At 36.4% G+C, this 71826-nt stretch overlaps 4 protein-coding genes across 8 annotated transcripts; 3 read left to right on the top strand and 1 right to left on the bottom strand.

Annotated features, from left to right (window-relative positions):
* Positions 1-12350: 12350 nt before the first annotated feature.
* On the top strand, positions 12351-22579 carry LOC112040723 (ubiquitin-activating enzyme E1 1). 3 transcript variants are annotated; one of them, XM_024073616.2, is made up of 7 exons: positions 12351-12766; positions 13078-13490; positions 14235-14452; positions 18927-19721; positions 20016-20884; positions 21007-21439; positions 21817-22579. In XM_024073616.2, exons 2-7 carry the CDS (start codon positions 13091-13093, stop codon positions 22411-22413), a joined length of 3312 nt encoding a protein of 1103 aa, XP_023929384.2. In that variant the 5' UTR covers positions 12351-12766; positions 13078-13090; the 3' UTR covers positions 22414-22579. The 3 variants fall into 3 exon arrangements, with proteins under 3 accessions (XP_023929384.2, XP_023929385.2, XP_023929383.2); XM_024073617.2 differs by having other exon boundaries at positions 13075-13490; XM_024073615.2 differs by lacking the exon at positions 12351-12766 and having other exon boundaries at positions 12843-13490.
* Positions 22580-41293: 18714 nt separating this feature from the next.
* On the top strand, positions 41294-42307 carry LOC136071562 (uncharacterized). Its single transcript, XM_065783018.1, has one exon. The coding sequence runs from the start codon at positions 41336-41338 to the stop codon at positions 42305-42307; it is 972 nt and encodes a 323-aa protein (XP_065639090.1). The 5' UTR covers positions 41294-41335.
* A 2337-nt stretch (positions 42308-44644) lies between these two features.
* On the top strand, positions 44645-51878 carry LOC112040719 (uncharacterized). Of its 3 annotated transcripts, XM_065783037.1 has the most exons (9): positions 44645-46340; positions 46486-46645; positions 46739-46886; positions 46975-47220; positions 47528-47596; positions 47675-47815; positions 48394-48511; positions 51256-51297; positions 51473-51878. In XM_065783037.1, exons 1-6 carry the CDS (start codon positions 44684-44686, stop codon positions 47804-47806), a joined length of 2412 nt encoding a protein of 803 aa, XP_065639109.1. In that variant the 5' UTR covers positions 44645-44683; the 3' UTR covers positions 47807-47815; positions 48394-48511; positions 51256-51297; positions 51473-51878. The 3 variants fall into 3 exon arrangements, with proteins under 3 accessions (XP_065639109.1, XP_065639107.1, XP_065639108.1); XM_065783035.1 differs by having other exon boundaries at positions 47528-47815; XM_065783036.1 differs by having other exon boundaries at positions 47528-47815; positions 48340-48511.
* Positions 51879-55155: 3277 nt separating this feature from the next.
* LOC112040724 (LRR repeats and ubiquitin-like domain-containing protein At2g30105) lies at positions 55156-64500 on the bottom strand. Its single transcript, XM_065783034.1, has 11 exons — positions 64186-64500; positions 64019-64113; positions 63754-63906; positions 61583-61693; positions 61393-61493; positions 60037-60131; positions 59920-59962; positions 57075-57123; positions 56813-56878; positions 55561-55680; positions 55156-55477 (listed from the first exon to the last, which is right to left on the bottom strand). The coding sequence occupies exons 1-11, from the start codon at positions 64376-64378 to the stop codon at positions 55367-55369; spliced, it is 1137 nt and encodes a 378-aa protein (XP_065639106.1). The 5' UTR covers positions 64379-64500; the 3' UTR covers positions 55156-55366.
* Between the last annotated feature and the right edge of the window lie 7326 nt (positions 64501-71826).

Genomic DNA, 71826 nt, shown 5'->3' with positions numbered 1-71826 from the left:
GTCCACTTCTAGCATTCCTCTTATAAAGCGCGTCACATAGGACCTTAAAGTTTCTTTTTCCCCCTGCTTGATTGTGAGCAAGTGATCGGCTGTCCTTTTTGGTCGTTGTCCACCCACGAAGTGACGAATAAAGGAATTGCTTAGTTGCTCGAAGTTGTCAATGGTCGACGTAGGCAGCTTGGCAAACCACTCCCGGGCTGCCCCTTTAAGGGTAGTGGGGAGTGATCGACATAGGATTTCATCAGGGGGTTGTTGAAGACCCAAAGTTGTCTTGAAGGTATTGAGATGATCCAACGGATCCTTCAGCTCGTCAAAGGGTTCGAGCTGGGGTAGGCGGAACTTGGAGGGCACTGGGCACTCTTGGACAGCGGCAGTGAAGGGCGAGTCAGACTGCCTGACGATTTTGTCTAGTCCTAGATCCATCTTTCCCCTAATTGCGTTTCGTAACTCGTCCATCTCTTTCCTCATCTCCTCGAGGAAACTTGAATTTGGTTCGTCAGGAGTGCTGGCGTGTCTCCTATGACTGTCTTCGTCTTCATCCTTGTTGACCTCTGTGTGGCTATCCCTCTGTTGCAATCGCTGTCTCAATTCTTGATTTTGCTTGGTGAATTCTTCCACCGTGGCTGCAAGTGCCTGGATCTGCAAGGCCAATGCAGCAGGATCTGGATTAGAGCTGGACTCCATCTTGTTGTAATAGAACAACGTCCCTGAACTGATCGTTCAAAAATGTTCCCCACAGACGGCGCCAAACTGATGATGCTGAAATCGTCAGTCAAGATGTTCGTTCAGACAAAGATCGTCCACTGCTGGTATCAACCCTGGGATACAACAAAAGAGAAAAAATCACCGGTGGGGTGCTGCCCACAACGCCTCCGATGATTAAGTTAGAGAAGCTCAGCAAGCGGAGTAAAGTAGAGAAAACTAAAATGAGAATAGAGTTGTGTGTTTTTTCTTACCCCCTCTGGATCTTATTTATGGGTATATATAGGTTATTTCAGTGTCCTTCTAGCCGTTGGCTCCGTCATTATGGGAGCATTATTGCTTGAATCCGTAACGCTTGTGCCAGGTGTTAAGTTGACCAGCGCAACTTCAACGGTATTGGTGTTTATTACAGCTAGTCATAACGGCCGTCCTTGGTTGGGTTGATCAGGCGGCCCCCTTCCTGCTGTGATGGTAATGAGATCGTCCTTATACATCGTTCTTCTTGGATGGACGATCTTACTCATTTCTTGGACCTATCAGTTTATATCAAGTTTATGATTACAGTTTTCAAGTCCACTTTCATTTAGGCAACATTGCTATAATCCTGTATACATTCCATATGCGAGGATAAAAGTAAGACTGCATATTTTGTTCTTCACTATGCAAACATCAATGAAGTGATGAACAAATTAACCAATCTCTCTTTCCCTCTGAGTGTGTGTGGGTAAAAAAACTCTAATTCAACATGGGGCTGGATCGTCACAACTAATTAGTAAAGTATGGGAGAAAATTTTATACAAAATGAAGCGCTTGAAGAAAATATTTTATGCAAAGGACAAATAGATTTGAGAAAAAGACATCCGTAAGTATTAATTTAGCTTTCTCGGTTTTAATCGAAGATGGTGCTTCCAAGTTTTGTCTTTCTCACTTTTACACTTTACTGTTCTGATGGATCATTAGGTAATAAGTGCAGCATGACCAGTAGGTAATAGGTATAGCCCATTTAGTGTGAGTTTGGATACGGTTGGAATCCTAACTCACTTGCGTTTGTGTTTTAAATAGTGGGTCTCGTGTACTGTTTACGAGACCCATAAGTACAAAATTTGGTAAAATTAACTTTAAAACTGGGTCTCACGATATTATTCACACATTTAAAAATTATCTTACTACAATGTTTTTAATTTTTAGTTTTCAGCAATAAGTATTATCCAAACAGACCTTTAATGTGAAGGTGGAGGTTGTCAAATCTAGGCACTATCTCCTATGGCTCGTTGGATACACTTCCCTTTCTATCCATGTATTTTCTTGGTCTTCCTTGAACTATGAGGCAACCTTAGCACACTACCAAGGATGAAATGATCCTCGGCTAAATTCTCAGCCATAGGCTGTTTGTTCCTTGGTGGGTCGAGCCTTTAACCTCAATGTTTTCCCTTCAGTGGTGGCTTCAGGAATTTTGTTTAGGGGGGTCATTAAGAAATTTAAATTAATAAAAAATTAATAAAAAGAGAACTTGAATATATCAAGTCATAGACAAAATATATATATATATATACATGAATTTTTACAATTTCCTTCTACAAGTTTTCAAATTTTGAATTGTTACACAATAGTTCATTATGAGAATTTATTGCCAATATAGGTAGCTATGACCAATTTATTTTGTTAAGTTTATCTAAATTTTTATTTTTATGCAGTTAATATTATATATTTGTCATTCTTTTTATAAAAATATTTTAAACTGAATAACTAAACTCAACTCATTGGCTTTATTTTAATTATTAACACATATAACCACACTCATTCATACATAAAATAATTCACTACATGTGTTACTTAACCAATCAAATGCTTGAATAATCACTAACTTTGCAATTTTTTTCTTCAATTTTTCTAACTTTATGACAAAAAAATTATTATACCATGATAACTATACACACACATATATATAATAAATCCTCTCTATTTTGTAATTATTAAATTATATAAAGTTATATTATATTTATATTGTACACACAAACATCCATGTACACGTCATTATTCACACAAATGACATTATAAAAAAAAAGGTAATGCACACAATCAATATTAAACACACTCATACACATATAATAAAAAATTTATAATAAATAGTGATACTTACAATTCACAAACACTTACTGATGATGTCGAAAAAAAATCACCAGTGAGCCACACGTACTCGCACGTTCAGAATGCAACCTGCACAACACAAGAAAGGAGACAGACCTAAATAAAGAACACCGGTGTGGTGCCAACCAAATACCCTCCGAAGGTCAAGTTAGAATCTTTTACAACTCTAGAGTGCTAGAGATGGTCAATTACGCGTATCTTGATTTATGAAGGTATTGGGGTTTTTATAGTAATCGAAAGTTGACCTCTTTTACTCGAAGTAGAGGGCTTTCCCAGACTCCCAGTAGAAATCCTCTTACTCTTGAGGCCTCCAAAACGTGATGGGCAAGTCTTTTCTTTATAGAGAAGATTCTCATTAATGCACGCAGCTAATAGAGTCCTATTTGCGCCGGAATTCCATTTTGTGGTATGTGCTGCAAGTATTCCCATCTAGGGTTTTTTTGGAAATCATGACATAACAAAGTCAGGTCCCTCCTGGATCCAGTACCCGTCTTTATGGAGTCCGCTGAGGTATGGATCCGTCCAGTACATATAGAAGCCCATCCACATGAGGGTCTGTCCATATGAAATTCTTCCTCTTCACTTATTATTACTTTAGAGTTAAAAATACTTGTATTAAAGGTGCATAAAATTTAAGTCAGGGTGTGTAAAAATATTTTTAAGAAAAAATTAATGTATTAAATTAAAAAAAATTAAATATATATATATATATATTGAAGTTAGGGGGTTCATTTGAACCCCCTAACCAAAGAGTACCGTCGCCCTGTTTCCCTTTCTCACTCTCAGTTCATCTCTTTAGGGTTTCTAGGCAGCTTGTCTTCTTGCTAATTTGACTCTTACGTAAGTATTAACTTATAAAACACCATTCGATGGGCAGGTGAAACTGGAGCAATATACCATTCACTATCCGTATACCTATAGCAACAAAAAGACAATTTCATATGCTAGAAGGAAATAATATATTGAAACCATATGTGACTTCTTTTATATTTACTATTTTTTTTTAGGGATAATTACAGTAAACCCACCTGAGGTTAGGCCTGTTTTCACTTTGCCTACCCGTGGTTCAAAACTTATCACTTTGCCCACCTAAGGTACCTTCCATTAGAGATCTGTTACCCACCTCTTCCTTTGCCGTTAGAAAAACACATTTTTAGAAAAAAAAAAAAAAAAAACAAACAAACAACATAACAAAGATCAAAAAGTTAGGACTTTTTATTACTTAAGAACTTCTTTAAGAACATCGGCGTAAGCTTTTGCTGCACAAAATGTTCACATGATAATTTAAACTACCATACTATCCAATCCTAATCATTTAATTATCATCGAATACCAATCTTAAGAAATGAAACGAATAACAAAGTATGATTTTAACAAGGGTTAAATAGCAAAATAACAAGACCCATCTGAGATCTAAACCCAAACTAAACAAATTATCCATATCCACATCCAATAACCAATAAACAAATAAACACACATTAATCAAACATAACATAATATAAATTAAAAAAAAAAAAAAAAAAAAAAGCTCAAATTTTACAGGTGGTGTCATCGCCTTCTCAACCTTAGTCTTGAGATCCACCTTCAAATCCTCAACAATGCTCTTACTCTCCAAATCCCAGATCTTAATGCTCTACTCCGTGGCCCAGATCTTAATGCTCTGCTCCGTGGCGGCACAAAGCCAGTACCTATTAGGATTGAAGCAGAGGGCATGAATAATCGCACTCGCATCAAGCGAGTACATCAAGGGAGAGCCCGCTGAGGCGGAAGAGGCTCGCGCAGATCTCGACGAGCAACGAGGCCAAAGAGGCACCGCGAAGGCCATCGGGGGAGAGCCCACCGAGGCGGAAAAGGCACATACCAACGAGGTTCGCGCAAATCCCGACGAGCGACGAGGCAGAAGAGGCGCTGCGGAGGCCATCAGGGGAGAGCCTGCCGAGGCGGAAGAGGCTCAAGCGTATCAAGCTTCCCGAAGATGAAGTCGAGCCCAAAGAGGAACCACCACAACAAACTAAGAATAAGAACAATAAGAGTAACAAGAAGGAGAAGGAGAAGGAACCTTCGCAGAGCAGTAGCGAAGAAGAGCCATCGCAAGAGGATGCGAAGGCGATCGGCGATTCCATTAGGCTTTTTATTGCTTAAGAAATACTGTTGATTTGTGTTTTATTCTCAAAAGAAGTTTTTAAGCAATAAAAAGTCCTAACTTTTTTTATCTTTATTATGTTTGTTTTTCTCTAAAAATGTGTTTTTTTAACAGCAAAGAGAGAGGTGGGTAACAGATCTCTAACGGAAGGCACCTCAAGTGGGCAAAGTGATAAGTTTTGAACCACAGGTAGGCAAAGTAAAAATAGGCCTAACCTTAGGGGGCTTTACTGTAATTATCTTATTTTTTTTATTTTTAATTTCTTTTGGGTCATATATGGTGCCTAGAAGCTTCCTCTACTGAACCTACAGTGGGTGAAGCACTACAATTTGGGCCCAAAACATTGCTAAGAAAGTTACGAAAGTACCAAGAGGCTATGAGGGCAATTGTGTCAGCTTATTACAGTTAAGCCCGCCAGCCCCAGTGGGCATTCTTTTTTATTTATTTATGAGTCCATTCTTATATATTCCTTGTCTTCTTCTTTTGCGCCAGCAGACGAATGTGATTCCCGAGTATAGGTTTTTCATAATAAATAAAAATATAAAGAAAGTTCCGCTTTTGTTGTGGGTGAGTTGTGTGATATTAAAGGTTCATCCCCACTCCCTGTGTGTGTGTTGTTAAATTTACTGTTCCTCTCTCAAAAAAAATATAAAGAAAGTTCCATGATTTCATTCCATCAATCCATCTAATAATTAAGAGCATTTCCAGCAGGCATCCACATATATTAGCTAAATTTTAGAGAATATGTGCTGTGTTAGTGCTCCAGCAGACTTAACAAACTTAGTTTTTTTTGGCTCATGAACAGTAGCTCACCAAGTCTGAAGGGCTACTGTTTATACTTCAAATTCTTATTTTCTATTATAATAATTAGGTGTTGAGTAAAAAAATATTGAAAGATGTGTAGTTGTTAAAAAAATAAATAAATAATAAACGAAGAAATAATATTTAAATAAAATAAAGAATATGATAGAAAGTTTATTAAAAAGTGTATTTGAAAAGTGGGTAAAAAAACTATATGTCATTATTTATTAGCCAAACAGCACAAAAATTTGACTATTTAACTGAAGATGCTATCATGGTTTGTTTATTGGATGTGCTACTCAAAAAGGCAATTCTTTTATTTTCCGTGAATGCTAGACTTGATTTGACGTCTTTTGGGCCCCTGCTATTCTAAAGCAAATTCTTAAGTAGTAAATGAAAATCACATTATTACTCCGTCTGAATTGAAAGACCCTGTATTGTATTTAAATTATTTGGGTGTTGATTATTTTCAATATTTTTTTATTTGAACATATTATTTTTAAAATATACAATAATATACACTTATATTTAACTAGAATAAAAATTTTATCTTATATAAAAAATATGTATATATAATAATAAGTGGTAGTAAATTTTAATTTTTACATTTTATTTAATTAGTGAGTGATATGACAGTCTTTCATCAAAACAAAAAGATATTCTTTTTTTAAAAGTACTTAAATCAAACTAAACCCTAATTATTTATACCCTCGCCCCACCTACTACATATCCACCATAATGATAATATATCTCATGGGTTTGAAATCCAAATCTTTCACATTTGGTAGACATGGCAAAACAGGTCAAAATTTTCTGACTCGACCCGTTTGACCCACAACCCGTTTGACTCGTTTAAAAATGACCCGTTTTGACTAACGATCCGTTTGATCCGACCCGACCCGCCCGTTTTGCCACGTCTATCAACATTGAGTAAATTAAGATTGAGGTGTAATTCTTATAAGATATTTACTTATTCTTCTTCACTTAATACGTTATGTACTCCATTATAGTTTGCCATTCTTTACTTGTCACATTCATTTTCTCTTCCTACTTTAAACAGATCGAAAATTATACCAAGATTAGCTTCTAGAAAGCTGGAACAAGAGTTGCACCAAATTTAGGTATCAAGTGTTTAGTGGTAATTGGTAAATAGTAATAGTATCACCAATGAGAATCTAATCATGAGTAAAAATTTTATCTTATATAAAAAATATGTATATATATATAATAATAAGTGGTAGTAAATTTTAATCTTTACATTTTATTTAATTAGTGGGTGATATGATAGTCTTTCATCAAAACAAAAAAATATTCTTTTTTTAAAAGTACTTAAATCAAACTAAACCCTAATTATTTATACCCTCGCCCCACCTACCACATATCCACCATAATGATAATATATCTCATGGGTTTGAAACCCAAATCTTTCACATTTGGTAGACATGGCAAAAGAGGTCAAAATTTTCTGACCCGACCCGTTTGAACCACAACCTGTTTGACCTGTAACCTGTTTGACCCATTTAAAAATGACCCGTTTTGACTAACGATCCGTTTGACCCGACCCGACCCGCCCGTTTTGCCACGTCTATCAACATTGAGTAAATTAAGATTGAGGTGTAATTCTTATAAAATATTTACTTATTCTTCTTCACTTAATACGTTATGTACTCCATTATAATTTGTCATTCTTTACTTGTCACCTTCATTTTCTCTTCCTACTTTAAACAGATCGAAAATTATACCAAGATTAGCTTCTAGAAAGCTGGAACAAGAGTTGCACCAAATTTAGGTATCAAGTGTTTAGTGGTAATTGGTAAATAGTAATAGTATCACCAATGAGAATCTAATCACAGTTAAAGAACTCAGAAACAATTGACAAATTGCATCTATTTCAAAAACAAAAAAAAACTTGTTTGAAAAATACGGGTCAACTCGACCCGTCCTGCGACCTGACTTGACCTGCGACCCGTTTAAAATGACCTGTTTTGACACGTGACCCGATTAACCCGACCCGAACCCGACCCAATCCGCCTATTTTGCCACGTCTAACATTTGGTGGTGGTCCCTGGTTTCTGTAAAATTTGTTCAAACCTAAACTCGAGAGCAATTAGCATAATAATGTCATCTCCATATTTTTATTATTATATATGCTAATTTTGAGTTAATTAGGCAAAATAAATTATGGGTGTAATCATTATGCTATGACATGAAGCAGTGATAATCCAGTACATAAAGCGTTGGACTACTGTGCCCATATACATGTACCCGACACTCACACGTTATGGCCCTAACCGCCAAAGAAATTAGACACATTTATGTGTGATTGTACAATTTTTTTACACTTAAAAAAAAATCTTGTGGGTCCGCAACTCACAAAATTCATGGCATGAAAAAGTTATAGTCACACCGCTTTGCAATGATCCATATTGAGGGAAAAAAAAATATGTATATATATATATATATGAGAAATGATATATCTATAACATTTTTATAATATTTTTATAACAAATCTTAATTGGCAGGTTGTTACTGGTTGTTATTGTTGGGGCAAAAAAATAATCTTAGTGTTAGTTTCAAAAAATATGTGCGCTTTGCAATGATCCATATTGAGGGAAAAAAAATGTATATATATATATATATGAGAAATGATATGTCTATAACATTTTTATAATATTTTTATAACAAATCTTAATTGGCAGGTTGTTACTAGTTGTTATTGTTGGGGTAAAAAAATAATCTTAGTGTTAGTTTTAAATTTGAACCAATAACAACTAACCACCTGTAATTTGTTGTAAAAATGTTGTAGCCGTAGCATCTCTCTCTCTCTCTATATATATATATATATAAATGATTCAATTATTATAAAAAATTATCCATGAAATTTAAAAATATTTTATTTTGTATTATGTATCCTTTTAATTTTTTTAATTTATTAATTTACTGTATTGAAAAAGAATTTATCACTTTTGTGGATAATTTTAAATACATCATTATTATATGTGCTTATTTTATTTTATTTTTATAAAAAGTCGGATTTTATAATTTGGATCGGTTTCTCTTCAAAAGAGCCTCCTTCTATGTAAAATCTCAATTTTAACATGTATCATTTTGTGTGATTGTAGTATTGTACACATTTTCCTCTAAAAAAATAAAAATAAAAGGCATGTGATGCTTAGGGGCTGTTTTGATTTATTATTTTTATAACTCATAACTCTGTTTTCATCACTCAAAACTCAAAATATGTGAGTCCCATGGTTGACAAGTGTGTTTGGCATCATAATTCAGTTTTTGTTTTCATTACTCAATTCTCTAATTTTTTAGTGATGAATTATGGAAATTGAAAACACATTTTAGGTGTTTTTAGTCTCATGACTCTGTTTTCAATTGCATTTTCGTAATTAAACATATACCAAGGGACCCACTAGCCGCACTTTTGACCACTCTTTTTTTCTCTTATTCTTTCTTCTCCACTCTCTTCTTTCTATCTTTCTCTTCCTTTCTGCTTCAGTCTGTTTTTTTTTTCCTTCCTTTCCGCCTTTCTCATCTCAGTTCATTCTTTCTTTTTCTTTTTCTTTTCTTTTCTTTCCCCCTTCTTTTTGCCTTTCTCATCTCAATTCGTTCTTTTCTCTTTTTTTTTTTTTTTCCCTTCCTTTTCGTCTTTCTCATATCAGACCCATAAAAAAAAAAAAAAAAAAAATCAAGAAACAGGGCTGAAGGGGTGGGTTGCTTGAATTGGTTTGAGTTTGGTGGGTTGCTTGAATCGGTTTGAGTTCAGTGTTGAAGGACGGTTTGAATTTCAGTCTTGAATTGGTGGGTTGCTTGCCGATTTGGGTGTGGGTTTTTTCTGGGTTTGGTGAGTGGTGGTGGTGAGTGGTGGAGGGCTTTCATACCACCACAAATCCGAATCGGTTCTATCTAGCATCTGTAAATAATTTGGGACATTTGACTATAATTATTGAATATAATTTTTGAAGTTGGCATACCGAAATTTATAGGTTTTTATTATAGATTATTTGGGCGCAAATTTGCTTCTCACCTAGGCAAAGTCTTTGGCAGAAAATTCACAAGCTAAGTAAGGGAGAGATCTGAAGAGTGTCTCGGTTTCGGCTAGGCTTCTTGGTGTCTGACGGGTTTCGACTGGGCTGGGGTTCTTTGAACAGGACACCTTTTCTTAAGCTGTGAAGAAATTAAACTCCAATTGTACCACTTGAGAGATGATGAGGAGGAGAAAAAGTAAAACAAATGGAGCAAATTTATTTTAGGTTAAGAGAGGTGGATGAGAGGAGTAAAGGAGGTTGTTGGAGTAATGGTTGAGAAGAGAGAAGAGGCTTGATTAGAGAAGAGAGAAGAAACACCGTTGTGAAGAGTCAGAAAGAAAGAAAGAATAAAAAATTAGAAAAAATAGAGGGGTCTGACACTCAGCTCAGATATGAGACCGACAAAAAGGTTGAAATATTTTGAGTGATATGAAGTGAAAATAGTTGCCAAATGGGTGTGTTTAGGAAATTGAGGTATTTTGAGTGATGAGTGATGAGTGACGAAAATTGAGTGAAGAGTGATGAGTGAGGAAAAAAAAAAATTCAAACAGGGCCATAGCATCCAAACAAGTAACGTTAGGGGAACAAAAATTTCAAAATATTTTTCACAATTCTTACAATTACTTGATAATATGGGATGGAGAACTACACATGAGGGAATAGTCATGTGTTCATAGAGTAAAAAAAAAAGGATAAATTGTTCTTGGAACAACAAGACTTTAACATGTTTCCATTACTAACACTGCTTTTATTAGCATCAACCACAACATATATGTAAATAAAAATTTCAAGTTTTGAAATTAACTCACAAATATAAATTTGTATTGATGAATAAGTAAGTATAATTCTATGTGGCAATTGAACTATGAGCTTTTTGGGATGGTTTGGCTCTTGCCCTCAATCTCAATATTTGGAAACTTTACATAGAACTTGATGCAAAATCAACTATTTGCCTTATTACATCTCATTATCCCATGATTGATGATTCTCACCCATGCAGTGCATTAATTTATGATTGTAAGTCCTTCCTCCAAAATTTTGTAGAAGTTCATATCAATCATATTTACAGCGAAGGGAATCATTGGGTGGATCTTTTGGCCAAAAAATGGAACCTTAGAGCGTTTGCAATGGTGAAGCTAAATTTTTTAGCTTTTTAGCATCTCAAAAACTCACTTTATCTATATTAACACACCACTTTATAACATACTCAACACCATTGGTTCTATTTTTTTTTAACACTTTGTTTAAATATTCTTTATTGATTTATTTTTATTCTTTCTTTATTCTTCATCCCTTTCTCTCTCTTCCTCTTTGTCTCTCTCTTTTTTTTTTTGAAGAAATAACAATTGGCAATAACAACCATCACGCACAACCCACGTCCAACAAAACCAGCTGTCATAACCCATGACCATAAACTCATTGTCCCAAAAAAAAATTCCATATCAAACCCACCAAAAACTACCACAACTATATATATATATATATAAACAACCACCACAAACCCACCAACCACACCACCATTGACAACCATCACATCATAACCCAACAACCCAAGTAAGCCAAAAACCACCACACAAACCCAATGACCCAATGACCCAACCACCATAGGCTGATCAATGGCCCACCACATCCACAACAACCCACGGCGTGACCCATCACCACAACTGCAACCTATAACTATATCAACACCACAACAACCCATAGCTTGATTGAAACCCATCCCAATCGCCACAAGCCGATCAGAGAGAGGAGAGAGGGTTGATAGAGAAAGTGAGAATTTTGAGATGAGAGAGAGTGTGGAGGTTTGAGACTTAGAGGAGGGAGAGAGAGAGAGAGAGAGAGAGGTTGTCATTGTCAGCAAGTTGTCAAATTTTATTAAATATGGCACCATCAATGTAGCACATTTTGTGGTTTGTGGTGCTAAAAATAGCATTTTAGCAATTTAACACATCATTGTGAGTGCTCTTAGTAGTGATTTGTTTGTTTTGTATTCAAATTTCCCTCCCTATATTTTATACAATTATTAGTTGATGCTTGGGGGTAGTATATACGCTATACATTGGCTTAATTTCTTTAATCTAGTTCCTCTTAACCAAAAAAAAAAAGTGTGTTTGGATTCACAAAGCACTAGAGTGCATTTGACATTAGCATATTTAGTTTTATTTATTTATTTATTGTTTATTTATGAGAGTATACTAAAATATACATGTATTTAAAGTGAGTAAAAATAGAAGTTTTAAAAAATTATACATAAAAACTAAAAATTAAAAATTTTATTTTAAATAAAAATAAACTAACTTTTAGCATTTTGTCTCATCTCAAAATAAACTAGGAAAATAATGAAGACAATAGAATAGCTGAAAAAAAATTGTCTTGAGTAATCAATGGCAGGAAACGACGACGTCTCATACAACATGATACTTCATTTGTATCTCATGAATAATCACGAACTGTCCCAGTCATTCCTTCATTTCCCGCACAGGCACAGGCACAGTAAAGTAATATTCTCAGCTGACTTTTCTATCTCTCTCGCACCAAAGCAAAACATACTCCTCTCTCTCTCTCTCTCTCTCTCTCTCTGATGCAGAAAAGAGAAAAAGAGAGGGAAATGTAGCACCGTCCTCCACAAACACCACCTGTCCTCTTTCCCCCCCCCCACACACACACACACAGTCCCCAAAAACCCTAAATTGACCCAAAAAAATGGAAATCCATAAATACCCTTCTCCCTCTCCTCTGTATGTACCCACCACCTCACAGTAACAGCTCACATACACATAAATTCTAAAAATTCCTCTCCAAGAAAGAAACATATAAACCAACCAACCAACCAACAAAATCATACAAAAAAAGAAAAGAAAAACCCACAAATTTCTCTCACTTTCGCTCTCAGATTCCATTATTCATTTCTTCTCTAAACCAACAGACCTAATTGGTACGTTTCTTTACTTCTCTTTGACTCTTTTTTTTTTTTTTTTTTTTTAACATTTTTGAAAGTATACAGAAAAAAGCAGCTCTTAATAAATCAACAATCAATCAATACCTTTGCTTCACATCTTAACCTTTGGGAGATTCAATCATGTTGAAATTAGGGTTAGGGTTAGGGTTTGTACTAGTTTCGTTTCTGGCTCTGGTGCAGACCGTTCTTGGAAAATATGTTAGTGGTAATGATAAGCGGTACTTGATTGCTTTTTTGGTTGTGATAATTTCGGTAATGTTGGGGTTTTATCGCGTATTCTTCAGCAGCTTACTGCACTATATGCTTCCCAGAAAGAGAGCCAGTGAAGGAGTGGTTGTAGAAGAAGAAGACAACACCAACAACAGCAGCAACTTTAACACCATCAAGAAGTGTGAGGGCGCTTCGGCTTTCAGCAAGAACAAGAAGCTTCGAATCGCCGAGGAAGACGCCGATTCGACCAGTAACAACAACAACAACAATCACAATCACAGTAGCGGCGGCATAGTTGTAGAACAAGAACAAGAGCAAGGAGAAGAAGGAGAAGAGATTCCAATCATGGGTTTGGGCAACGCGAATTCGCAGGATATCGATGAAGATCTCCATAGCCGGCAGCTCGCTGTGTATGGCCGCGAGACGATGAGGCGGCTTTTTGCTTCGAATGTTCTCGTCTCCGGGTTGCAGGGTCTTGGTGCTGAGATAGGTATATATCTACTTTCTATGTCTTTAATTAGATTTGAGCTCTGGTTGATTTTGATTTTTTTTATTTATTGCCTTTTCATTTCTTTGTATGGTGGTGGTGAAATCTTGTGGATTTAAGTGTGAGCTAAGTTAGGAAATTTGTTAAGCTCTAATGGATATTGGTTTTGAAGATTTGGTTTTCTTGTTCTGATTTTGTGTTGTGTTAATTAGATAATGGGGAAGTGAAACCTTGTGGTTTTTTGGTGTGTGCTAGATTATGACATATGTTTTGCAGTTTTTTAATATACATTTATGTATCAGTTTTATTGGTATCGTTTGGTCATTCTTTTCTGCGTTTGTTTCTTTGCTGTTGGACATTGTTATGTTGATTAAATATTTACTCCCTGAAAAGGTTACAGTTGAGAGAATTTTATGAGCTGAAAATGATGCAAAATGAGCCTATTAATGATCTGATACAAACTCCTGCGTGCACTGGATAGTTTAGTTTAGTTTTTGATAAGTAACTGAAGTTTTAGAATAAAGATGCAACCTCATGGTCGTATATTCACTGGATTTATAATCTTTTAATTGGGTAGTCTAGTGTCTTGCTCTATCTTTAATCTTTTTAAAAGGTTGATCAATAATTTCATACCTCTTTCTTTCCATGTCTATATATATGTGATTTGATTCTCATTCTTGCTGGTGTTGGGTTTATAATCTGTAATCTTGCTGCTGATCAAATCAATGTTATCTTTGCTTCCTGTAGCAAAGAACCTCATTCTTGCTGGTGTCAAGTCTGTGACCTTGCATGATGAAGGGACAGTGGAGTTGTGGGATTTGTCCAGTAATTTCATTTTCTCAGAGAATGATGTTGGTAAGAATAGGGCAGTTGCTTCTGTCCAAAAGCTGCAAGAGCTCAACAATGCTGTGGTCGTTCAGTCTTTAACAACAAAATTGACTAAGGAACGGCTTTCTGATTTCCAGGTACTTCCATCTCCATTTCTTTGCGTTCTCTCTTGATTTAATCAACTGTTTGCTTTTCAGATTTATGCAAGTTGTCAATTTTTCATATAAGATTGAATTTTGCATAATGTTTTCTTGCTTTTTGAAACATTTCTGTCATTTTTAAAATATAATTTAAATGTACATGATTTAGGGCAGGAAATAGATGAATATGTACATACCAACCTATATCTATCCACACACATATATGTACTATCTGGCTACTAAGACAAGGAATCATATAGATTGTATCCCAAGTCAAAATGCAGTATTAGATATCATCATGATGGTAGAGAAGCTGAATTTAATTTCAGATCTCAGTTTCATTGAAGGTACCTGTGTTCCTTTTTCTGAAACTATTTGGATTTTTATGCTTAAGTCATGTTCCGTTCAGGCTTAGCTGTGTAGGCTTAAAATTGTGATTTCACCTGTAATCCAAATGTATGATTATCAAAATTGCTTTCTATGAAGTTTGATGAACATTCATTGTTATATCTTGTTAGTTTATATATGTTTGAATATATGCATGTAGACGTGCATGCATGCAGGAATGTATAGCTGGAGGAGGGGATGGGAGTTTGGATGCAATAGATTGAACATTGTTAAAATACCTATGGATGTTATTTTTCTTGCTTCATCTTCAATAGTTACTCTCCTTGTCTCTTTTGGTGTCATGTTGGTTAAATTTGTGTCATGTTGCTGGATTTTGATCAGATTTTGTCTCTATGGTTAGGGTTTGAGGCTAAGTTGTTATTAAACAGAATCTATTTTCATAGTCATTCTGGTTCTACTTGTGTTTTTAAACCTATGGGATCATACATTGCTTAAATCTTGGATATTAATGGAGTCTGAATTTCCAGATCTTTACATAGGCCTTCTGTTATAAGCTCTACTTTGGTTTTCTTTTATTGCATACAAACTAGAAACTAACTAGCCAAATTAATATATGCTTGTTATAGAAGTTTCAATTGCTAATTCAGCAATTTTCTTGGTACAATAGTGTGTAAATTTCAAGAATCTATGTCAAGTTATTTTTTATAAGTAATAAGAAAATTTTATTGATAAAAGTAGAGGCATAAGCATCCATGACGTATACGAAAGAATTCCCGAATACAACCAAAGGAAGTCAATGAAGTCCATACAAGAAGAATAAAAACAGTCTCGAATCCACCCGACCTTAAGCTTTTTTTCTTTAGAACTTTATTGGATTGGCTGCCTGTTTTCCAAAACCCATCATCTTTTCATTTTTCTTGATTCTTGTAATTTTTATTCTTGATTGTTGACCCCCGTACACTCCGTGTACTAGGGTGTCCTTTTATATATATATATCAATAAAGGTTATTACTAAAAAAAAAAAAAAAAAAAAATCCACTCTTGAATCCAGTGGACCAATCTTAAGAGATCATAGAAAGACCTCAGCTCACCTACTCAAGTAGGCATCTCAACAATCCTAAAATTCCAATGATTTCTTTAGTAAAACTGCTTTTTGCTTTCCAAAGACTCCAAACAATTGTTTCTAACAAAAATACACATCAGCCACTTTTCAAGTTTTCACCTATTTAACTCCAGTTGTTTAATTAATTTAGAATGAAAACTTGTTCAGTGTCAATAAAAAGTTTGGTCTAATGCCTCTCTTTTGGTAAGCAGTTTGATTTGGTGTCATTTTGATGTAGTATCCTTAGGAACTCAGCACTAAATTAGATTTCTTTTTTTTGATAAGTAATAAGACTTTTATTCAACAAGAAGAACGCAAACAGCCATTACAGGTGTTCATGATGGTGAACACAAAAAACAGCAAACAAAAACAACTAAAAACAGAATAAGAGAAGCAACTTAAGAGGCACTACTAAGGGTAGAAAAGAACTCCAAAGTAGAAGAACAGTTTGAAAAACCCCAACACTTAGCCCATTCAAAAAGAGTATTTCGGCTGATCGCTTGTAACTGATCAAGCGTTCTCTCCAAACTCTCAAAAGAGCGCCGGTTTCTTTCCAACCAAACAACCCACATCAAACAACCAGGAACCATATTCCATACATCGGAAGCATATTTTCCAACCAATTACTCCAACAAGACACCAAACTCACCACAGAACCTGGCATAACCCATTGAATCCCAAAGCTTGTAACATTTGCACCCACAAAGCATAAGCTACCGGACAATGAATGAGAAGATGGTCCACAGATTCCGCTGAACAGCAGCACATACAGCACCTATTCACCAAAGGGAGGCCCCGGATATTATCCAAGGTAAGGATCCGGCCATGTGCTGCGGTCCACAAGAAGAAAGCCACCCTCTTAGGCACCTTGACTTTCCAAATCCCCTTCCAAGGGAAGTAGGCAGTATCTGTACCCCTGATCTTATGATAAAAGGACCGAGTATCAAACTTACCATTCCTATTAAGACACCAATGAGGTCTATCCCACCCAAAACCTCGTGGGATCCGAGACTGAATGAGTTCTAGGAAGGAGAAGGCAGCCTCAAATTCCCTCTCATGAAAATTCCTATAAAATCTCACATTCCAACATCTACTACTTCCATCCTCTTGATGCTCCAACAAATCAGAAATATAGGCTTCCTTGTCACTAGAACACGCAAATAACTGAGGATAGAGCATTTTAAGAGTGAAATCCCCAACCCACCTATCGTGCCAAAAACGAATACGGGAACCATCACCCACCACAAAAACTAAGTGTTTGGAGAACCTCGCCCAACCGACATTAATACCACGCCAAAGGCCGCACCCGTGTGCCCTTCTACAATCTTTAGTATTCCACCCCCCTTGATCCTCGCCATATTTGTACTAAATTAGATTTCTTGATGAGATCTTGAAGAATTTTTGAATAGGGTTTGATATTTAAGGATTTAGGTGAATAAAAGATTGGATCTTGAATATGTTTTGTGACTTGGTATAAAAACAGTAAGTAGAATGCAAAATAAAGAAAGATAAGCAATAGGCAATCACACCTAGGTTTTCCTCCTAAGCAATCACACTTGTGTAGCAATCACACCCTCAAAGCTTAAAAAAAGCTGTTGGAATTTTATTAAAATCAATCTCACTATCCTTTATTAAATACATAAAGAGGGTAGGTTACCTTTTAAAACCCTATAGTTTAGGGGGTGTAACAAATTAAATGTTATAGTTTCAAAATTAACAAATTAAACCTTGAAATTCCTGAGTAACAAATTAAACCTTATAGTTTCTAAAGCTACAAATTAAAACCTAAAGTTTCTAAAAGTAACAAATTAAAACCCTGCATTGGGTTTGGAATTAATATGGGCTGAAGGTTTAATTTGTTACTTTTGAAATTATGGGTTTTAATTTGTTAACTTTTTTAAAACATAGGTTTTAATTTGGTATTTATGAAATTTCAGGGTTTAATATGTTACACCCTTAAACTATAGGGTTTAAAATGTAATTTTCCTTAAACTCTTTTATAGGCTATTGCCAATACTCCTAGAAAGACCAGGACTCCTAAATTAGCTTTTCTTAGAAAGCCTTGGATTCCTAATTTTAAATTAGGACAAAACTTATATACAGTTCCTTAGAACTTTTATACAGTTCCTTAGGTGCAATATATTATGTTCAACAATTAAATTCAAACACATGACTAGACTAAATTTAATTCAACAAGATAATATTGTTTGTGTGTGCTGTGTTAGTCAATGCTAGCAAGTGTTTGAAATTTGTTCGGGAACTTAATGTACTTCACCTTAGGAACTCTACCTAAGTTTTACCCTTTAAATAACATGTACTTAACAACTTTAGATTATTTCTTATATAAGAAATAAGAACTTTAGGTTATTGAGTCTTGGGAACTTTTCTAGTAAAACTTAATCAAAAACGAAAAGCAGCTTTCTAGACTAAAAAACTTAATACTAAGACTCAATAATAATTAAAGTAACCTATGAAAGGTGCCAAGAAAGCCCTGCATCAACTCTACACACAATTCTCTTGTTACAATATTAGGGATGTTGCTAACTAATGTAGAGTTAGCAACATCCCTAATATTGTAAGAAGAGAATGGTGTTTCATCATAACTATCTGGACACCAGAATATAGTTTTACTTGTCTTCTACTATGAACAAGTTATTTGCCACACCCCCATCCCTTCCTGAAAAAGAAATGAAAATGGGATTTGTTTGTTTAAAGCATGAAGAAGGGTATGAGATGATAGCAGCAGTGTAGGAAGCAGCACTTGGTTGTAGTTGCATTTAAGTTATGAAAGTGATGTACTTATATAAAAATAAAAGTAATGCTAGTGATGTTTTAGGGTGACCTCAATTCACTTTCAGCAGTTTCAAATATTGGTTCTTTTGTTTGTTTATTTTTAAAGTTACATAAGCTAATCTTGTTTTGTATGAAATGTTGTGTTTGCTTGCTCTCTCTCTCAAACAGGCGTGTTTGTATCCTTCTTTTTGAAATGTATATGCATGTGTTGATTCCCTGTTGGTGCAGGCTGTTGTCTTTACTGATGTCAATTTTGAGAAAGCCATTGAGTTCAATGATTACTGTCGTATTCATCAGCCTCCTATTGCATTTATCAAAACTGAAGTCAGAGGCCTTTTTGGTTCTGTGTTTTGTGACTTTGGACCTGAGTTCACTGTTGTTGACATTGATGGAGAGGAACCACACACGGGTATAATTGCATCAATCAGCAATGACAACCCTGCGTTAGTATCCTGTGTTGATGATGAAAGGCTTGAGTTCCAGGATGGGGATCTTGTTGTATTCTCTGAAGTTCACGGAATGACAGAATTGAATGACGGGAAACCAAGGAAGATTAAAAGTTCCAGGGCTTATTCATTTACTCTTGAGGAGGATACCACAAATTATGGAGCCTATGTGAAGGGTGGTATTGTCACACAGGTGAAACAGCCCAAAGTGTTGAAATTTAAGCCATTGAGAGAAGCACTAGCTGATCCTGGTGATTTTCTTCTTAGTGATTTCTCTAAGTTTGATCGCCCACCTCTTCTGCACTTGGCATTCCAAGCGCTGGATAAGTTTGTCTCTGAGTTGGGACGCTTCCCTGTTGCTGGTTCTGAAGAGGATGCTCAGAAGCTTATATCTGTTGCCAGTGGCATCAATGAGAGTTTGGGGGATGGGAGAGTGGAAGATATCAATCCAAAACTTTTGAGGCACTTTGCCTTTGGTGCAAAGGCGGTACTGAATCCCATGGCTGCAATGTTTGGTGGTATTGTGGGACAAGAGGTTGTGAAAGCATGTTCGGGGAAGTTCCATCCACTTTATCAGGTTAGTGCACATTCTTCTTTATCATGTTATGGGAGAGTTGGAATATTGATTTCTTTTTACTTTGAATGGTTGAGCTCTCTATAGTCTATATTGCCTGAAGGCGCCTCTCTATAAGGCCTCTAACCTAGGCTCCTATAAGTTTCCTTGCTTATGTTATTTGCAACAAGATCTTGACTGCTTTTGAGATGTACTTATCAAAACAAGATCTTGACTGCTTTTGTGTGATGAGAGAGTTTACATCTTACCTTGAATGCTGGTTCTCACAACTTAATTTTGTTTTACTTATTCCTGCAGTTCTTCTACTTCGACTCAGTGGAGTCACTTCCTACAGAGCCACTGGATTCAAGTGATTTCAGACCAAGAAATAGCCGTTATGATGCTCAGATTTCTGTCTTTGGGTCTAAGCTTCAGAAGAAACTGGAGGATGCTCAAGTTTTCATTGTTGGATCTGGTGCACTAGGCTGTGAATTCTTAAAAAATGTAGCCTTGATGGGAGTTTCATGTGGTGATCAGGGAAAGCTAACAATTACTGATGATGATGTAATTGAGAAGAGTAACCTCAGTAGGCAGTTCCTCTTCCGTGATTGGAACATTGGTCAGGCCAAATCCACTGTTGCTGCTTCTGCTACTGCATTAATAAACCCTCGACTAAACATTGAAGCTTTGCAGAATCGAGTTGGCCCTGAAACTGAAAATGTATTTGACGATACCTTTTGGGAGAATTTGAATGTTGTTATTAATGCTTTAGACAATGTGAATGCCAGATTGTACGTTGACCAGAGATGCTTATACTTCCAGAAGCCACTTCTTGAATCAGGAACTCTTGGTGCCAAATGCAACACTCAGATGGTCATTCCTCATCTCACAGAAAACTATGGTGCCTCGAGAGACCCACCTGAGAAACAAGCGCCTATGTGCACTGTACACTCATTTCCACACAACATTGATCACTGCTTGACTTGGGCTCGATCTGAGTTTGAGGGTTTACTTGAGAAAACACCAGCTGAAGTGAATGCATATTTGTCCAACCCGAGTGAATATAGTACTGCAATGATGAATGCAGGCGATGCTCAGGCTAGGGATAACTTGGAGCGAGTACTGGAGTGCCTTGATAAAGAAAGATGCGAGATATTCCAAGATTGCATTACCTGGGCTCGTTTGAAGTACTTTCCTTGACACTTATTCTTTACCAACCCCTTCCCCACTGTTTCCCTATCAAAAACAATTATAATGGCTTTTATTTTCTTCCTCAAGAGTTCCTGATATCATCTTTTTATTTACTCAGGTTTGAAGATTATTTTGTTAACCGTGTGAAGCAGTTGATTTATACGTTCCCTGAGGATGCTGCCACCAGTACTGGGGCTCCTTTCTGGTCAGCCCCCAAGAGATTCCCTCATCCACTGCAATTCTCATCTGCTGATCCTGGTCACCTCCATTTTGTTATGGCAGCAGCCATTCTACGTGCAGAGACATTTGGAATCCCAATTCCTGACTGGGTCAAGAATCCTAAGAAGTTGGCTGAAGCTGTTGATAAAGTGATGGTCCCAGATTTTGAGCCCAAGAAAGATGCGAAAATTGTAACCGATGAGAAGGCTACCAGTATCTCTACTGCCTCAGTAGATGATTCAGCTGTCATTGCTGATTTAATTAATAAGTTAGAGCAGTGTCGGAAGAACCTGCCATCAGGGTTCAGGATGAAACCAATTCAATTCGAGAAGGTATATCTTTCTGTGCCTATTGCCTTTATTCATTCGTTTTCTGGAACTGTTTCCATGCTTGTCTATAGTTTTAACTTTTAACTTTTAACCTTTAATTATGCTAATGTGCTTGTATGGCTTATGATTTAGTAGATAATATTTGGAAAGTTATCTTCATATGAACCTGTGGTAAGACCATAGTTGGAAAGTTACTCTTCATATGCCAATGATAAGAGTGGGCTTAAAAAACAGTAGGATGTGCCATTTTTATACATTAATAATTTCTCTACCCTTTCAAGTTCCTTTTGTAAAATTCCAGATTCTAAATATTATTTCTGCTAGAAAAAGTTTTGAATCAACTTTCTGATTTTCATAAAATATGTCCCATAAATGTGCAGGATGATGATACTAACTTCCATATGGACATGATAGCTGGCCTTGCCAATATGAGGGCACGAAATTACAGCATTCCTGAAGTTGACAAGCTGAAAGCCAAGTTTATTGCTGGAAGGATCATTCCTGCAATTGCAACAACCACTGCTATGGCCACAGGTCTTGTCTGCCTGGAGCTCTACAAGGTTTTGGATGGAGGGCACAAATTGGAGGACTATCGTAACACATTTGCTAACCTTGCACTGCCTCTGTTCTCCATGGCTGAGCCAGTTCCACCCAAGGTCATCAAGCATCAGAACTTGAGTTGGACTGTTTGGGACAGGTGGATCCTGAAAGGCAATCCTACTCTGAGGGAACTTTTGCAGTGGCTCAAGGAGAAAGGGCTGAATGCTTATAGCATTTCATGCGGAAGTTGCCTGCTCTATAACAGTATGTTCCCTCGTCACAAAGACCGAATGGACAAGAAAATGGTGGATTTGGCCAGGGAAGTGGCCAAAGTGGAATTGCCTCAATACCGTCGCCATTTGGATGTTGTTGTGGCATGCGAAGATGAAGAGGACAATGATATTGACATCCCTCAAGTATCCATTTACTACCGTTAGGTTGTCTCCAATCCTCATAGGATTGTGATTTTAGGATGAGAAAACTCTATTTTCACAGCTGTCTTTGACTTTACTGTCAAATTTAACAATTAGTACACCTCAAATGGATGGATATTTTCAAAACAGTTCACATTTTCATATATAAATTTGGAAGTAACTTTGATTCCATGTATCTTATTATTCTCTATTTGCTTGATTTAATCCTGTGATGTGTTCTAATATTACCTCGTATGTAATGTAAGCCTGCTTCCGTTTCACCAAATTACTTTTACCATAATTGATTATTTTTACTCCCACGTGTGTTTTGTGATTCTTTGTGGTAGTGTGCCTGATTTTGTTCTTGGCAGATGACGATTCTGTAAGTACTATTACCATGACAACTTCCTGGTTTGTTCTTTGCAAGGGCAATTTATAACGGGAAATAAGTGGGGTTTCCGGTTACCTAGGGTGCAAGAAATCACCAATCAATCGCTGTGACCGATTGAATCTGATGGTTTTGGTTGGTTCAATCCGGATTAAGATCCCATGAGGTATTGCACAGTGAATCTAATGGTTTTTTACTTTTTGACTTATTATTATTAATGAAGCGTAAGTTCGTCAGTTAAGTAAGTTCGTCGGTAGAGTTATACTGATGAAGCGTAAGCTCGTTAGTTGAGTTGGTCAGATGGAAGCAATCCTCAGCTTGTATGAATGTACTCTCAAAGGTGGTCACGGGTGTGGTGCCTGCCACAATGCCTTTGATGCCAAAGTCAGTATAAGAAGCTCTCTTGAAAATAAACAATGTAATTGAACAGAATGAAAGAGATCTCTTAGTGTCTATGTGTGTATGTACCTTGTACTTGGCAATGTGTGGGCTTTATTTATGCTTTCATAGCTTCTAGCTGTGGGGTAGTTATGGAGGTCTTAATACTCTTCTTGGTAACGTTTGGTGCTGTGTAATGTGGCTTTAATGTGCTTCAACGGTTCATACAGTTGGCCTTGTAACCGTTCTGGGTGTAATTGTGCTGCATTGAATGGCCTTCCTGCCTTCGTCAATGATGTGGGTATTAATTTGCTCGTCCAGGGATATCCTCGTCGGTATCATGGTCGTCGTCTTCAGTAAATGAGTTCATCAGTCCCGTCAGATGTCCCCCGATTCTGTGATCGTCGTGACTTGTAATGGCGACCGTAGAATGTGAAAAGTTTTGGGCTGTAAATAACTCCAATTCGTGTGACCATTGAGTTTCCTGCTAGTTTTCAGTTTTCTGAGCCTTTGTTTCTAAACTTCTCCCCTTCTATTCGTCAGTACCTTTTGTCTATAACTTCGTCAGTACCTTTTGTGACTTACACCCTTTTAAGTCATTTTTGACTTAGCCATTTTTGGCTTTTGTGACTTACACCCTTTTAAGGATTTTGTCATCGTCAGTCACTTACATTCGTCGAGGCGAAATCTTGTTACTTAGCCATTTTTGGCTTTTGTGACTTACACCATTTTAAGGATCTTGTCATTGTTAGTAACTTACATCCGTCGAGACGGAATCTTGTTGCTTAGCCATTTTTGGCTTTTGTGACTTACACCTTTTTAGGGATCTTGTCATCGTCGGTAACTTACATTTGTCGAGGCGGAATTTTGTTACTTAGCCATTTTTGAGACTTGTAGCTGCTCAGACCTGTTTGTTATGGAGGCATTAGCTGAATAATTCATTTATTAATTTCAATGACGAATACATTTTCTGTTACATCTATTGGTGGTATTTCTTCAAGTGCTCGATGTTCCATGGCCTCGGGAGCCTCTGTCCGTCTAGGGTTTCTAGATGATAGCTACCTTGTCTGGAGTAGTGGGTGACTCGATAAGGTCCTTCCCATGTGGGCTTACAGAACCACAGCGAGAACCTCGACAAGAGAAACCCCCTTTAGACTCACCTTCGTCACTGAATCGACGATCTGGGCGGTCCCTTTTTTGTCCTCTATGTTTGTCCTCCTTCCTTTCCTTGTTCCCTGGTTTTTCCACGTCCCTTATGGTAGCCAGTGCTTCTTCTGCGTTCATGTATTTCTGTGCTTTCAGGAGCATCTTCGCCATCGTTTTTGGAGGATTTTTTGCGAGTGAAGAAATGAACTCCCTGGATCGCATTCCCGCTTTGAAGGTCGTCAACTGCACCTTATCATCAGCTTCGTCCACCTCTAGGGTTCTCTAAGTGAAGCGTTTCACATAGGACCTCAAGGTTTCTTTCTCTCCTTGTTTGATGGTGAGTAAATGATCCGTCGGCCTCTTAGGATGTTGTCCTCCAATGAAATGATGTAAAAAGGCGCTGCTCAGCTGTTCGAAGTTATCGATGGACGATGTTGGCAACTTGGTGAACCATTCCCTCGCTGCTCCTTTGAAAGTGGTGGGGAAAGAATGGCATATTATCTTGTCAGGGGACTGTTGAAGGCCCAGTGTCGTCTTGAAGGTGTTGAGGTGGTCCTGGGGATCCTTGAGCCCGTCAAACAACTCAAGTTGTGGCAGCCGAAACTTCGAAAGTATTGGGCATCCCAGGACTGCTGCTGTGAAAGGCGAGTCTGTTGCCCTCACCATTCTGCCCACGCTCTGGTCTATCTTCTCTGTGATGGCATTTTTCAACTCGTCCATCTCCTTCCTCATCTCTTGAAGAAGTTCTGAATTCTGTTCTGCCGGAGTAATGGGTTTTCGATGGTCATTCCTTCTATGGCTATTTCCCTCGTCCTCTACGTTGTTTTTGGATCGATTCTCCTCCTGTTGAAGCCGTAGCTTCATTTCCTAATTTTGCCTAGTAAGTTCTTCAACGGCAGCCACAAGAGCTTGGACTGGCTGCGGAATCTTGATTGGAATCCATTTGAATACTGAAGTTGATGGAAGCAGCGTTTTCGAATATGAAAATGAAAACATCACGTTCCCACAAACGACGCCAAACTGATGAAGTGTAAGTTCGTCAGTCAAGTAAGTTCGTCAGTAGAGTAAGTTTGTCGATAGAGTTATACTGATGAAGCGTAAGCTCGTCAGTCGAGTTGGTCAGATGGAAGCAATCCTCAGCCTGTATGAACGAACTCTCAAAAGTGGTCACCGGTGTGGTGCCTGCCACAATGCCTCCGATGCCAAAGTCAGTATAAGAAGCTCTCTTGGGAATAAACAATGTAATTGAACAGAATAAAAGAGATCTCTTAGTGTCTATGTGTGTATGTACCTTGTACTTGGCAATGTGTGAGCTTTATATATGCTTTCATAGCTTCTAGCCGTTAGGGTAGTTATGGAGGTCTTAATGCTCCTCTTGGTAACATTTGGTGCTGTGTAATGTGGCTTTAATGTGCTCCAACAGTTCATACAGTTGGCCTTGTAATTGTTCTGGGTGTGATTGTGTTGCATTGAATGACCTTCCTGCCTTCGTCAATGACGTGGATATTAATTTGCTCATCCAGGGATATCCTCGTCAGTATCATGGTCGTTGTCTTCGGTAAATGAGTTCGTCAGTCCCGTCAATTATTATTACTTTTTAAAATTTTATTCAAGGGTGTAGGTATAAAGCTACAAAAACAACTTTCAAATCTAAACCCTTCAAAACTATTGCACCATGCAATACCAATGTGGTATTACATGGGATCTCAATATGTTCAAATCCTGTTTGGGATTAATTGGTGGTTTTTTTTTTCCCCAGCGTTTCGTTCACTATAGATGTGGTGATTTTGAAAATCAAAATCGATTTATTTATTTTTAAGTTATACCTCTCTTTCTCATATCTCATATTTAGTAACGGTGCCATTGAGATCCTCTTTCTTTCAATTATTAGTTGCACCCCTTTCTAATTGTTAGATTGACAGTTGTCCTTCCTTGATTAAATTGAACTGAATTGTTGTAGGGGTTTTCGGTATTGTGCTGTGCTTGCCATTGCTCTATTGGCATTGATAGGATTGTAAATAAGTTGAGTCGAGTATTAAAAGTTTAGGATTAATTATTAATTTTATTTCAAACACGAGTTGAGTTCAAACACATTGAATAAGATTATATGTTTAAGCTTAGTTTACTTTTTTATCGAATAATTTTGAACTTGTTTTTTTTTTTTTTTTTTTTTTTTTTTTTTTTTTCTGTATATAAAAAAACTAAGATTAAAATCTTTTAGCCCTTCACAAATCTATGCTAATAATTATAACTAAATTGTAGTTGAAACTATATTATTTGAGTTAATTAAATGGGACAATTTAAGCCCACTTGTGGTTTGGTCCAAAATTACTTTATCTACCTGTATTTTGAAAAGCATCACTTAACTCACCTGAGGTAAGGTTCATCTGTATTTTGTAACCCACCTCACCCTCTGTTGTTAGAAAAACACCTTTTAACCCCAAAACATAACATAACACGAATCAAAATATGCTCTTTGAAAATCTTTTCGCGAGAGTGACCATTCGTGTTCTTCTCTCTTGAATCTTTGTTGATTGAAGTTGTTGGGCTTGAAATTTTCAAATTTAGTGAATATCGAAGCTAGGGCTTGCAGTTTTAGCAAAGAAAAACAAGATTCTTGAAGAACATTTCTCTGGACCCACGCATAGGTTCTTAGGGTTTTTTTTTTTTTTCCTCTGCAAATTTTGTGAATTTTACATGGTTAAATTTGTGCATTTCTTTATTTATATGTAGAACTAATTAGGAAGTTTAGAAAATACTATTTTGACTGTCTCTAAATGTGTATACCTGACAATATTAAAAGTACTTTTTGATGATTATGGTCATTTGTGTACTATGGTTTGTGTGGTCCCTAGGAATTTGTTGGGAAAATGTGTTTGCATGTGCTATATGTGGTCCCTTATCTTTGTGTCGTCTCCCAAAAACAAAATAAATACTATTAAAATGCACTTTATGTATATGTCTGTTGGTCTTGTTGTCTTTATCTATTTGTTTGTATGTAAACAATCTCATTATTTTGTTTGTAGATGGATGATTTCACATTTGATTTTGTAGTTAATGTTGAGGGATGTTTTGTGCGGAACCCAGACCTATAATATGTGAGTGGGATTGTACATAGATTGTTAGAAGTTGACCCTGATAGATTAAATTACTTTGAAATACAAGATATATGTTTTGAGGTTGGGGCTCTTAGAAGCAGTAGGTATCAGTATTCAATTCCTAGAGGCGATTTAGAGCATGGATTAAGGCTCATAACTTTAGATGATGATGTGTTGTACATGTGTGCAATTCATAGGGAATGGCCAACCAACACAATTACACTCTATGTGGACATTGATTTGATGCCACTTGCTGTTGAACTTCCTGATCATCATATTCAAGGAGGCAGGTGTAGCTGCAGATGGGAGGTTAGGGATAGCTGCTATTGAAGGTGGGGGGGTAGCTGTTGTTGATGGAGGGGGAGGGGCAGTTGATGTTAAAGGAGAAGGTGTAGTTGTTGATGGAAGGGTTCCTGTAGCTGTTGATGGAGAGGTAAGGGTGGCTTATAACACTTTGGAAAGTGCTGATGGTGAAGGCATAGTGGATGAAGAAGAAGATGAAGAACATGATGAAGTGGTGCTTCAGAAGTTGAAGATTAGAGTGGTTTAGAAGTTGAAGATCAAAATGGATTAGGTGGTGTGGATTATGATTGGATATATGAAGGCTTAGAGGGGGAGGACTTTGGTGATGACATTTTTGTAGATACAACCACTATTCCACTAGAGTCAAGTAATGCACCTTATGTAGTCCCACAGTCAAGTGATACACCCTGTACAACCCTACATAATAATGAATGGATTAAGCCAGTTGGTGTGGATGATACTGAGTGGATTGATGACTTGGTAAGCATGGATGGGTTTGATGATGAGCAGGTATCTAAGCGGCTACAGTTTAATGCTAAGAGTGACATGAGAAATGTTGTATTGAAGAAGGAGATGAAGTTTGTTAATGCAAAGGTGTTTAGAGCTACTTTGAGGGAGTATGCCAAAAAAAAAAAAAAAAAAAATCCTTGTTGATATCAAATTAAAGTTGAATGAAAGGACAAAAATTTCTGTTCATTACAAGAATGAGTGTGGGTGGAGATGTTATGCATCGATGATAAGTGGAGAGTTGACATTTCAGATAAAGACATTAACTGCTGATTGTACTTGCCCTAAATCATTTAAAAACAGCCAAGCGACATCAACTAATGCTGCAAAGAAGTTCCTGGAGGATTTTGGTAAAAATCCAAATTGGGAGGTGTCTAGTGCGCTCAACCAAGTTATGTGGAATATATCTGTAAACCTAAGTGTTAACCAAGTGTATAGGTCAAAGAGGAAAGCCAAGGATTTGATTAATGGAGATGAGCAACTGCAGTATAGTTTCCTTAGAGACTATGCACAAATGATAACTACTACAGATGTTGGAAGTAAGGTTATATTACATACATAAATGAATGATGAGAATTCCCAGCCAAAATTTAAGAGGATGTATGTTAGGTACAATGCTCAGAAGGTAGGGTTTTTAGGTGGCTGTAGGTCATTTATTGGCTTGGATGGTTGTCACTTAAAGGGAAGATTTGGTGGACAATTGCTATCTGTCACTGCTAAGGATACAAATGATAACATATTTCCAGTTGTCATGGCTATTGTGGAACAGGTAAACAAGGACTCGTGGATTTGGTTTTTAGAGTTGTTTGCTAATGATATTGGGAGGCCAGAGGAGCTTCAGTTGGTCTTTATTTCTGATAGGCAGAAGGTATGAAACTGTACCTGAGTCCACACATGGTTAACATAGTTGGTTAGTTGCACTAATATTTTTTGTTTGTTTGTTTACCAGAGACTTATACTTGCAATGGAGACATTATTCCCAACTGTGGAGCATAGATATTGTGTGAAGCACATACACAACAATTTCAAAGTTAACCACAAGGGATTAGGATTGAAGGATGCACTGAGGAGATGTGCTACTACCACAATTGTTAGGGGATTTGAGAGAGGTATGCAATATATGAAAGAATTGGATGAAGAGGCATGACAGTACCTTGCAGACATTGAACCTACCCAATGGACAATGTCACACTTTACTTCTAGGGCCTTAACAGATTGTTTGGTCAATAATTTGAGTAAATCTTTTAATTCCATGATTTTGAAGTCTAGGGACAACCCTATACTGGCAATGTTGGAGTGGCTTAGAGTTAGGATTATAACTAGACTTTACACCAAAAGGAAGAGCATAAAGAGTTATGCTAGAAAGTTGTGTCCAAACATACAAGATAAGTTGAAGAAATTGAAGGTTGAGTGTAAGTCATTTAGTGCTACACTAGCTTGCAAGTTCATGTATGAGGTGGACAATCAGAGGGAGAGACGTAGTTGATTTAATAAATAGGACATGTAGTTGTAGGTTATGAGATTTAAATGGAATTCGATACAAACATAGAATAACAGCAATTTATAAGAACATTGAGGCACCAAAAGATTACACCCATCCATGCTACCTCAAGCAAACTTACATGGAGATTTACAAGGAAATGCTTCCTCCTATGCCTTGCCCTTTAGAATGGGCTATGATTGGACACATATATATATCACTACGTAGGCCACCCAAGCAAAGAAAGAGGGTTGTCGATGAACCTAGGAACCCTTACAGAGCGTCTATACAAAATAGACCAGAAATGTGAAAAATGTAAAAAGGAAGGGCATAATGCAAGAGGGTGTAAGGTTGACATCATTAGCGAGACACCATGGGAGAGGAGGTAGAAACTTCAAAAACAAAAAGCTGTAAGTTATGTACTATGTAATAAAAAAATGGTTTCATCACATACATCAGTAACATATATTTGAAAATGGTTTTGATTGTAGGCAAGTGGAGGGGTTCTCGCTATTAGGACCAGCTCTAGATCTACTTCTTAGACCACTTCACAGCCTCCTTCTCAGCTTGCTTCTCAACTACCTTCTCAACCACCTGCTTAGTCTTACAACATGAGATCTGTCATTCAGCCTTCACCATCACAACAAATAAATCAAGCTTTAGCCAAACCATCTAATAGTAGAGCAGGATGGTTCTCTTCCACTAAGCTAGAATTTCACACACTTAAGGAGACATGGGATACTAGACCAACTTCTTCACAGAATTGAGTTGAGTTGTTTAGTTCATAAATGGTGGAGCAAATAGGATTCTTTTTTAACAACTAGATTTATTTTTTCTTTTGTAGCTTCACATGCAAATAGGAGCACTGGTGGTGTGAGAACTAGAGGATAAAGTGGTGCACAAAGGCCACCAAAAATAAAGTTAGTTGGTGGAAAGAGTACACATGCCAACACTAGAAGTAAAGGCAAGGGTAGGAAACGAAGTAATGGCCTCAACACTAGTTCTTGAATGTGCAAATAATGGGGACAAGATGTTAGGCTTTTTGTAATTTTATATTAATGTTAAATTGACCAATGGTCAAAAACAGACAATTTGTTTTAGGGAATTGGTAGATACCAATATGCACCGAGAATGTGCATTTTGTAATCAGTTATAAATTGTTATGGTACAATAAACTTCGTGTTGTTACTATGGTATGGCTGTTATGGTATAATTATATGGAAGTTATTATTATGGTATGGAAATTTAAGTTGTTATTATGGTATGAACAGATTATTTTGACACACAATTGACCAACACTTCTTTTATTGACACATCAAAACATTACATTAGTAGGCAAGTGTTATTACATTGCAAATTCATTAACACCATTTCCATATCTAATTCTATTAACTAATTAACTACTTCAAGAAAACCTCAGTCTCTTCACTCCAAAGAACTCAACTGAGCCAAAACACAACAACAACATGACAATAACAAAAAAGAGCCATGACAAAATTAATGCAATCTTGCACATCCTCTCCTTCTCTTGAGCAGTCATGGATTTTTCCTTAGTTTTTACAAAGACAATACGAACCTTTCTCTCTCTCTTCTTGGCTTTGGCTTCCTCTTCTAGGGCTTTTTCTGCCATTTGCCTTGCTACATCCGCCATTTCCCAAGCTGCCCTTTCCCTGTCATTGGCAAGTTGGACAACACTCTAAAGCCTAAATATCCTTTCAAGAAACAAAGGTGTAGTTTCATTCCCACAACTACAGGTTGGGTTATCCACCCAAACAAAGAAATGACACTTTGGACCAACCTTATAACGGCTACAACCCAAGAATCTCCTTCCAAAATTATACAAACTCAAACTTGTTCTCAAAACGCACGTCTGCTCATTGCACATATGTCCACTCGAACCTAAGTAATTACCACTTGATGAAGACATAGAAAAAAATGCACATCCTGGGTAGTTCAAATTGAAAAATTGTACAAATGGACCATTTCAAACAGTAAGTAGAAATTTGAACAAAATCTGAAACCCTAAAAGAAGAACAAACACACATACCTTGTTTTTCTTTATCGAAATTGCAAGCCCTAACTTCGATATTCACTAAATTTGAAAACATCAAGCCCAGTGACTTCAATTAGCGAAGATTCGAGAGAGAAGAACACGAATGATCAATCTCGCAAAAAGATTTTCAAAGAGCCTGTTTTGATTAATGTTATGTTATGTTTTGGGTTTAAAAGGTTTTTTTCTAACGTAAAGGGTGAGGTGGGTTAAGGAATACAAATGGACTTTACCTTAGGTAGGTTAAGTGATACTTTTCAAAACACGGGTCTGCAAAGTGATTTTGGGCCAAACCACAGGTGGAATTAGTGTAATTACCCATAATTAAATAAAATGAATTCATTTATGGATTTATAAAAATTAGATTCATCAACCTTGTGTTATTAAAAATTATATAAAATATATATAATTTTTACCACGAACGAACTAGTTATATTATCAAAAAATTAGAAAGAATAATTTGATTTCATATGAACTATTTTATATTATCATAAGAGCCTTTAGTACTCTCAGAGTTGTCTTTTTCCTTTATGTTTTATCTCTATCCCATGATTCTCATCAATGTAGGAACCATCTTATTAGGAATATTATATAAAAAAAAAAAGTTCAATTATTATTGATATATAATGGCTATAGTATATGGATTATTTTTCCTCTCAATTCTCCTAACAAGTCACATACACATTGTTCTATCTCAAACAATGTATACATGGTCTGTTTAGCTTTGATCTGTTTTACCCCACTAACCAATTTGATATTAGTAGGTGGGGATGACAATGGGTTGAGTTTTGTAGATTTTCCAATCCGATCCGACCTTAGTTATAAGGGTTTGAAATTTCTTTATTGGTTTGGGGAAGGTTTGCATTCAAATTTCAAAACTTGTTAGTATTTGGGAAGGGTTTGGGTTTTACACTTAGGTAGTATCTTTATTTGTTTTTCTTTTTTAGATAATATACCAGGTTCTAAAACCCTACCTAATTATGCATTTAAATTATTAAAACACCTATATTATTAATTTTATTTACACAAATGTGGGGCCTATGAGCCTGACAGCCTCGGCCCATCACGAAACAGGCCCAAGGCCCAGGCCGAGGAGCATAGGCCATTTTTTGTTGTTGTTGTCGGGCTAAATTGGGGGAAGCCTCTTTTCCCAATCCACACCGAGGACCACCTCATCCTCGGCCTGACGAGGGGGATTTTAGGGAGAGACTAACCCCAAAGTAAGCTGTCATTCTCACATTTAATGCATTCAACTAACTCCCCCTGGCCGCATTAATGGGGAGGTAACCCCTTGGCAGGATAACGTTGATCAGAGTGAACCACTTGAGTACCGATAAGGCCTCTGATGGGACGGACGGCCAGATAAGAAGGCAAATAGATGATCAACAGATGGAAAGAGGGGATAGGAAGATGAAAACTATAAAAGAAAAGTTAGTAAAGTAAATAAGGGAGGGAAAGAAAAGGGAGAACAATAAGGCCTCCTCGGCCACAGGCCGAGGAGCATCTCCCCCCTTGAAAGAAAAACTCTTAGCATTTTTCTTCGTTACAAGAAAGTTCATGCTTGGTGATCGACGGCCAGCACCTAAACCTTTCACCCCACTCTCTATAAATGAATTGTTTGGGCTTATTGGGCTGAAAGACTCGTCACCCAGGGTCAATCCAAATTGAGTCCCTACAACAAAAATTAAGATTCTTATAAACAAAGGTCGGTGTACCTCTCTCTTCTCTTTATTTTTTTAATATTATTTTTATATAATGTTTCTCCCTCTCTTTCTTCTCAAACACTATACAATGCTAAATAAGAAAAGAATATGGAAACACATATTGGATCCTCTAGCATAGACCCAATTCTAACTCCTTACCCAACAACCACCATCCACCATCCTCTTCCAAATGAATCATATCCTTTCTTTTTAAAACTTCTTTATATCTGGGTCAAGAAATCCTTTAAACCCTCTTTGGTTCTTATTTTACCAATTAAACCCAAAGTATTCATTTTTGTCCCCACTGTTCTATTTTCATGTACCTTTTAGTCTATTTCGTTTCCAAATTTTCATGTGTTAATTAACTTAATTTCATTCTTTACACAACTTATATATATTTTGTGCTTCCATAATGGTTCACAAAATATTTTGATAATTCCTTTGTTCTAATATTTCATATTGAGCATAATAGTCTTATGTTCCACCTTCCCTATACCAAATGGTGAATCCAAAGAACTATTATTAATGAATTTGTTGTTTTCAATTAGGAAAAAAAAAAGCCTAAAAATTTGTAGTGTATTTCATTGAAGATGTTGAATTTAGACACTCATATCTTTAAAATTTTGATATTTATAGCCCTTTCATGATTTCATTAGTTGTGAAAAGTCGATTGGATTGTCCCCTGTTAAACAAAAGTATTGTAAGTGGGTTTTTCTTCTTTTTAGTTAGGAATTGTAAAGATGCAAAACAAGCTACTACTCTTTTCCTTTAACTCCACAAATTCTTCTTCCTTATCTGCTCGAGCTATTATTCAAGCATGAGATGAGCTTAGTGACTCCCTTCAAAACCAATCATTTCATCCACATCACCTCCATTACTTAAAATCTCACCTTAACTCCCAAACTTCTCTTCATGTTTCTGACCTGTAAGGCCATAAGCAAAAATTGTTCTTTCCATTATTTACTCTCCATACATATCTCTTCCAAATGAATCATATCATCTCATTCTTGGAGCACTAGCATTGGGGGTGTAAAACCCCCCAGTTGCCATTTTAGCAACTAAACCCTTAAAATCATGTTCCATTCGGGTATGTAAACCCAAAAATTTTTACATCCCAAATTCATGGGATTGTAAAGATTTTTTTTTTTAATTTTAATCTCACACTCTTTCTCTCTTCCTCTCACTTTCAGACTCCTCTCTTCTTTCTTTCCACCTCTCTTTCTCTCACGCTCTCTCCTCTCTTCCTCTCACGGTGAAGCTTCTCTCTCAAGATTGGCTTTTGGGCTTCAAATTAGTGTGGAGGCTTTGGGTGGGTGGGATTCAAATTGCCGTTGGCCAGTGGGTGGTCGTGGCTCGTCGTGGGTGGGATTCAGATTGCCGTGGGTGGCCGTGGGTGGGATTCAGATCGCCGTGGGGTAGTGGGTTGCAGTGGGGCCATTGGTGCTCATGGGTGGCCATGGTTTTGCTTGTTGTGGGCCACTACGGGTCTTGGTTTGGTGGTTATGGCATAAAATGGATCTGCTTTTATTTTTTATTTTTTTTATTTTATTTTATTTGGGTTTATGGGTATGGATTTGGTAGTGGTAGCTATTGATGGAGGTGGTGGTGGTGTTTGTTGTGACTGTGGTTATGATTATGGTGGCAATGGAGGTAGGTTGTGGGTTGTGGTGGAGGTGGCTAGTTTTGATTGCGGGTGAGTGGTGGTTGGTTATATTTGTGGTTGGGTTGTGATGATTGGTTATATTTGTAGTTGTGGGTGAAGAGAAAAAGAAAGTGGGTGGAAAGAGAGAGAAGAATACTTTTTATTATTTTATTAGATAGTTTATAATATTTTAATGGGTTGTATGTAAAAATAAAAATTGCGATGTAAGGTGTATCGTAAAGTGAGTTGGTATAATAGATAAAATATTTTTTTTTGATGGTAAAATAGCAACCAGTTCCAATCCCCGAATGCTAATGCTCTTAGACTTCTTTATATATGGGTTAAGAAATCCTTCAAATTGTCTTTGGTTCTTATTATACACTACATTTCATTAATTTATCAATTTTTTTTATTGTTTCTTTTTCTTCACATATAACAACCACCATCCACTATTTTTTATCATTCTCGTGATACGTAAAAAAGAATAAAAAACTAAATAAAAAATGAATAATACTAGTGTAACTTTACTCGGTTATTGTAGCAATAATATATTTTACGCAACTTTGCATAGTCTGATGTGAGTGAATTATGCATGGTTTTAAAAACCGAAACGGTCAAATAACTAAAAAATGGCCTGACTTTCGGTTTTTCCTAGTTCTTAACTAGTTTTCACTGGTTTTGACTATTTTTTTTTTCTCAGTTTTTACTGGACCCTTTCCAGGTCCGCTTCTAGGTTGAACCAACCAATTCGCTCTGATTTTTAAGACAGTGGAATTTTGAGTTTTGTCGGCTAAAATGTGATTATTTTTCTATCATACAAGCACTAACGAAAATGCACTGGTGTGTTTGGATGACATGATTTGGACATTTGGATTTGGATGATTAAAATTCAAAAAACTTGTTTGGGAAGTTTAAAACAGGTCAAGGATTTGGATTTGACAAATCCACCTAGGATTTTAAACCTTTAAGCCTCGTTTGGGAGAAGGGAATGGAATGGAATGGAATAGAAAGGAATTAAAAAAATCATTTTAGAATATTCTTCCATTCCCTCGTTTGGGAGTTTTAATAGAGGGAATAGAAAGCTCATTCCCTTATTTGGGAGTTTAAGTGGGAGGGAATGAAATGGGTAGGAGGGAATACTCATTCCTCTCTATTCCCTTAAAACCTCAAATTTTCATTTCCCAAAAAATTGGGAGGAATGGGAGGGAATAGAATTAGATTTAATGATTTTTTTACTAAAACTCCCAAAATATCCCTATATATTCAACTCTTTATTTTAAAATAGGGGTCTAATAGTAATATTGTCATAAAATGATTCCATTCCATTCCCTCCATATTGCTCCCAAACAAAATTACTTACATTCCATTCATTTTCATTCCTTTCCATTCCTTTATTTTAAAATATCCAATCAAGGTTACTTAATTCCATTCCATTCCCTTATGATCATTCCATTTCATTCTCTTATGAACTCTCAAACGGAGCCTTAAAATGTTTGGATTTGAAATAACTCCTAAAATCAATGGATTTGAAATCCCTTGATTTCAAATCTATTAATTTCAAATCCAAATCCAAATCCAAATCCAAGTTTCCAAATGCAATCTAGAAGTTGTTGGATTGGCATAGGACATGAAAGGGACAAAGGACGTCATCAACAGTGAAAAGCGAATGGGACGACGATTCCATTCCTCAATTGCATTTTTTTTTTTTTTTTTAAAAACTGGACTATTGACCGATTAGATGTTAACCCGGTCCATTTTAAAACCATGGGAAAAACTCCGTTGCGCATCACTTATTTGAAGAGCTACGAATAAGACTTGCTATAAGTTCCTTGTTCCTTGTCACAACAATACCAATTAAACCCCAAAGGTATGATTTTTGCCCCCACTGTTTTGTTTTCATGTACCTTCTTGTTTATTTTGATTCCAATTTTTCATGTATTAATTAACTTAATTTCGTTCTTTACACAACTTATATATGTTTTGTGCTTCCAAAATGGTTCACAAAATATTTTGGTATCCCTATCCTAGTTCTAAATTTCTAATGCCTTATAGTTATATAATGATTTCATATTGAGTATAATAGTCTTATGTTCCACCTTGCATTATACTAAAATAGTGAATCCAAAAGATCTATTATTATTGAATTTTCTGTTTCAACTTGAATAAAAATGCTATTAGCATTGTTGATTTTTCGACCTAAATTGAAGTCCTTATTTTCTTGAGCAAGTTCTTCTCCAATGTGTAATCTTTGCTTTCTAGTTTATAAAGTTGTTTGTTTTTTTATTAACAAAAAAATTGAATAAAAAAAGAGTGTAAAATATTATTTTGGTTCCTAAATTTTACAAAATGTTCTATTTTAAGTCATTCTTTCTAAGTTTGTTAGTTTATATCCTATGTGACTTAACGAATTGCTGACATAGTATTGACCTAGAACAAACCAATTTACATAAAAAATTATGAGCACATGGCATATATTGATTGGCACACGTGGATTAAAAAAAAAAATTTTGGTGATATAAAATTAGTCCTCACCCCTAAACCGAGTTATGCTGCGTCAACTCAAAATGCCTAAAACTGAAACCCCAAAACACCTAGGTCCAAGAGACATCTTATTCTCTAGTTTTTTTGGATAAAACTTTGAACCGAAGTAGCTTTGGAATTAATAATGGCACAAAGGAGTCATTGCCATAATCAACCTTTAGGGAAGATCAGTGTTATCTCACTATCCCTTTCCCCTTTTGGCAATGGGTTCTTTGTGTAAAGCTAATCCAGAGGAGAAAGGTTAGCAATCTTCATGTTGTCCATTATTGCGCCACCCACAACACTTTGACAAAAGACATTCCTGCTGGACAAAAACAAATTAATTAAATTTAATGGCTTATGTCTTTTGGGCTTATTCGAAATTAATGTTTGTTGGAATTCATTGTTTTTGTTTAGGGACCAAAATAATATTTTACCAGTTTATTTCTTGAAGATGTTGAATTTGGACACTCATATCATATCTTTATAATTTTGATATTTATAGTCTTCCATAATTTGATTAGTTGTGAAAAGTTGACTGGATTGTCCCCCTGTGAACCACAAGTATTGGGCAGGCTAGCTAATGTGAGGGAAAGAATATAAAAAGTTGACATGTGTTTGAAACAATATTGCAAACTAGCATCTCGAGTTTTATAGGTTCGATTTCCATCTAAAAATTGAGGCTCAAAGACTTGATTATTGCTTGTTGATTTGGAATTATAATGCTACATGGATCTTGAGTCTTATAGACTTGTAAGACTCGATTTTCATCTGGAAAATTCCATTAACTAATCTTTGAAGTATAAGTTGCCACATGGATCTTAGTCTTATAGACTCGAGTTCTAAAAAGTAAAACCAGGTTTTTAATACTCGATTTTTGTTGGGCAAAATTTTATAAACACAGATTAGCTCCTCAGTAACACTGCACAATCTCACCCATAACACTCCTGGCCTTTAACACTCCTCACACTCCTCAGTAACTCAATGTCTCACTCACTCATAACACGCACACTTCTCAAACCACATTGCCTCTCTTTGTCACTACTCCCTCTCAACCAATTTACATCTCAGGTAAGGGTTTGGATTTTAATGTCATTGAAATTGGGTATTATTTGTTGTTGGGTGTGGGTTAAAATATTTGACTATTATTTAACATAACTTAGTTAAAATACCATGATATTGTGAATATATACAACTTTGTTTTGTTAATGTAAATATTTTGACTATTTATTTGCATGGTTTTTGTTAGCAAAATGTAGGCGAAAAGCACATTTTAGTCCCTACATTTTTAGGCGATTTCCATTTTAGTCCCTAAATTTTATTTTTACCGCTTTTAGTCCCTATCCTGAAAAACGCTTCCGTTTTGGTCCCTGTCGTTACATCAGAGACGGAAAATGCACACGTGGCAAACGGCAGAATTAAAAAATATTTAAAATATTTTATTTTATTTTAAAATAAAATAAAATTTTAATTATCAATAATTTTAAAATAAAAATTTTAAAAATTTTAATTAAAAATATTTGTTCTTCATGTTTTGTGTATAATTTGGAACTCGAGTCTAGGAAACTCGATTTCCACTTCTTTTTTTTTTTTTTTTTTTTTTTTTTTTTAAGTCTAACTTACTAAAATGTTTCATCTGCATGCGTTTTTGCAAATTTTTTCTAAAAATCTACTATTTTTTTTTGTTAAGAATTTAAGGTTAATTGGAAAAAAAAAAATTCCAAAGTATTGTATAGTAAAAGTGAGTTTTTTTTTTTTTTTTTTTTTTTTTTTTTTTTTTTTTTTGAGTTAGGAATTGTAAAGATGGAAAAACAAGGGATTTTATTAAAAAATAACTATAAAACCTAAACTATATTATTAGTTAGGCAAGGTTTGAAACAAATTTCATTTCTAACAAATCGAGTCTAGAGGACCCCGCCCCAACTGTGTAGATATTATCCGCTTTGGGACCCATACTCTTCACGGTTTTGTTCTTCCCCAAAGCACACAACAGTGGGGGAAAAGGCCTCTACACATTAAAGGGAGGTTGTTGGGAAATTTAGACCCCGGTTGAAAGAATTAACAAGTTTTAAACCCAAGTTGTTAATTAGATTTATTATGAATAAAACTTGTTAAAGCAAAGAAATATCAATAACATGTCAAAATCATGCAGCGGAAAAATAAATAAGATAAGATATGATGACCTAGCAAAACCAATGAAACCAACCAGTTTCACAGTAAAAAACCTGGGGGGAAATCTTCCCGAAAAGCAATCCACTAGAGTAAAGAGAAGTTTCAGATCTAGTACAAAACCTTTGTCCCCAGACTCTACAATTCTCGTAGATGAACTCACAGTAGAAACCTTCTACCGCTTTAGAACCTTTAAACTCTTCAATATATGAATGCCACCCTTTTATGTTGCATGGATCCCAATACGTGATTAACTCCTTTGCACGAATCCTAGTATGTGACTCACTCACCAACTTGAGGAAGAAGAATATTGGCTGCAAAGTTCTTCACTTCATCAACAATGAAGATTAAGAAGCACTTGGTTACAAAACCCTAAGGCGCAAAGACGCAGTAGCTTCTTTCAGAGAGAATAAGGCATCGGTTACCTTGTATTCTCTTTGTATTCTTTTATGTGACGGCCTCTAAAATAAGCCTTATATAGGTCTAGGGTTGTGAGAAAAGAAACCCTACACAAATACAAAAGCCTGGTTTAAAAATCAGATTTGAAAATTCTGATTTCCCGTAACCTCGATCGATTTGGAGGTGTCGAGTTTTAAATCTCGATAAATAGCTAGGTGTCGAGGAGGTGTTGAGAAGCTGTCAAGGGGATAGGAGCTTTCTTGATCGATCCACCAGCTGTCGAGAAGGTGTCGAGATTGTAATAACAATCAACTTGAAGAGCTCGATAGATAGCCAGTTGTCGAGAGGTGTCAAGTAGGTGTCGAGCTATCTGTCTGCAGGTGTTGAGCTATCTGTCCAACTTTAATGAACATCTTTTCTTCACTTGTTTCTTGGTCCAATCTTCATAACTTTAATACTAGACTGGAACAACATGTTTCTTGAAGTATTAAACACATCCTAGATCTACCCAAATACAAATAAAGTGCGTTTTGTCAAAGGATTAGCCAACTACATAAAATATTGACATATGTTCCTAACAAGTGAACCACATATGTCTTAACAGAGGTCATTCCTTACAAATACATTCCCATGTGCTTCTCTAGGCGATGTGGGATTCCATGGAATGTAAGACTCCCCTTTTTGGGTCACTACAATCCACCCCCCTTACAAGCATACACATCCTTGCATATGAGGCCCACACTTCCGGCTAGGGCATGGCTCTGATACCATCTGTAACAACCCCGCCCCAGCTGTGTAGATATTGTCCGTTTTGGGGGTGCCAAGGAAACTGTTTGCGTACTCCCTGGGAACACCCGCATGGTTTTGTTACCCCGAATGACACGCCTCTACCACTACTACACATCCAAGTGAGTATGGAAATCGAGTGTAAGACACTCGATTTTCAAGTGCAAATTCACTAGGCAAAATCGAGTGTAGAGAATTTGAATTGTTAGAAATCAAATAAGTTTGAAACGATGTTTAACTAATAATATAGATTGAGTTTTATAGATATTTTTTAATAAAATCCCAAAACAAGCCAGCACTATTTTCCTTGAAGAATGGCTGAGCATTATTGGATGTAACAGTAGTGTTTTTGTTCTTTTGAGTTAGGAATTGTAAAGATGGCAAAACAAGCCACCACTCTTTTCCTTGAAGAATGGCTGAGGAGCATTAGTGGATGTAACAGTAATGTTGACTCCACAAATTCTTCTTCCTCATCTGCCCGAGCTATTATTCAAGCATGGGCTGAGCTTAGAGACTCCCTTCAAAACCAATCATTTCATACACATCACCTCCAGTCTTTGAAAACCCTCCTTAACTCTCAAACTTCTCTTCATGTTGCTGACCCACAAGCAAAAGTTGTTCTTTCCCTTCTTTCCTCTTCATACATATCTCTTCCAAATGAATCATACCCTCTCTTTCTTAGACTTCTTTATATATGGGTCAGGAAATCCTTCAGACCCTCTTTGGTTCTTATCAATTCTGCTGTGGAGGTCCTCTCTCATCTTTTTAATGCTCAATTTGATTCTAGGAAGTGTCCTCTCTTATTATCCGAAGGTGTTCTCCTTCTGGGTGCATTTGCTTTTGTGCCTTCTTTGTCTGAAGGCTCTAAAACTGTCTGCTTGGACATGCTCTGTAGGCTGTTGGAAGAGGAGTACCAATTGATTGGTTCATATGGAGAACTTATTTCGGATGTTCTTGCAGGGATTGGGTATGCTCTATCTTCTTCTGTGAATGTTCATTATGTTAGAATTTTAGATTCTTTATTGGGGATTTGGGGCAAAGAAGGTGGGCCTTGTAGTAGTATTACTCATGGGCTCATGATTCTGCATTTGGTTGAATGGGTGTTGTCTAGTTTGATCAATTTCCGTTGTTTTGAGAAAATAAATGTTTTTGCCTGCGAGAGTGTAGAGATTTCAAAGGCTAACTATGTCCCATTTGCCATTGTCATGTCTGCGGCTGGAGTGTTGAGGGTTCTCAATGGATCTAAAATGAATGGTCTGGGGCTAGATATTGTTTCCAAATTAAGGGGCTCTGCAGAGGACAGGGTAGAATTTTTTGCAAGAGANTTAAAATATTTTATTTTATTTTAAAATAAAATAAAATTTTAGTTATCAATAATTTTAAAATAAAAATATTAAAAATTTTAGTTAAAAATATTTGTTCTTCATGTTCATGTTCTTCTTAAGAAACATGATTGCCCAGAAATTCAAGATTTTCTTCTCTTTCATTTCATTTTCTTAGCATCCAAATAAGCAAAAGCATATTAAAAACCATCATCAAACCCAAATACTCTAAGACCATCATCAAACCCAATCATTAAACCCAAATACTCTAACAAAACCCAAAACACTTAAGCAGTCCCACCTATTACTATCGACCCAGAGTTAGCGAAACGAGGACATCGGTGAAGACGTTGAGACAGACATCGGTGAAGACGTTGACGGAGGACTTATCGTCGTCCTGATCGGCGGTGGTGATTCCGAGCACGTAGATCGAGTTCACGAGAGGTACACAACGTGGTACCGGCTTTCCACTCCTACGATGAGCAAAGGGATTTTATTAAAAAATAACTATAAAACCTAAACTATATTATTAGTTAGGCAAGGTTTGAAACAAATTTCATTTCTAACAAATCGAGTCTAGAGGACCCCGCCCCAACTGTGTAGATATTATCCGCTTTGGGACCCATACTCTTCACGGTTTTGTTCTTCCCCAAAGCACACAACAGTGGGGGAAAAGGCCTCTACACATTAAAGGGAGGTTGTTGGGAAATTTAGACCCCGGTTGAAAGAATTAACAAGTTTTAAACCCAAGTTGTTAATTAGATTTATTATGAATAAAACTTGTTAAAGCAAAGAAATATCAATAACATGTCAAAATCATGCAGCGGAAAAATAAATAAGATAAGATATGATGACCTAGCAAAACCAATGAAACCAACCAGTTTCACAGTAAAAAACCTGGGGGGAAATCTTCCCGAAAAGCAATCCACTAGAGTAAAGAGAAGTTTCAGATCTAGTACAAAACCTTTGTCCCCAGACTCTACAATTCTCGTAGATGAACTCACAGTAGAAACCTTCTACCGCTTTAGAACCTTTAAACTCTTCAATATATGAATGCCACCCTTTTATGTTGCATGGATCCCAATACGTGATTAACTCCTTTGCACGAATCCTAGTATGTGACTCACTCACCAACTTGAGGAAGAAGAATATTGGCTGCAAAGTTCTTCACTTCATCAACAATGAAGATTAAGAAGCACTTGGTTACAAAACCCTAAGGCGCAAAGACGCAGTAGCTTCTTTCAGAGAGAATAAGGCATCGGTTACCTTGTATTCTCTTTGTATTCTTTTATGTGACGGCCTCTAAAATAAGCCTTATATAGGTCTAGGGTTGTGAGAAAAGAAACCCTACACAAATACAAAAGCCTGGTTTAAAAATCAGATTTGAAAATTCTGATTTCCCGTAACCTCGATCGATTTGGAGGTGTCGAGTTTTAAATCTCGATAAATAGCTAGGTGTCGAGGAGGTGTTGAGAAGCTGTCAAGGGGATAGGAGCTTTCTTGATCGATCCACCAGCTGTCGAGAAGGTGTCGAGATTGTAATAACAATCAACTTGAAGAGCTCGATAGATAGCCAGTTGTCGAGAGGTGTCAAGTAGGTGTCGAGCTATCTGTCTGCAGGTGTTGAGCTATCTGTCCAACTTTAATGAACATCTTTTCTTCACTTGTTTCTTGGTCCAATCTTCATAACTTTAATACTAGACTGGAACAACATGTTTCTTGAAGTATTAAACACATCCTAGATCTACCCAAATACAAATAAAGTGCGTTTTGTCAAAGGATTAGCCAACTACATAAAATATTGACATATGTTCCTAACAAGTGAACCACATATGTCTTAACAGAGGTCATTCCTTACAAATACATTCCCATGTGCTTCTCTAGGCGATGTGGGATTCCATGGAATGTAAGACTCCCCTTTTTGGGTCACTACAATCCACCCCCCTTACAAGCATACACATCCTTGCATATGAGGCCCACACTTCCGGCTAGGGCATGGCTCTGATACCATCTGTAACAACCCCGCCCCAGCTGTGTAGATATTGTCCGTTTTGGGGGTGCCAAGGAAACTGTTTGCGTACTCCCTGGGAACACCCGCATGGTTTTGTTACCCCGAATGACACGCCTCTACCACTACTACACATCCAAGTGAGTATGGAAATCGAGTGTAAGACACTCGATTTTCAAGTGCAAATTCACTAGGCAAAATCGAGTGTAGAGAATTTGAATTGTTAGAAATCAAATAAGTTTGAAACGATGTTTAACTAATAATATAGATTGAGTTTTATAGATATTTTTTAATAAAATCCCAAAACAAGCCAGCACTATTTTCCTTGAAGAATGGCTGAGCATTATTGGATGTAACAGTAGTGTTTTTGTTCTTTTGAGTTAGGAATTGTAAAGATGGCAAAACAAGCCACCACTCTTTTCCTTGAAGAATGGCTGAGGAGCATTAGTGGATGTAACAGTAATGTTGACTCCACAAATTCTTCTTCCTCATCTGCCCGAGCTATTATTCAAGCATGGGCTGAGCTTAGAGACTCCCTTCAAAACCAATCATTTCATACACATCACCTCCAGTCTTTGAAAACCCTCCTTAACTCTCAAACTTCTCTTCATGTTGCTGACCCACAAGCAAAAGTTGTTCTTTCCCTTCTTTCCTCTTCATACATATCTCTTCCAAATGAATCATACCCTCTCTTTCTTAGACTTCTTTATATATGGGTCAGGAAATCCTTCAGACCCTCTTTGGTTCTTATCAATTCTGCTGTGGAGGTCCTCTCTCATCTTTTTAATGCTCAATTTGATTCTAGGAAATGTCCTCTCTTATTATCCGAAGGTGTTCTCCTTCTGGGTGCATTTGCTTTTGTGCCTTCTTCGTCTGAAGGCTCTAAAACTGTCTGCTTGGACATGCTCTGTAGGCTGTTGGAAGAGGAGTACCAATTGATTGGTTCATATGGAGAACTTATTTCGGATGTTCTTGCAGGGATTGGGTATGCTCTATCTTCTTCTGTGAATGTTCATTATGTTAGAATTTTAGATTCTTTATTGGGGATTTGGGGCAAAGAAGGTGGGCCTTGTAGTAGTATTACTCATGGGCTCATGATTCTGCATTTGGTTGAATGGGTGTTGTCTAGTTTGATCAATTTCCGTTGTTTTGAGAAAATAAATGTTTTTGCCTGCGAGAGTGTAGAGATTTCAAAGGCTAACTATGTCCCATTTGCCATTGTCATGTCTGCGGCTGGAGTGTTGAGGGTTCTCAATGGATCTAAAATGAATGGTCTGGGGCTAGATATTGTTTCCAAATTAAGGGGCTCTGCAGAGGACAGGGTAGAATTTTTTGCAAGAGATATTATTTCTAGAAGTGGTGTTATGAATGCAGATAATGATCCCACATGCAGTCTTCTACTACAGTGCATTTCATTGGCCCTGACTCGAAGTGGCCCAGTTTCATCCTGTGCCCCTCTGCTAATGTGCCTTGCTTCTGCATTATTGACTGAAATCTTTCCCTTACGGCATTTATATACAAAAGTACTTGACTTCTCACATAGAAATTCAGCTAGACTAAGGCATGATGAGGTCAAAAAGCATTTGGAAAGTTTTCTTTTTAAGGAAGCAGGGGCCATAACTAGTGTTTTCTGCAATCAATATGTTTCAGTAGATGTAGAGAGTAAGGGTGTGGTGGAGAATCTTATATGGGATTACTGTCAAGATATCTACTTGGGGCATCGGCAAGTAGTTTTGATGCTTCGGGGTAAAGAGAATGAACTAGTTGGGGATACGGAGAAAATTGCTGAATATGCTTTCCTTATGGTTGTACTTTTTGCATTGACCGTCATGAAGCACAAGTTCAATTCAAAATCCACCCAGGAAACTCAGTGGGATGTATCAGTGCGCATACTAGTTTCATTTTCTTGTTTAGAGTATTTTCGGCGTATTCATTTACCAGAGTATATGGATACAATTCGAGGGGTTGTTGCGAGTGTTCAGGAGAATGAGTCTGCCTGTGTCTCTTTCGTGGAATCTATGCCCTCTTACATGGACATGACCAATGGAACAAGTAGGGTTGTCTACCATTTTAACTGTAGTTTTCATGATTAAATTTTTATTCTCCACTTTGAGGTCCTTAATGACACCACCCCCCGGCCCCAAATTTTATGTGTAGACATTGCTAACCTTGATAAGATTTGTTTGTTGTCTTGTAGAGTTTTCCTTATCTCAAAAAGTAGAGTATGTATGGTCCAATGATGATGTGCAAACTGCTCGCATATTATTTTACCTACGTGTCATTCCAACTTGCATTGAACATGTTCCTTACCTTACACTTAGGAAGGTTGTAATTCCAACTATGTTCTCTATGTTCTTGTATCCTTACACAAAACAACTCAATTTTTATAAGAATGTCAGCTTTTATATGTCATGGTGAACATTTTGCTTCCTTATTACAAACTCAATTAGATACATGGGACATCCAAATGGAAAAGTTGCTCGAGCCTCACATTCCATGTTTGCGGCATTCATATCCTCAGGGAAGGATCTTGTTCAGGACGAGAGATTGTCATTAAAGGAGCAGTTTGTTTTCTATTACATGCAGAGATCTTTATCGGTATTGAAAGCAATTAAAACGATATTAATCAAACATGAGCTTGATCATCAAAGGTTGGATACTCACTTTGTTTTTTGTTGTAATGTAGGGATATCCTGCCATCACTCCTTTTGAGGGTATGGCTTCTGGGGTTGTAGCCTTGGTTCGAAATCTTCCTGCTGGAAGTCCTGCCATATTCTATTGTATTCACAGTCTTGTGGAAAAAGGCAGCACATTCTGTGGTGACATCTTTGCTCAGGAAGCTGATTGGTTGAGAAACAGGCAAGGAGATTCAGATGCTTGCAAAAAAATCCTAGAGTTGCTTCTACGGCTTATTTCCCTCATTGATATACAGGTCATTTTATTCTTATATATTTTATATTTGCAATTCCTCATAAAATTTCAGTTGACTCTCCCCTTCATTTCTGTTTACCATGTAAAAAGTAAGTCCCTTCTAGTTTAATATTATTCCACCTCAAACAATCATTATGGTGTGATAAAGGTTTCAGAGGAAGATATTGCAATTGAACTGAAGCTATATATAGCAAATTTCAGATATAGGTAGTGTTCAAAATAGAAGTTGTGGAAAGGACTTACAGCATCTTGTCTATTCCCTCCCATTATTCAACTTATTTAATATTTGCATTTGTGTATTTGTCCAGGTGCTACCGAACTTGATGAAGCTGTTGGCGCAATTGATTGTCCAGTTACCAAAAGATGGCCAAAATATGGTTCTTAATGAGTTATATTCACAGGTTGCAGAGTCTGATGATGTTACACGTAAGCTGACTTTGGTTTCATGGCTGCAGTCACTGTCTTACCTCTGTGCTCAAGCTACAAGTGGAAGTGCCACCTCCAAAGGGGTGCAAAAAGAAGTGAACATGACTTCTGCATGGAGCACAGACTCATTAATCCTTTCTAGACTAAATGCACGACTTTGAGACATTGAGGTGCAGATTTTGGATTACCCTCCTCTCCTTTTGATGGACTTTTGTACCTTAATTCTTTAGTGCTTCTAGTGCTTGTTGCTGATATCTCAGTATGTTTTCAGGAGTGATATATAGAAATATGAACTTGCATCAGTTATATTCTTGTTCACCTCACTAATGCAATAAATACATAAATCACTTGTAGTTTCTATATGTTCATACTTTCCCACTCAGCCCAACACTTGTTAAAAAATGATGATCTACATTTATGCATAATTATATAAATTTGTCAGTTTGTGGGTGTAAACTTGATTATATATATATATATATATGTATTAGTTTATTGCAAATTGAAGTCATACCTTATAGAGGGAAGATCTGAACTTGGCGATCTTGTAGACCGTCTTTGCTTGCAGATAAAGACTTAAATATAAATATGGCTTTCTTATCTTGCTTTTCATATTTCACTTTTGAGGCAATTTATACATACTAATGCTTCAATTTTTTTTTTTTGATGGCAAACATTTCACATATTTTGGTTTTAGGTAGGACAGAAAATAAATAAAAGTTAACAGAAAAATTTAACAATTGGTCAACAGAAAATCAACCCTTCTCAGTGGAAAATGTCTCTTCGCCCATCTATCTCACCACCATCTCTGTTCCCAACGGTAAACTCATTGTTCCACACTCTCAGTCACTCCTGAGCATGGCATCCAGGTAAATTCTTCATCTCTTTTCTATTTTTGTATATAACAAGCCTTTTTTTTTAAATGAATTTTCTCTGTGTGTTTATCAAATTTGGGATTATTTGGCTAGCTTTTTGTCGTGTTTTTGTTCTGATCTGTGCATTTTTGGTTCGGATCTGGGAATTTTCTCTGTTATCTTGATCTCTTACGCTCCATTTGTTTTGAAGTAAAATATTTTCAAATGTAAAATATTTTACATGTAAAATATTTTACTGAAAATGTTTTCCTTTTACCATGTTTGGTTGCCAACGTGTAAAATGAAAATTTTCCTTCAATCACAAAAAACCCAAACTCAAATTTTCTAATTTCGGTCAAAGCACAGCCATGATTCAAAATATAGGGCATATGGTGGAAAATAATGAGTGCATAATAAATGAAGGAATAATTAAAGTTGATTTCGTATTTTTGCTGAATCCCATTTTTCAATTAAAATTGTTTGTCTCATATTATCAGATATTTTGAAGTATCATGTAGGAACAGATATTGAGTCTCTATATGTCACTAGGATGGGAAGTATGTGAAACTGGCAAATTTTTATAAGACAAAGTTTAGCTACAAAATTGGTTGTAGCATAAGGCTACAACCTTACTTAATATTTTTTTATTAGATATGAATTTGACAAATCCACCATTGGATTACTTCTTTTTCTTATATCTTCCATGCTTGCAAAATTTCGAGAAAATTAAAGATCAATAGCTATGTCATCAATAAATTGCTTAAATTGCAAATTTCTGTAGTTTAAAATTATGCATAAAATATAAAATTATAGATCTATAATAAATAACATCCGATTGACACAAAAGTTTAGAGTGTAAAGAACATGTAACTCAACGGTTAGATTTTCAAAATATGCAGTATTGTTTATTTTATTGAGTAAAGTTGTAGCCTTATGCTACAACCAATTTTGTAGCTAAATTTTGTCTATTTTCATATCTGTGTTCCTTGTGCTATAGACCAATGGGAAAGATAATGCATATTTGGCATTTGAAAGAGCTTTTTGGGTGGGCCTATTGGGGTTTAAATTCTTGACAACTCTGAATCAGTTTTGTGCAATTCCAGTGGGGATTTGGGGTCTATCTAGTAAATGTTAAATTTTGGATACTATCACATGTCAAGGTTGTTTTGTGCAATTCTTATCTTGGATGCTTGAGCTGTTTCATATAGTGAGGTTTTTAAAAATATTTTCACAAGCTGGCTTTTGCTGAATGAGTCTTGGAGGCTTAGACTTAGTGGAGCTATGCTTTGTGATTTGTGGAAGATTGCTTAGTGCATATGCTATGAGAGCCTGTTTATTGATTTTAACTTCCACATTCAACACTCATCTACATTTTTTGTTTCACCTGATGTTTTCAGTAGTTGATTTAAATTCATAATTTGTTTCCACCTTTTAATTTGTTTTTTTTTCCCTGCTTATATATATTATCATTATTTAAATCAGAACTGCTTCATGTTTGCAAAGTAGAAAGATCAGACTTAAAAGCTCCAATATGAAAGGTTAATGGAATTATGTTTGCTAGTGACTTTCTTTTGCCTTGTCTTCTGTTTTTAACTGATTTATGCGGAAGTTCAGGTGTTCAAATGATAGAAATAAAATTGCCATTATGCTGACTAGAAGCGTTTGTGCCTATTTGAGAACGGCTTATTTAGTTTTTTGCTGAAAGTATGCTAAAATATACTTGCATTTAAAAATTTTTGAAAAAGTAAGAAAAATGCGGGAAAAAGTGAAGTTTTAAAAAGTTCATAAAAGCTAAAAGATGAGCTTATAAGTTGATGCCAAATAGACACAAATTTTTCTGGTTTTGCTTTTGGAGAGGTTGGTGTTACAATTTCAGCTAAAAAAGAGCTTTACACCCCCCCCCCCCTAAAGCCCCCCCCCCCCCCCCTCCCCAACAAAAAAAAAAAAAAGCACTTTTCAACCCCTCCAAAAACTAAACCAAACAGGCCATTCTTGGAAATTTCGCTAAAGAGCTTTCCAAATAATTGCTTCCCTGTTGGGGAAAAAAACCTGGACCTTCGCTCTTTTTTTTTTTTTTAATGAAATAAATTAAAGACAAACTAGACCTTTGCTAATTGGAAAAGAAAGGGCACAAAACATGAAAATACAAGTAGTGACTAGCGGTGAATGTTATTGTATGAGGATGAAAATGTAAAGATAGCGGTTATTATACGAGGATAGAAATGTAATGTTCAAAAAAACAAACAAAAAACCAGCAAAAGATGATAAGAAGGAGAAAAGAAAAGAAAACAAATCAGAGGAGAGAGGTGCAGTTGAACGTTGTAAAAGATGATAAAAATGTAATTGTAAAAGAGAGACCAAAATCTCTTTAGTTTTCTCCCCAGTTTGGGGAGATTAGTTTTGGTGGGCTCGGAGAGAAAAATAGCCGGGCCTCACCAATTTCCAAACACCCTTCCCACCCATTTTCTCTCTTATTTTTCACTCTCCTTTTTCTATCCTCCCCAAAATCATCCCACACAAACATACTCTAAAGCTAAAGTTGAAATTTGCAATTTTTAAGAAAAAAACTTTATAATTCACTGTTCATACTTTATAAATCCAAAATTTTAAAGCACACTCAAATGCTAAAGAGCTCTTCAGTTTAAAGTTTTATATTGCAAAAGCTCTACTTCTTATAGCAATGCCAAAGTATAACTTTTTTTAAAGCGGTTTTAAACCATTTTCTCAAAGTACAACTTTCTTAAAATTTGATTTTTTAGGTACAATTTTTTTAAGCTGGACCAAACGGGCACTCCATCAATGTGAGTAACAATATTTGGTGTTTGTGGATTATGTTGGTAGAAGGATTAATTTGACGACAGTTGTGCAAATAAAACCATTTAACTATATCCTTCTACCGACAATTGTCAAATTAATTTGTTCATGTTCTCATTCTGTGGCTTTGATATGTTTATGTTAATTTCTTTAACATTCCAGGTGAGTACTGAGTTCTAATAAGAAAGGCAATTTGATATTTCTTTTCTTCATCCTATGGAAGCTTATCCTGTTTACAGCTCGGCTACTAGCTTGGGTTGTTAGGAGTTACCGAGTTAGGTCTGTTCTTGGAATCATTATATTTGTATTGTTTTGGTTTGGAAGTTCTTATGAGTGGATACTGGATAGTCTCAAATAAATTGGAAAGATTGTCGCAGACAGATTTAGTTGCATTTGAGAAGGAATGTTGTCTTTGGGGAGAACCTTGTTGTCTACCTAAGGCTATTTCCTACTACAAGGCAAGCGTCGTTAGATAAATACATTCTTTATTTTTTGTTATCAAAAGATCATGTACAATTAGATAATGATATTGGTGTTGAAATGAAATTGATGCTCTCAAACTTGTGAATGTCCTATTCCAGTTGGCATGGTTGGATACATGTTGCTTGAATTATGCAAGGTTTCTTGTAGTTTCTTTGATGATACCCCAACAAAATGTTGTTGATGGGTTTCATGTTGAGGAGAGGTTATATTTTGATTAAAATTTTTTTTTGTGAACTTGTAAATGTGTGTATTTTTTTTTAATTTAATTTTTGTTTGGTTTTCTAGTTAGTCTACATATTAGTCATGTTGGAGTGATACTAGGAATAACAATTATATTACATGTCTTACAAATTGATGTGTCACTAGTCACAACAAATAATTCAAAGTTGAAACACTCATTTATTATTTGTTGTTGTGGCACTAATCATATTCAATGCCACATTAATTTATAAGTTTTATGTTGTAAAACTTGTAGTGCCTTTAGCATTTTCCTGCACGTTGTGAATGAAAGTTTTAGTTTTTTCAGCCTATTTTCAAGGTTGCAATTAAACAATAGAATAATGAGTCAGTTTTCTAGATTTTTTATTATTTATTTTTTTGTATTGTTGGTGGAAAATGAGTTAGTTTTCCAGGAATGAAAGTGTGCTATTCAGGCAGCTAGCTGATTCAACTGTATTCTTTTGTCCCTTTAAGATTTCTATGAGAATAATTGTTACACCTTTGTAGATGTTAGGAAAAACGTTGACCCGTTATTAAAATGGATTCATGGGACGTTGTAATGAAATAGCAAAGGCCTTGCATTCTGAATATGAAGATTTATTTATTTTTTTTAAAAAAATAAATTTCTTTGATGGTTTGTTCTTAGTTCTTACAAATGAACTTGGGCATATTCTAGAATGACCCTTTAAATGGCTTGTGTGCTTTCTTTTTCAAGTTTGTTATTACAAATGAACTTTGGCATTCTTACAAATGCGCTTTCTTTTTTGCTCTAATATCCATCTTTTCTTATAATATTTAGGGCACTTATGGTATACAGTGATAGAATAACTATTCATGTGGAATAAATATTCAGTTGTTTGATTGTGTTTTGTTACAGGGAATAGCTATTCCTTTTAAAAAGTTATATAATCTCTATTCCTTAACCCTATAAAGATAAAATATCTAAATTCTCATTGGCTCCCCAATCAAAGAATTTTTTTTGCCGCTAATCTCTCTCTCTCTCTCTCTCTCTCTCTCTCTCTCTCCACTAGTGCCATTATGAACGTGCCATAATCTTCAAGATGTTAGAATGAGTAAGCTAGAACTAAAGTCCTCGTGAAATGCTTTTTGCTTTTTATCTTATTGGTAACTGACCTATTTGGAGGACTATGAACTTTCTCCTCAATTATGAGGTTGCTATACCTAGAAATGGAGCTGTGTTTAGAGCAAAAATGGCCAAATAGCACTATGTGGCGAAATATTCAGCAATATACGATTGTTCCCGAAATATTTAGCAATCTACCATTGTTTTGTAACTTGAGTTCTTTAGTAACTCAAGTTTGTTGCCATCGAGTTCCTTAAAAATGTGCCACGGTAGCACCCGGTGATATGGCATTTTGTAATTAAAAATTCCACATAGAATTCGAGTTTATGAAACTCAAGTTCCTCATAATATAAAACTCGAGTTTTGTGTAAATTTTAATGAAGAACTTGTGTTCTACATAAATTTTTATACATGTAACTCGATTTTCTGAAAATTAAGGATTGTGTAATTTTTATAAAAATAAAATGCTTCTCATCTCCCCTTTAGTCACTCTTCCCATATGCGGCTTAGCCCAGGTCTGTGAGCAATCCTTCTGCTTGGTCACCATTGAAATCATTCATCTCTCTCTACCTCTCATTTCATCGGAAAACCAAATCCCACTACATTGTCGATAACTTAGTTTGTCTCTTGCCAGCATGTCAAATCCACCAGATTTAACACCAAAAAGTACGATTCTTAAGCATAGTAGGTTTAATTAAATTTTTCTTGTTAACATTGATGCTAATATGAAGTTGATGCTACAATAAACCATTGTCATTGTAGTGTTGTTGAAAAACAAATTTCCAGTTTATTTGGGTGTATTCTGTTAAAATTTGGATGTTTATGGTTGAAAACTAATTCTTCATATTATTGAATAAACAACATATTTCATTTAAATAATTCTAATTTTAATTTGGACTTGTATATCTCAATGTTATGTTGTAGCAGTTTAGATGTATATGGTTATGTTGAATTTAGTTCATGTTGTTGTGTTAAGTGACACTAGCTATGTCAAATTGGGTAACAAATAATTATGCAAACATAGACCAAAGATGGGGATTGACAAGTGTGATAGTGGGCAGAACTATGGGATGTACTCGCATAATCGTGTTCCATGGATGGCGGTAGAACGATGTCATTGCAGAACATGTCATAATCACTATCGGACAACATACCATCTAATGCCTGAGGGACCTCCTCTTCTAAGGTGTGATCTTGCTTGCGTGTGTGGCCATGACCAGATCAATGCCCTCCACGGTGGCCATGACCTCAACTCTCTCCACAAAAAACACTTTGCCCACCACGCCCTGCAGTCAAATGCCCAAAATCCCAAAACCCTAACTCTATTTATTTCCTCTCCCAAAATCCCAAAACCACAATCAAATGGGTTACCATTTGGTGCACTCACAAACTCTTAAAGACAAACAAATATTATCCAAAACAAAGAGAGGGGTTTTGTACCTTTTGATTCAAAATTGAAGATGCAAGTCGCCAAGTTCTTACTCAATATTGTCAAAGTCGAGATCGGCCTTGAATTGATACTGAGTTCAAGTTTGATTTGGATTCTTAATGGGTGAATGGGTGATTTTAGCTTCATATGAATTTCAGCTTCAGATTCAAACTCAACTATGTTTTCTAGTGAGAGAAGGAAGGGTTTATCAAGGAGAGGGAGAGTGAGAGTGAGAGTGAGAGTGACAATGAAAGCTAATGGAACTTGAGTTCACCATCACATGGAACTTGAATTTCATAAACTCGAGTTCCACGTGGCATTTTAAATTACAAAATTCCATGTCATCGAGTGCCATCGTGGATTTCATTAACAAAATTCGCTGACTCCAAACTCGTGTTACATGTAGAACTCGAGTTTCATAAACTCGAGTTACAAAGCAGTGATAGATTACCAAACATTTTGCGAACAATGGTAAATTACTAAATATTTCGCCAAATAGTGCTATTTGATTGTTTTTGCCCTGTGTTTAGCCTAGAGTCACTTTTGCAGTCCAGCTCTTCGCTGAAAAGCTCAAGTAGATGCTAAATATTTTCTTAACTGAACAAGCTAAACAAGTAATCTCTTGCTAAATAATGGTTAAGAGAGACCTTTCCCCTTGTATTCATTGAACTTGATTTCTCTGATTCATATAAAATGACATTTTTTAATATCATCCGTAAAAATCTAGTCTGCCACCTTACGGTATAATCAAGTAAAATAAATGACTAATTAATTCCAGATTCAAAGGCCAGTCCACACCAATAACTTGCAAAACTGCCAGCTACAATCTAAAAATGGACCTTCAGTTTTTGTCAGCACCTTCATCAAATTTAGCGGAGTTCACAACACGGAAATCCAGCTGCTTCTGATGCTTTGAGAGACGACGTTCATCGAAACTTTCCCATCCTTCAAACTGTAAGAAGCATGTTGTTATCAGGCATTCTGATAAAAATGGCATAAAATGGACTACTAGACAAATGGATCAAGCATATGCACCTGCCGGAGGAGATCCATTGTAATTTCTGTGTTGTGGAGGTCCAGTGTTGAGAGCTGAAGGCACATCTTGAATAGTGTAGAAGGAAGTGATTTTAGCCCATTGTTACTGAGATGCAAAGCCTGCACAGGATTGGGATATTAGCATAAAATCATAAATACACCAACTTTGTACCACGTGCACCTGAAAACATATCATTTTTTTTAAGACGGTGCTCAAGAAGTTGCCACCATCTTTTCTTCTAGATAATATCTGCACTATCCTCATGTTTGTTTGTATGTGTGTGTGTGTGTGTGTTTTTTTTTTAAAGATAGTGCCTCAAGAAGTTGCCACCAACTTCCTTTCCTGATAGTATCCGCACTATCCTGATGTTTATGCATTTTGAATTCCATCTCTTTGAGTAACAATTTGACTTAATAGGAGTTAAAAAGTTTTGTTGTAGGATTGCCAACAAGTTCTAGCTCAACTGGCACCTCCTCCCCTTATATGTTCTAGGTGGAAGGTGAGGTTGGTTGTGGGTTCAAGATTGCGTGCTTGGGTAACTTACCAATTACAAAAACAAAAAATGGTTTTGTTGTAGGTTGACAGGTATAGTTAAGTACAACATTCAGTGTTGACAAAGATAGTGGATACCTGATTTTTTTAGTCACAGGAATACATTGAATTTCAATAAAGTGAAAAACAACTCCTTGTCTTACAAAGACAATTGTAGTGAAGACAATCCTCCCAAACTATCTATTGCTTTGTTGCTAGGCTCAATTACTAGTTTGATCTCCAACTAGTGAAGACTATTGCGGCCAAGACAACCATCCAATCCTTGGATCTTCTATCTGTTTTAATTTTAATGAATTTACTTGATGCGGCAAATGGAACTCACTTTTAAAGGTCATTATAGGTGTAAAAGTTTCAGAAACAAGTCAATTTTGTTAAAATTTAAATTGAGAGGAGATCCAAGGATGACATTGACTTGATTTGAAAGTTGAAGTACCAAACTGACACAATTAATAGTTTAAGTTGGAGGAACAAATTAGTAATTAACTTATATTTATTTCTAAATGTCCAGGACTGACATCTCTGACAGTCCACAGGTTGTCGCACAACCCTCCTAAAACTGAGGTTTCTTATTTTTTGCATGAAAATTTTGGCTTATGGGCTAAATTTTCCATATAAATCCAGCTCACAGTGAAAAGGAAAAAGTGTTGACGTAGAAAGAATAGAGGGTGAAAGAAGAGAATCAATAGCACAAGTACAGACCTTCAAATCATGCAAATTGCCAAAAGTCTCTGGCAACTCTGACAGAAGATTTGATGAAAGATCAACCTGCACCATGTAAAAACCAAGAAAACAATATAAGAAAGATATATACTATAAATATTTAGTATATAAAAGAGCCATTGCTTTTGTCTGGATTGCAATAGTTGGATCATCTACTTTACACCTCAGACCCAAAGGATGAAAGGGGAAAAAAGGGAGGGGAGAGGAGGATTGAATAAAGACAAAGACACCAGAATCATACCTCAATAAGAGAATTACAGTCCCCTATACGTGCAGGAATGATGCTTATCCTGATTCAGAGAGACAATGAAACATCATTAAAACACAAATTATTGGTTATGAGCACGAAATACTCTTCTAAAAATTATTTCCTCAAAACATCATCGTTGTGTAAAAGTCAAGAAACTTTATACATTCCAGAATGTCAGACTATTTGTTTATTTTTTTTTGATAAATAACGAATGAATATTATTAATAATAGAAAAATTGCCAAACCGAGTACATTGGGGATGTACTATGGGGGCACAAATCAAGAAACAAAAGAACAACGGTCAAGGAAAATAGAAAATGAAGAACAAGAAAAATGGGAAAAGACCACACTCCAGACTATTTGTTTATTTATTTTTTGATCTTTGAAATATCCATAAATTTTTGCATTTAAGACATAAAAGGCATTGGGCAAAGAAAATTATATGGACATTAACAATTTTGGTGCTTCCACCCCAAAATGCAAATAAGGAACTAAAGAATTACTAATTTTCTAATAATATATTAAAGCAGAAGCTGAGGGAATGTCAAATTTTGAAACTCTAAATTGTCACATAATGACAAGTGGCATAACTAATATGGTATAAATTTGCCGAGTGTCATAGCCAACTTTGTAGAAATAATTATCCTACTACTAAAAGACTCTTTAATATATATATATATATATATACAACTCTTCCAGAGTGGTATCTCACTGATGGGGGGGAAAAAGTCCAAGTGCTGCCACAATTTTTTGCTCTAAGAAAAAAGTTTAAATAAAACTCTTCTTTACACTCATTCTAATTACTCTATAAATGCTTCGTCATTTTTTTCCACCAAATTGTTTTGAATGTTTTCGGTAATGTATACCAATGAGTGGTTTACAAACCACTTTCACCTACCACTGTTCATTTACAAATATACCTTGACCTGTAAAAATTAGACAGTGCACAGCCAGCACCAATTTAAAACAGAAAAAAGAAAACAAAGTAGTGTACAATATTAATGCAGTCTTCAATTTTGTAAATTTGAATTCACATATCAATGTGCTTGGTTTGGGATGTATCAACTTATTGTAAACAGTTACGGTTTAATGAACCTAAGTGGCAGAAATAGCTCAATTCATCAAAAAAATTCTCCAAAAACAAATATCCAATCTGGGTATAACTGAAAGTCTGAAACTCTGCTGCTCTATTATTTGAGAATAGTAAAATCAATGCAAAGTAAACAACCAAATCTAATATAATCTTTTGAGAGGGAAAAAAATAACAAAACAATTCAGGGGATAAAGACCCAAGAACAGAGTCTGGCCATATATTCTGGTCCATCTGACCACCAACAGGAAGCCATTTCTTTATTACTTCCAGAGATCTCTGCCTCCCATAGATGAGGTAAATTATTAGTTTTTTTTTTTTTGTTCTATACCTTCTAAAGTTTCTCAATATTAAGTTTTTAACTTGGAAATTTTCTATTTGACCAATTGCCAATTGGTGAATCTATGAGATTTGGAATCTGAAGCTTGGTATTGGTTCATTTCGTTGGAATGGAGACTGGGACCTCTTACACCTGAAATTAGTTTTTGGTCATCAGGCGAGCAAAGAATCTCTTCAAGCATGATAGCAGATTGATCTCCTGGACCTGGACTATGCTTTTCATTATGAATTTTATGTCGAACAATTTTGTTATAGTATATAATTAGTATATTGAACTACCAACCTTTTCAGAATTGCCCATTATTCCATAATTTGCATTCACATTTCGATCAATTATTATGAATTTTGGGAGTTAAATATAAAACAAATAATTTATTAAATATTATTACTTTAAGATGAGAGGACAATTCTAGATCTAAAATTTCACTTCCGAAGAACTTTGTTTGAAGGGGTGTTGGCAGGAAGAAGTTTCTCCTTCTCAAACTTCTTAGAGTTTATTGATCATTGTAATTTTAGAGCTTAGCTATGATGTACATCTAGTATACTTCCTGTGAACATCATGCTTTCTGATTTTTTCCTATAACACTTATTAAAAAAAATGTTTTTTGAATTAAAATGCATCATGTACGTTGCACATGATTGCATTTTTTGCCAATTCAAGCAACTGAAGGCTAATAAAAGGATTAGTTTGGGCTTTTCTCAAAGTTTTTCTTAAAAAAAAAAAAAAAAAAAAATTGAGGAAGGCCCAAATTAGAAGAACAAGAGGTCAATTTGATTTAACCCAAAGTTCAAGAGGTTCTATTGCATTTGACCCTTTTTTATTCATCTACACTGGTTTTCTTTTTATTGGTGCAATCTCTTCCTTTTTTTCCCGGTCTTTTCTGTATAGATGTGCTTTGATTTAAATCTCTTAGATGTGCTTGATGGAGGTGGTTCTGGACACTCAATGAAAACACATTTACTTGGGTGACTAATTTATTTATTTATTTATTTATGACAATAAGAATTGCATTACTTAAAAAAAAAAAAACAAAAATCAAATATATCGCATTGACAAAATATATAATCTTTTGGTTTGCAATTTGCAGGGATAGTAACTAAAACCATAATGAAATGCAAATGCTCAATCAACCAAATTACATGAATCTATTAAATCAATGACACAAAATGCTCAATCAACCAAATTACATGAATCTATTAAATCAATGACACAATATTTAAAAATGAATATTAAGAAAGGTAGCAGTGCATTGTGCATACAGGTTAAATCATGCAAGGGAATTAATTAATTTTTTTTTTTTAAAAGAACAATAAAAATATGGCAATGAATCAGTTTTGACATCTTCCAATGCCCATTAAGAAAAACTTATCTTTGCCCAATATAATTAATTACTGCATGCACATTACCTGTTATTATTGACCTTCAAGACCTCAAGCTGAGTCAATAGACCTATTTCAATTGGGAGGCTAGTCAAACTGTTGTTTGCAACATGAAGTTGCCTCAGTGAAGTCAGCACACTAGACCTATTTCAATTGGGAGGCTAGTCAAACTGTTGTTTGCAACATGAAGTTGCCTCAGTGAAGTCAGCACACCCAGTGAAGATGGTAAACTTGTCAAACTGCATTAGCCATACAAGTCATAATAATTAAACATGCAGCATGATGTAAAGAGATCCAAATATCACAAACTCAACTCAAAAACCTTAATTCCAACCAATTGGGATTGGCTATACAGATATCACAAAGAAAACAAGGGAGTAGGGTATAAACTCTTCATACAACTTTTTAGGAAAATAATATGACCATTACAAGCAACATCAGATAACCAAATACCTACTTTTACTGAGATCAAACCATTGCTTATGCAAGGTGCTTCACTTGGCCCGAATAAGGCTTGACAACCGTAAACTTCTTGAAAGACAATAAAAATAACCTATCTAAGACAACAACAAAAACAACAACCAAGCTTAAGTTTCAAAATTTTGGGTTCAAATATATATCCTCAACAAATTAGTTATAGTCGGTCACATGTATTATTCTCCGCCATTCTATCTATATAAATTCATACTCTATGTTACTTTCTTGATTAATATGTCTTTTTTTTTTTTTTACTAATTCTATTAATGTTATTTTTGGTCTTTATCTAACTTTTTTTTGTTCTCTCAACTTAAATCAACCCACTCTTTCTCACTAGTGAATTAATTGCTCTCCTCCAAACATGAACAAACCATCTCAAGCAATTTCCCTTATCTTTTCATCAATAATAGCACCCCTATCTTTAAGCGAATTTCCTCATTTCAAATCCTATTATTCCTTATATTTCTAATTATACATCTTAACATTCTCATTTCAACTACACTCATCTCCTTAATAGCCTGACATTCAATACCATAGAGCATAGCTGGTCTTATAGCAATCTTATAAAATTTTCCCTTCAACTTCATAGGTATTCTTAAATCACACATATATCTTGATGCACTTTTTCACTTCAAAAACCTTACACTTATCCTATGACTAACAACCTTTTTGATCTATCAATCTTAATAAATTATTGATTCAAGATATTTAAAAGCTCTTGCACTTTAGTACCTCCTAACCATCAAGCCTTACAGCCCCTTCATGATTTTGTAAGGAAGAACATAAGCAAATAGTAATGTGTTTTCCCTGTCTCTCTCTTAACAATTGCATGTATTAGTGCAAGATGTGGGAGTCCTTTCCTACTCCTACTTTCCAGACACACTTCAAGCAATATACTGACTTATAATTCTATCATACATAGATATCTTTGGCATTACCTAGAATGTACATAGAAACACAAAAGACTTTCATGGTTTATACTTTAGAGTGAATAATAGGTCATATAATACAGAGAGTACTCACTGGTTTTGGTTCAGAGATAGAACTGTTAGATACTTCAGAGATGTTAGTGCTTCCCAGCTGATGGATTCGTCCATTATAGAATTTGCATTGAGGAACAATTTCTACAAAATTTTGAGAATAAAGTAGTAAAGTTTATTATATTCAAAGTGGTTATAAATCAAATTTAGAAGAAAGAAAGGAGTTTGCTTACTTGAATGGAACTCAAACAGCCAACTTGAGCAGGTACATCTCGAACAGAGTTATTGCTCAAATCAAGGACTCTTGCGGAAGGTCCACAAGCCCACACTTCATCAGGGATGGCCTTTAAAATTTTAAAATACAAGAATAATAGGAAAAAGTTAACACATGGAAGCATTTAAACCAACTTTTATGGATTCAATAAAAGTATAAATGTCATAATTTTTTTTTCTTTTTGTCATTGACAAACTATAATTTGATATTAGAGAGTTTTATGTTAAAAATGAAAGAAAATCTAAACCAATATTTTGCCTACCAGCTTAGGTTCTTGCAGCGTATTCTCTTATGCTTTTGATGCTGTCACAGGCTTGAAGATAAACTTGGGCAGGTCAAAGCTAGTGCTGGTGGGTCAGATCCTACAAGTTGATGGGCTGGCAGATATACTTGGTTGTAAAGTGTCACATTTGCAGTTGAAATATTTGGCACTACCATTTGGCGCTCGTAAGGCACAAACTGTTTGGGATGGCATTCTGTAATGGAAAAAAGTCTGGTGGGCTGGAAAAAAGTTTGACTTATCCAAGGGAGGGCAGCTCACCCTGATCAAGAGTATGCTTTCTAGCCTTCCTACTCGCCTCATGTCATCATTTCCTCTAGTAGCTGGATTAGCAAATATAACAGAGAAACTGTAAAGAGATTTTTTTATGAGGAAGTATGGGGATGGTTCAATTTCCATTTAGTCAATTGGCACTCCATTTTCACCCCAATCCAACAAGGACACTTGGGGGCTTGGAGTTTACTGACCTTCAATCAAGCCTTTCTTGGCAAATGGTTATGACAATGCATGGTGGAAACAGAATCTCTTTAATGAAATCAATAAATAAGAAATATGGTAGTGCCTGGGGAGGATGGTGTTTAGATGTTGGGAAGGTACCACATGGCGTGAGCCTTTGGAAGCGTATTCATCATGGATAGACTACTTTTGCAAGATATGTTATATTAGATGTGGGGGCTGGCATAAGGGTTCGTTTTTGGCATGTTTATTGGTGTGAGGGTGATGCTTTCAAGAAAAGATACCTAGAGATTATCATGATAGCTAGAAATAAAGATGCCACAATGGCGGAGTATTTGAATGCATCCAATGGCAGTGTGCATTAGATTCCTTCTTTTAACAAACAACACATGATTTGAAGTTAGAATCTGTAGCTCTTTTCTTAGATGAATTATATTCAGCAAAGGTTTATCCAGGCCAAGACAATTAGTGGCCCTAACAACTGATCACATGAGGAAAAGAGTTATTATAATTATGGATTGGTGTTCTATGTGCAAATCTGATGGGGAGTCAATGGGTCACTTAATTCTTTATTGTGAAGTTGCAAGAGACCTACAGTCGCTTATCTTGTGTTTGTTTGGGGTGCATTGGGTAGCTGAAGACTGTTCTAGAAGTTTTGGCTGTTGGATAGGTTCCTTTGGTAAAAAAGCAAGTTCATAGACTTGAAAGATTATTCTGTTGTGTTTAATGTGATGTATATGGAGAGAGAGAGAGAGAGAGAGAGAGAGAGAGAGAGAGCAGAATGCTAGAACATTTGAAAGACGGGAATCATCAGTAAGTCAATTTAAGTTTATTTTTCTGTGATCCTTATATATGTGGGGATATGCTGCCAGATCTACTGCTTCTTCATATTTTTTTTAGCTTTTCTTGATAATTTGAATTTTCTACGTTAACTTTCTTGCGCTCTACTTTGTATACATCCTGTGTACATGGGTAGCACCCCATATTCTGGATTTTAATGGAATTGTTTTTTATCTTACTCATCAAAAATACGTTCCCTACAAGAGCCAAAAACCTCTTTATTTTTATACTTAGAATAAAAAAATCCGCCAGACTTACTACTTCCATTAGCATAAAAAATGATCTCAATACTAGTGATATGGTTGAGACACATTTGTTAGTTGTTACAGATAAGGCCATCATGGCTGCAAATTTTTCCTACAGAATACATATTCAATCAACAATGACATCCAACAACACTGATGCCTGATTTTTTCATATATACCCAACTAAATTTAGTTCTATTTATAACAAATTTAGACATATTAATTAAATTCCAAGAGATATTCAGCAATGTGGAAATTACTAAGAGCAAACCAAGTCCATAATAAAGAAGAACCGCTATTGATTGATACCTTCAAGTTGCATTGAGACAATGCTACAACTCCAGTTGCCTTCCATCGTTCTAATCTGTTCTTGTCCACAGGAACTTGCGGCTTCTCCAATTTATTATTAGCATTGTCAACTCTCCTTGGTACACTCTGAGCTTGTTTTAGTATTGGCCCATCCTAATTCATTCAAAAACAAACCCTAAATTTAATTAAACAGCTTACTGAAATTTTGAATTTCCATTTTTATCTCTGCACACGTAAATGAAGTGGAAATGTATGATGTATGTACCCCTTGGTGCAAACCCTGAGAGGCCATGAGCATGACCTTGGCACCACTGGTGATCTCCGATGCTCTCAACGTCATCGTATCGACCAAAACCTTCCCTATCCACAAAGATACAAGTTTCATTCAAGAGAGAGAAAGCGAGAATTCAGAGAGAGAGAGAGAGATGGAACCTTTGAAGATGAGCTTTTGGCCACGAGTGAGGACATTGGTAAGGGGTTGGAGAAGGGATTTGAGGTGAGTGATGGTGGAGTCAGGTGAGAGAGTGAGCGGAATTGATCTGCCGCTGAATTTGATTGAGATCGTTATGTCGTTGCTCTCGCCTTTGCCTTTTCCATTCGGATCGGCTGCACCGCCCTCCTCCATTGCTGTGCCTTGTTCGGTCGGAGGTGAGTGAAGATCGACTCTCTGCCTCTGTCTGTGTCTCAGGGAGTATCGTGTCCGAGAGCCTAGGGGCTGCACTGGTATTTCACTTTTTTATCTTTTGTTCCTTGAAAATTCTTTTCTTTAAAATATTTTTTTAAGCAACACTGTTTCTTTTTTTGGTGTTTGGTTATATTAATAAAATAATTTTTTTTTTTTTTTTTTTGGACTTTGGAGTCTTGGACCTTTAAAAATCACTTTACCCCCTGAATTTTTACATAGATATTAAATAAAAAAAATTAATTCATCACCTTAAATTAAAATATTAATTTTTCTAAAAAAAATTAAAAAATTAATATAAAACAACTAAACCCATTCTAAAACATTAATACAATTTATACTGAAAATTCCACTAATAAGTATAATCAAAACAGGAGTGCAACAAAAAAACCTAAATCAATAACCAAAAAAAAATCAAATAAATTTGCATGTTCACATGCATATAATGAATCTCCAAGGGGACACTTAAAAGTTTTTTGTGTGCAACTTTTAAAATTTTGAGGCAACTCTCGAAGTTTTGAGGCATAACATGATCTAAAGGTTTGAGGAGCTATTTTTGTCATTCAATGGTATAGAGAGTGTTTTTGTCATTTTGCTGGTCTTAGGAATATTTCATACATATTAAAAATTTCAAAGGTATTTAGGTTATTTTAGATATTTATAAGTTATTTTGGTCATTTTGCAAGTTTGAGATATTTAGGACATCTTGGAGGATTTTATGGTATTTTGATCATTTCGAAGCTTTTAGGGGTTTTTCTTTAATCATTTTAGAAATTTGTTGAGTATTTTGGTCATCTTAGGGATTTTGATGTATATTTTGTAATTTTAGAAATGTAGGGTATTTTGAATGTTTTAAAGATATTCCAGAGGTTTTAAAGGTATTTTTGTTATTTTCGAGATTTTGGATATTTTTGTAATTTTGGAAGTTTTTGTTTTCTTAAGTCTAAAAGCATATTAAAAAAAAAACAAAAAAAAAATCTAAAAGTGTTTTAAACTCTTTTAGATGTGAAAAACATTTCTGATGGGTAATTAAAAATAAAATTATCATCCATAAAAGTCATCCAAGAGATAAAGATCATCGTCCAGAGAGAGAAGAAAGAAGAAGTACCAAGAAGAAACGAGGTCGTCTAAATACAAGAGCTCATAGACAACAGATGAAGGCTTAGTAAATTCTAAGGTATTTTCTAAGAATAGAGACAGTTACATCACGGTCAACTATTATGAGATGTGGGGGTGAATTCTCTGAAATTCGCTCCACTCTCCCCGCTAAATCCAAACATCTCCTACGATGATAGTGGCACCTAATGATGGGGACCAACGAACTACCCTACCCAGACGACCTCATTAAGAACATTCGTCCACTCAGCCACGACATGGACGAAGAGAAGCGAATCATTGATAAGAAGTTTTAATGCCTCAAATCAGTTACCAATTAGCTGCCATACCGTTGGATGCTCATCAACACCCACATTAATCAGCCTTGAAGCGTTACAAAAAGGACACTAAAGCCACAATTAAAGCCCCAACGGCTAGAAACTGTGAAGCTATATATATAAGTCCATCAGGACCAGACCAGATACATACACACGACTGAAATACACTAGTACACGTAATTTTGATATTCTGAGCTCTCCTACTTCCTAAAATGCTTCCATTTACTGACTTTATCATCGGAGATTCCGTGGTAGACACTACACCGATGACCATCTAAGGAGAGATTTACACCACCTTTACAGGCTCAGTGACGAGGACTCGACTCTGTCTGAATGAACTTATATTGCTGACGATTTTCGTATCATTAGCTTGGCGCCGTTTGTGGAAACGACATTTTTGCACTTAGGCTTGAAAGCGTAGTTCTAGTTAATTCCCAAATTCAGATGGAGTCCAACCAAGATTCTGCAGCATTAGCCCTGCAAATCCAAACACTTATAGCTAGCATGGAAGAACTTACCAGGTAGAACCAGGAGATGAGGCTGCAGTTTCAACAAGAGGAGAACTTGTCTAAGACTAATTAGGAAGACGAGGGAGATAGCCATAGAAGAAGTGACCGTCGAAGACCAGCCACTTCAGGTGGACCAAGCTCGGATCTTCTTTAGGAAATGAGAAAGGAGATGGACGAGCTAAGGAACGCCATTAAAGGGAAATCAGATCGAAGCCTAGATAGAATGGTTAGGATGATGGATTCACCTTTTACGACGGTGGTCCTGGAATGCCCAATGCTGTCAAAATTTCACCTGTCTCAACACTTTCAAGATGACACTAGGCCTTCAACAGCCCCTTGACGAAATACTGTGCCACTCTTTCCCTACCACTTTCAAGGGAGCCGCAAAGGAGTGGTTCACAAAATTACCAACATCGTCCATCGATAGCTTCGGGTAGTTGGGAAATTCCTTTTTGCGCCACTTTGTCGGAGGCCAGCAGACCACTTACTCATCATCAGACAAGGAGAGAATGAGACCCTGAGGTCGCACATGAAGCGTTTCACTCAAGAAACCTTAGAGGTAGACGAAACTAATGGCAACGTGCAGCTAACGACCTTTAAAGCTGGATTGAAATCTAAGGAGTTCGTAGTCTCACTCGCGAAGAATCCTCCAAAGATGATGACAGAGATACGCCAGAAGGCATAGAAGTACATGAACGCTGAAGACGCGATAAAAGATGTAGAGAAGACCAGTGAAAAGGGAAGGAAGGAAGACGACCGGAGAGGGCGAAAAAGGGAACGTTCAAATCGTCAGACTATCGATGAGGTAAAAGGAAAGATAAAAAAGCTCCTCAAATAGTAAAATTCACTCCTTTAGTTATGCCTGTTAACAAAATTTTGCTGCAGATTAAAGATGAGCACTACCTCAAATGGCTAATGTGCATAACAATAAGAAGTATTGCCATTTCTACAAGGATCACAACCACTACACAGAGGATTGTAGGGACCTGAAGGAACAGATAGAGGAGCTCATATGAAAAGGAAAATTGCAGAGGTTTGTGAAGAAAGGAGAACCTGGTAGGTCCAGGGATGATAACAAGGACAAGTGCATAGCCTCACCAAGGGACGAGGACCACACGTCCTAACGTCCTCCAAGTGTGATTGGGGAGATAAAAACGATCACAGGCGGGCCGTCCATGATGGGTTGTTCAGATCCCTCAAGAAATCATATCAGAGGCAGGTGAACAACATCCACAGAATACCCCCTTGAAGCAAAGACGAATGAACAGGGACATGTTTTTCTCGGAAGAAGATGCCAGAGGAGTGAAGCAGCCTCATGACGACCCCTTAGTCATAATACTCACGATAGAAGGATTCAATACTAGGATAATCCTCGTGGATAATGGCAGCTCTATGAACATCATCTACCTCTCTGCTTTTCAACAGTTGAAACTAGATCCAGGAAGGTTACGCCCTTTTGAGTCCCCCATTGTCAGCTTCAATGGGGACATGGTATATCCCAAAGGCATAGTGACATTAACAGTCATAGTAGGCTCTCATCCGCGATAGCTAACTCGTTAGTTAGATCTCTTGGTGGTAGATTGTCCCTCTTCATAAAATGTGATCATTAGGAGGCCCAGGCTCAACCGTTGGAAAGTAGCCACGTCTACCTATTGTCTGAAGGTAAAATTTCCAACGGAAAAGAGTGTAGGAGAAGTAAAAGAAGATCAAGTCCTAGCTAGGGAGTACTACCAAGCAGTGTTGGGAGTGAAGGAAAACCATACATGGATGATCAAGGAAAAAGAAGAGGAGAAGGTGGAAGCCCTCGAAACTATGGAGCTGGTAGTCGGGGCACCAATAAAGACTACCGGGTAGGGACGACCATGAGTGCAAACATAAAGATGAAGCTAGTCCAGTTCCTTAAGGAGAACCTGGACATCTTCGCTTGGAACCACGAAGACATGTCAGGTATATCAATAGAGATTATCCAACACAGGTTAAATGTTAACCCTGAGAAAAAACTTGTCTAGCAGAGATGATGGGTGTTCGCTCCGGAATAAAACTAGGCAATTATAGATAAAGTAAATAAACTAGGCGTAAATGCACTTTTAGTTCCTATATTTTGAAGTTTTTCCATTTTAGTCCCTACATTTTATTTTTTCCACTTTTAGTCCCTAAAACCAATTTATGCCCTTCACTTTAGTCCTTGAAGCTAACTTCCGTCACTAATCTAACGGGAACACTGACGGATGAATAAAATAATAATAAAATTTAAAAAGAAAAGAAAAGAAAATATTTTTAATTAATTTTGTTTCTCTTTTTTTTTGGGAAGAACATGAAGAACATGTTCATGTTCTTTGTGTTATTCCCTATAATCAATCTCCAGCAACAACATCAAACCCAGCAACAACATGAAACCCAGAATCAAAGAGCAAACCCAGCAACGACATTTTCCATATTCGCTAATTGGTCATTTTTTATTTAAATTAAATGAAGCTCTTTCTCATCAAACCCAGTAACGACATCAAACCCACAGCACAGCAGCCACCACCACCACCAACACCACCTAAAATCCAACAACACCACCACTGCCACCACTGCCAAATCCATACCCACAAACCCAAACCCACACAACCCACTCACCGATTCCCACAACCTAATCACCGATTTCCATAACCCAACCACCGATTCATCGATTCCACAGCCCAGCAACCACCGTGACCCACACCTTAACCTCGACCACAAATGCTGATGTCCACCACAGACGCTGATCTCCACAAACAAACACCCTCCACCACTCCGATCCCCATAAACCCACACCCTCCACGCCGATCTGAGAGAGATGGGCCGAGACAGAGAAAGAAGAGAACAAACCCACCCATCACTGGCTCTCCTTTCACTGTTGCCACCCATCACTAGCTCCATGTCATCGGCACCACCACCAGTTCTCAAGTTTTCCAAGCTCTCCTTCTCCGTCCCTGAACCTGAGGATCTCCTCCTCTGTGACGCTCTTGAGTTCTACGATCGATCTTTAGACCGCATCACTCCCAAGAATGAGCGCCGTCTTGAAGGTGTAGTGACCCTGTCATTTGCCGCCTCGCCAACGAGGACAAAGCCATCGTCTTTGCCATTGACACCATCCTCTCTACTCTCATGTGTGCGCCCAGGTCTGTCTACTCATGGGACAGTGCGGTCCAGAGGGTGGGGAACAAGTTGTTCTTGTTCTTATGTTTGTGTGTTCTTTTTTCTTTTTCTTTTTCTTTTTTTTAATTTTTTACTCATATTTTTTCTTTTGTTAAAATTAAAAAATAAATATTTTAAATTATAATCTAATATTATAAAATATTATTTTATTCATCCGTCAGTGTTCCCATTAGATTAGTGATGGAAGTTAGCTTCAAGGACTAAAGTGAATGGCGTAAATTGGTTTTAGGGACTAAAAGTGGAAAAAATAAAATGTAGGGACTAAAATGGAAAAACTTCAAAATATAGGGACTAAAAGTGCATTTATGCCAATAAACTACTAGTAGTGGGTTTCATCCGTGAGGTCTACTACCCGGATTGGCTAGCCAATGTCGTCCTTGTAAACAAGGCAAATGAGAAATGGAGGATTTGCGTGGACTTCACAGGCCTAAACAATGCCTACCCAAAGGACAGCTTTCCCTTGCCAAGGATAGATCAACTGGTGGATTCCATAGCGGGACACAAGCTTTTGACCTTTATGGACACATTCTTAAGGTACAACTAGAAAAAAAATTGCTAAAGAAGACCAAAAGAAAACTGCCTTCATCACGAGCCAAGGGTTCTACTACTACAAGGTGATGCCTTTTAGGCTGAAGAATGCCAGAGCAACTTACTAGAGGCTAGTAAACAAAATGCTCGGTAAATAGATTAGGAGAAACATGGAAGTGTCTGTAGACGACATGCTCATCAAGAGTAAAAAAGAGTTTGCTCACCTGGACGACCTCCAAGAGACGTTCATAACTTTTAGACAATATCAGATGAAGTTAAACCCTAGCAAGTGTGCTTTTGGGGTGACGTCAGGAAAGTTTTTAGGGTTCATGGTGTCCTAGAGAGGAATAGAAGCAAACCTAGAGAAGGTACGAGCCATACTGGAGATGGTATTGCCCAAGATCGTGAAGGAAGTTTAGAAGCTCACAGGCAGGATAGCAGCGCTCAACAGATTCATCTCAAAGGCAACGGATAAATGCCTGACCTTCTTTAAGACGCTGAAATAGGCCTTCACTTGGATTGACGAGTGTGAGAATGCCTTCTAGGAACTCAAGCGCTACCTGAGCAATCCATCACTCTTGAGCTAGTCCAAGGAAGGAGAAAACTTGTATCTGTACTTAGTAGTGTTAGCTATAGTTGTGAGCGCTGTCTTGATTCGTGAAAAGGATAGAAGACAGCTCCCAGTTTACTATGTTAGCTAGGCTTTCTAGAGGGTAGAAGCCAAGTACCTACGTGTAGAGAAGATTGCATTTGCTTTGATTGTAGCTTCACGTAAGTTAAGCCCTTACTTCCAGGCGAACCCTATCCTAGTAATGACGGACCAACCTATAATGAAGTCGATGAACAAGCCTGAGGCTGTAGGAAGGATGATCCAATTGGCTATTGAACTCAGCTAATTCGACATTGAATATCACCCTAGGATAGCTATCAAGGCACAGACATTGACAGATTTTTTCGCCAAATTTACAGCCTCAAATGAAGAGGGAGCTATAGACGAGCTGGAATGGTGGACGATTCAGACTGACGGTTCTTCAGTCCGAAAGAGGGGTGGAGTAGGGGTTATTATCATCACCCTAGAGGAAAAGATGCTCAGATACGAAGTCTAGCTAACATTCCAGGCCACTAACAAAGAAGCTGAATACGAAGGAGTACTGACGGGACTGAGAGTCGAGAAGGCCTTAGGAATCAAAAACTTGCTCCTCCAAAGCGATTCCAAGCTCGTCGTAGGTCAAATAAAGTGGGAGTTCGAAGCAAAGGAGGAAAAAAAATGCAAAAATACCTAAGGTTAATGAAACTTCTAGCACAGGAGTTCGATCAAATAGAGTTCACGCAGATCCCTAAAAGCCATAATATAGGGGCAGATGAGTTGGCGAAGTAGTTGTCGTTAGACGTAGGGCCAACAGATACAGATCTGAAGATTGAAGTCTAGAAACATCCCAGCATTGAAGAGGTTCCTACCTTCGTAATCCAAAGCGAAAGTAGCTGTATGACCCAGATCCTGTCCTTCCTTCGTGAGGGATGGCTTCTACAGGACGTCGAAGAGGCTAGGAGGGTCAGGAAAAGGGCAACATGGTTCATGATCCTAAATGGCATTCCTGTACAAAAGAGGCTTCTCCATGCCCTACTTGAAGTGCGGCAACGAGGAAGAAGCTAAATATATTCTGGAAGAAATCCATGAAGGAGTTTACAGAAACCATGTAGGCCTAAGATCCCTGGTTACCAAAGTTATCCAAATAGG

Source organism: Quercus suber, unplaced genomic scaffold (genome assembly GCF_002906115.3).
Source record: "Quercus suber isolate HL8 unplaced genomic scaffold, Cork oak 2.0 scaffold_326, whole genome shotgun sequence".
Classification (NCBI taxonomy): domain Eukaryota; kingdom Viridiplantae; phylum Streptophyta; class Magnoliopsida; order Fagales; family Fagaceae; genus Quercus; species Quercus suber.
The sequence above is the reverse complement of the archived record's forward strand: the minus strand, read 5'-3'. Positions and strand labels throughout refer to the sequence as shown.

What these genes read in the sequence shown, in the direction of transcription:
- LOC112040723 (XM_024073615.2), top strand. Translation starts at nt 12,911, where the DNA reads ATGTTGAAATTAGGGTTAGGGTTAGGGTTTGTACTAGTTTCGTTTCTG. An exon ending in GGGTCTTGGTGCTGAGATAG is followed by an intron (nt 13,491 to 14,234) that starts GTATATATCTAC and finishes TGCTTCCTGTAG; the next exon opens with CAAAGAACCTCATTCTTGCT. An exon ending in AGTTCCATCCACTTTATCAG is followed by an intron (nt 19,722 to 20,015) that starts GTTAGTGCACAT and finishes TTATTCCTGCAG; the next exon opens with TTCTTCTACTTCGACTCAGT.
- LOC112040719 (XM_065783035.1), top strand. Translation starts at nt 44,684, where the DNA reads ATGGCAAAACAAGCCACCACTCTTTTCCTTGAAGAATGGCTGAGGAGC. An exon ending in GGACATGACCAATGGAACAA is followed by an intron (nt 46,341 to 46,485) that starts GTAGGGTTGTCT and finishes GTTGTCTTGTAG; the next exon opens with AGTTTTCCTTATCTCAAAAA. An exon ending in ACTATGTTCTCTATGTTCTT is followed by an intron (nt 46,646 to 46,738) that starts GTATCCTTACAC and finishes AAACTCAATTAG; the next exon opens with ATACATGGGACATCCAAATG.
- LOC112040724 (XM_065783034.1), bottom strand. Translation starts at nt 64,378, where the DNA reads ATGGAGGAGGGCGGTGCAGCCGATCCGAATGGAAAAGGCAAAGGCGAG. An exon ending in CTATCTCTGAACCAAAACCA is followed by an intron (nt 60,132 to 61,392) that starts GTGAGTACTCTC and finishes TGGCTAATGCAG; the next exon opens with TTTGACAAGTTTACCATCTT. An exon ending in GCAATTTGCATGATTTGAAG is followed by an intron (nt 55,681 to 56,812) that starts GTCTGTACTTGT and finishes AATCCTGTGCAG; the next exon opens with GCTTTGCATCTCAGTAACAA.